Source organism: Sesamum indicum, linkage group LG7, assembly GCF_026168435.1.
Source record: "Sesamum indicum cultivar Baizhima isolate 11 linkage group LG7, ASM2616843v1, whole genome shotgun sequence".
Lineage (NCBI taxonomy): Eukaryota > Viridiplantae > Streptophyta > Magnoliopsida > Lamiales > Pedaliaceae > Sesamum > Sesamum indicum.
The window spans coordinates 5208303-5263994 of NC_142663.1; the positions used below are offsets into that span (position 1 = coordinate 5208303).

General features: G+C 35.3%; 7 protein-coding genes and 1 non-coding gene across 15 annotated transcripts; 4 read left to right on the top strand and 4 right to left on the bottom strand.

Annotated features, from left to right (window-relative positions):
* Positions 1-3311: 3311 nt before the first annotated feature.
* On the top strand, positions 3312-7052 carry LOC105166062 (leucine-rich repeat receptor-like kinase protein HAR1). Its single transcript, XM_011085282.3, has 3 exons — positions 3312-4248; positions 4350-6108; positions 6330-7052. The coding sequence occupies exons 1-3, from the start codon at positions 3436-3438 to the stop codon at positions 6680-6682; spliced, it is 2925 nt and encodes a 974-aa protein (XP_011083584.1). The 5' UTR covers positions 3312-3435; the 3' UTR covers positions 6683-7052.
* Positions 7053-9583: 2531 nt separating this feature from the next.
* LOC105166061 (ATP binding microtubule motor family protein) lies at positions 9584-18440 on the top strand. Of its 7 annotated transcripts, XM_011085280.3 has the most exons (21): positions 9585-10168; positions 10257-10456; positions 10658-10781; positions 10908-11002; positions 11528-11663; positions 12307-12372; positions 12486-12548; positions 12667-12717; positions 12832-12914; positions 12996-13110; positions 13885-13933; positions 14072-14310; positions 14431-14670; positions 15124-15198; positions 15282-15344; positions 15475-15871; positions 16242-16339; positions 17524-17639; positions 17771-17849; positions 18004-18055; positions 18143-18440. In XM_011085280.3, exons 1-21 carry the CDS (start codon positions 9683-9685, stop codon positions 18241-18243), a joined length of 2928 nt encoding a protein of 975 aa, XP_011083582.1. In that variant the 5' UTR covers positions 9585-9682; the 3' UTR covers positions 18244-18440. The 7 variants fall into 7 exon arrangements, 4 of the variants coding, with proteins under 4 accessions (XP_020551209.1, XP_011083582.1, XP_020551208.1 ...); XR_016066287.1 differs by lacking the exons at positions 17771-17849; positions 18004-18055; positions 18143-18440 and adding exons at positions 16491-16572; positions 16669-16796 and having other exon boundaries at positions 17524-17605; XR_016066286.1 differs by lacking the exons at positions 17771-17849; positions 18004-18055; positions 18143-18440 and adding exons at positions 16491-16572; positions 16730-16796 and having other exon boundaries at positions 17524-17595.
* Positions 18441-18983: 543 nt separating this feature from the next.
* On the bottom strand, positions 18984-26807 carry LOC105166060 (DEA(D/H)-box RNA helicase family protein). Of its 2 annotated transcripts, XM_011085279.3 has the most exons (19): positions 26389-26805; positions 26082-26264; positions 25905-25973; positions 25492-25598; positions 24939-25020; positions 23898-24071; positions 23582-23730; positions 23336-23431; positions 22654-22756; positions 22504-22566; positions 22300-22361; positions 22022-22118; positions 21253-21371; positions 21127-21169; positions 20833-20934; positions 20539-20637; positions 20376-20456; positions 19558-19829; positions 18984-19284 (listed from the first exon to the last, which is right to left on the bottom strand). In XM_011085279.3, exons 1-19 carry the CDS (start codon positions 26710-26712, stop codon positions 19269-19271), a joined length of 2241 nt encoding a protein of 746 aa, XP_011083581.1. In that variant the 5' UTR covers positions 26713-26805; the 3' UTR covers positions 18984-19268. The 2 variants fall into 2 exon arrangements, with proteins under 2 accessions (XP_011083581.1, XP_088738845.1); XM_088882719.1 differs by lacking the exon at positions 18984-19284 and having other exon boundaries at positions 19619-19825; positions 20372-20456; positions 26389-26807.
* A 1552-nt stretch (positions 26808-28359) lies between these two features.
* LOC105166059 (uncharacterized) lies at positions 28360-29599 on the bottom strand. Its single transcript, XM_011085278.3, has one exon. It carries the CDS (start codon positions 29490-29492, stop codon positions 29178-29180), a length of 315 nt encoding a protein of 104 aa, XP_011083580.1. The 5' UTR covers positions 29493-29599; the 3' UTR covers positions 28360-29177.
* Positions 29600-33844: 4245 nt separating this feature from the next.
* Positions 33845-38799, top strand: SHD (Chaperone protein htpG family protein). The gene is made up of 15 exons (XM_020695364.2): positions 33845-34001; positions 34159-34279; positions 34366-34519; positions 34611-34691; positions 35064-35175; positions 35280-35406; positions 35505-35643; positions 35990-36107; positions 36243-36436; positions 36543-36758; positions 36841-37006; positions 37271-37412; positions 37497-37647; positions 37755-38159; positions 38242-38799. The coding sequence occupies exons 1-15, from the start codon at positions 33935-33937 to the stop codon at positions 38497-38499; spliced, it is 2451 nt and encodes an 816-aa protein (XP_020551023.2). The 5' UTR covers positions 33845-33934; the 3' UTR covers positions 38500-38799.
* Positions 38800-40350: 1551 nt separating this feature from the next.
* Positions 40351-42123, bottom strand: LOC105166058 (thaumatin-like protein 1). Its single transcript, XM_011085277.3, has 3 exons — positions 41966-42123; positions 41216-41888; positions 40351-40818 (listed from the first exon to the last, which is right to left on the bottom strand). Exons 1-3 carry the CDS (start codon positions 42024-42026, stop codon positions 40614-40616), a joined length of 939 nt encoding a protein of 312 aa, XP_011083579.1. The 5' UTR covers positions 42027-42123; the 3' UTR covers positions 40351-40613.
* Positions 42124-45462: 3339 nt separating this feature from the next.
* Positions 45463-45546, top strand: TRNAL-CAA (transfer RNA leucine (anticodon CAA)). Its single transcript has one exon. It is a non-coding gene; the product is annotated as a tRNA-Leu (tRNA).
* A 6167-nt stretch (positions 45547-51713) lies between these two features.
* Positions 51714-54034, bottom strand: LOC105166057 (Pathogenesis-related thaumatin superfamily protein). The gene is made up of 3 exons (XM_011085275.3): positions 53830-54034; positions 53018-53711; positions 51714-52363 (listed from the first exon to the last, which is right to left on the bottom strand). Exons 1-3 carry the CDS (start codon positions 53885-53887, stop codon positions 52180-52182), a joined length of 936 nt encoding a protein of 311 aa, XP_011083577.1. The 5' UTR covers positions 53888-54034; the 3' UTR covers positions 51714-52179.
* Between the last annotated feature and the right edge of the window lie 1658 nt (positions 54035-55692).

The following is a 55692-nucleotide window of genomic DNA, read 5'->3' on the forward strand; positions in this document are numbered from 1 at the left end:
TCCACCTCTTGGAATTGTCCATTTAATTTACAAATAAGCTGATAATACATTATTTTTTTTGCTAAACACTTTCACATCAAGTTTTTTCTACTTATGTATCACTACTAATTACGAACACTTTCAAATTTTAATTTTGATCACTTAGCCACTTTTTCTAAATTAAACACTTACGAAAAAGCATATATATGTACAAAAGCAGAGTACGGAAGTGCTTATTTCCATTGATATTTCAATTTTCATTTCAAAGTATTGAGCTCCGTCTACTTATTTATTTATTAATAATAAGCATCTTTGTATGACTAAATTATAAAAATCAACTCCAGAAGGAATCTCACTCATTCGCATGGCATCACCCGTATATGAAAGAGAAGGAGTTCTAAATTCAAGCTCCTGATTTCCACCCACACAACTTTGTGGTTGTCTTCCACAAAGTTATGAATACCTCAGCATCTCTCTCGACATGCTGCTTACCTAAAAATAGGCATGCTTTTCAATTTCTAAACGTGTGATGCACCTATTACTGTAAAAGTATCGAATATACATACTAGTAGAACTAAATTTATAAATTTTTTAATTGTGAAATCTCAACCTGTAGAGCAATTAAAGTATGCCTTGATGTTCATGTAGCAATGAAGCGTATGCTCCTCCCCACAAGTGCAAGTAGACCTATGGCCATCACCCAAATTGAGGCTTCTTCTTGCTGAAACAAAGACACAACTTTGTTTATTCTTCACATCACTCTCTTGAGATTCTAGTTTTTGTTTATATTATTGTGAATTGAGTCCACCAAAGAAAACTTTAATTTTGGAATGTGAATTTGTTCTGTTTTGGGTAGTGGGTAAATTGTTAGGCAAATGGGAATATATGCAAGCCCTTTTTCCTCCACAACTTCTACGGCTTCCAAATTCTCTTCAATAATCTAACCTGTGAGGACCAATTCCCTCTTAAAGACACTTTATCAAACAGTTGATATGCAGTTTATTTTATTTGAGCAAGTCTGCGCCCGGGGACTCCTTTTCTAAACATCCATCCACTCTCGTAAAGGGATGACTATGCGCTGCTCTGTTTTGATAATTATCACCATAAAAAGTATGGCTATTTGGTCTTCATATATTTGAATCAAGTAGGGTTAAATATCGATACATTATTAAAGTAATGACTTTTTCATTTTAAGGCTGATTAAAACGAGATTTTTTTAGATTCGTCATAATTATAAATACTCTCTCGTTATTTAAAAAATTATAAATACCCTCTGAAATGAACGACCGTCAGACAAATACTTCCTTACAATGGGCCGTCATAATGTGGTATTTGGGCCGTTAATTAGGTATGCGAATTATGCAAATCTCATTAAAAGTTTGTTGTGATTTACCTTTCTCTTTTAATACAAAAATTTTACTCTGATTCTCAAAATCTAGCAATATATTTTTCAAAAACACATTATAAGTTTACTATGTACACGGGAAGCCGAGTCTTCCCTCATAATACATTTAATTATTGCAGGACTTGGAACATTGAAAACTCGAGAGTATAAAGCTCGTCTTCTTCTATCGAGAAGTTAATGAATGCAGTGGCGGAGCTAGAAAATAGTTTAGTTCTATCATAATTTGATTAGTTAATTTATTAAATAAAATATAAAAATTCTTGAGACGTCACCATAAAAAAATAAACGAGAAATTTGATGACATGAAAAAGTGAGTGATATCATAATGTTACTAATTATATATATATATATATTTAGTGATAATAATTTTTTTTATTTCAATATTAAATTTTATAATTCCAATAGCGATTATTATTTTTCAAAATTAATTTGTTATTAGTAAAAATTAGTAACAAAAAACAATATATAAAGTTGTCACTACTGAGAATTAGATAATATATAATGACGACCTTGTGACAATAAATAATTTATGTCATTATATTTTATTGTTAAATAGTTGTCAATATATGGCTAAGACATGCAATTTTAGTGACTTTTTGTATCTCCGGTAGATTTTAGATCTACATAGTTAGAAAAATATTTATTTGACATACAATAAATTTGTAATAAATTAATCAATGATAAGTATTATTTTTATTGACGTCAGCAATTTTACTAATAGATGAATTTATATTAAGTGTACTTTTTAAAATTATAAAAAATTTACGTATAATTTAATATAAAATGACGCAATTATCCCTTTATTTTATAATTGATTATCAATGAAATAATCTGCTTGTAATTACTTAACTTTGATAGATCAAAATTTCGTTTTTGTATGGACTAAAGGGCGATGAGCAATAGTGAGTGGGGCCCATGATCAGATGGATGGTAATTGGTTGGAGACCATCAGACCAACAACTCCAAAGTAACAAACAAAAAATAGAGTAGACTTTCTGCTTAATACCAAAATAGAGTCAGAGAGGGTACATATGTCTTTTTGGGTAGAGACACAGCCACCCTTTGCCCCGGACCCATTTGCCCAAACCCTTCTATCGGAAAAGCACAAAAACGCATGGCCCACGACCCGGAACCATTTGGGCCAATAAGTTTGACACGACGTCGTACGTACGAGGGCAGGCCTGACTTGAGGCCAAGGCAGTCAGATACGTAATAATGAGGCTGTCATTCAAATCGTCGAATCACGCCGTCGATAAACAGACTTTACTACATGCAGCCTTTCTTAGATATTTTAATATTTTTTATAATGGGATATTATAACACCTATTTGTTAAAATATTGCACTTTAAGAAAATAAAATAAAATTATTCTATATTTTAAAAAAATTGATAATTTTTTTTATTTTAAAAATAGACAAAAAAAATAACCATTATGTTCTTATTTAATATATATTATCTTTTATTTTAGTGCTCGTTGAATTTTTTTTAATTAAATAGTAATGGTCAAATCTTAAAAAAATAAAAGATTTTGATTCAACAAATTATTTAATTCATGCTAATTATAAATAATTTAAAATTATAAAATTACATATTTATAATTTTTTAAATAATAAAAAAATATTTTATCGTTATACTAAATTTTACAGGAACTTCTATAATTTATCCTTATTTTTTAAAATCATATCATAATATAAAATACTATATTTAATATAATTACTTTACATTTTATTAAATTCGACTTAAAATTAAATTTCGCATTAATAATATAATTCGAACACCCTGCTTTCTAGTTTCTAGTCTCATTTAACGGCGTCAGTAACTTGACGGTCCCAACAGCCAAAAGACCGACACAGAAGAACAGCAGAAGACTCTCAGAAGATGAAACAGCTAACAGATTCACAGAATCACACACACACTCAACGTATTTTTGCAATTATACTAACATTCAGCGGCCTATAAAACCTCTGTCCCATTCGTACAAATATTTGGTATGCATCCAAACAGTACGCTAACACTTCTTCCATTCTTGATACAGGAACAGCTACAGCTACCATGAACAATCCTTCTCTTCTTTTTCTCTTCTTCCTCTTCTATCCCACTGTTATTCTCCATGCATACTCGGATCTTGAAACCCTTTTGAAGCTTAAATCATCCCTTGTCGGACCTTCGGCTTCGGGCCTCCATGACTGGGCCGCTCCTCCATCTCCGTCTTCTTCAGCCCACTGCTCGTTTTCCGGCGTCACGTGTGATGCTGATGCCCGAGTGACGTCTCTGAACGTCGCCAATGTTCCGCTTTTTGGTACCCTTCCGCCTGAAATCGGCCTGCTGGACAAGCTCGTCAACCTCACACTTGCCGGCAATAAGATCTCTGGCCCTCTGCCTGTGGAAATGTCCAACTTAACTTCGTTGAAGTATGTTAATCTGAGCTCGAACGTGTTCAACGGCACGTTGCCTGGAGAAATTGTGCTGAAACTTACGGAGCTCGAGGTTTTCGACGTGTACAACAACAATTTCTCGGGGAATCTGCCAGCGGAGTTTGTGAAGTTGAAGAACTTGAAGTTTCTTAAGCTCGCTGGGAATTTTTTTTCCGGGGAAATCCCGGAGGTTTACTCAGAGTTCCATAGTTTGACTCATTTGGCTTTACAGGGAAACAGTTTGACGGGAAAGATTCCTGCCGGATTGGCTAGGATTCCGAACCTTCAGGAGCTGTATCTTGGTTATTACAACACGTACGAGGGGGGTATCCCGCCGGAGTTTGGATCTATATCTACTCTTCAGTTGCTTGATCTCGGAATGTGTAATCTTACCGGTGAAATCCCGGCGAGTCTTGGGAATCTCAAACATTTGCACTCTTTGTTCCTTCAGGTTATATTATTGCTAAAACAAATTACATACTGATTGAACGATTACTCTCATTGAAAGGTTTTTAACATCAAACGTTCGATGTCTTCCTTTCCACATAATAGGTAAATAACCTGACGGGGCGACTTCCTTCGGAGCTATCGGGTTTGATGAGCTTGATGTCATTGGACATATCCATAAACAACCTCATTGGAGAAATACCGGAGAGCTTTTCTAAACTGAAGAATTTGACGTTGATTAACTTGTTCCAGAACAAATTCCAGGGCCCTTTTCCAGCGTTCATCGGCGACCTTCCGAACCTTGAAGTATTACAGATTTGGAACAACAATTTCACAATGGGGTTGCCGGAGAATCTTGGCCGGAACGGAAGGTTGATGCTGCTGGATGTCACTAAAAATCACCTGACGGGGACTGTACCGAGGGACCTGTGTAAAGGTGGGAGATTGAAAACGTTGATTTTGATGGATAATTATTTTTATGGCCCTTTACCCGAAGAGTTGGGGGAGTGCAAGTCCTTGACAAGGATACGGATCAAGAAGAATTTCTTGAATGGCACAATTCCGGCAGGATTTTTCAGGTTTCCCTTGCTGGAAATGCTGGAAGCGAATGATAATTTCTTTACTGGTGAGCTGCCGGAGGAGATTTCCGCAAACAATTTAGGAAGTCTTGCATTGTCTAACAATTGGATCGCGGGGAAGATACCACCGGCGATTGGGAGTTTGATGAACCTTGAAATTTTGTCACTTGATATGAACAATTTTTCTGGGGAGATACCAGCGGAAGTTTTCAATCTCAAGAAGCTTTCGAAGCTAAACTTCAGCGCCAACAGCTTGACAGGTCAAATTCCAGTGTTCATTGCTAATACATCCCACTTGACATTTATTGATCTGAGCCGGAATAATTTGTATGGTGTAATTCCAAGAAGTCTTTGTGAGCTACAGAATTTGAATGTGGTCAACCTGTCCAGGAATCACTTGGATGGTGCAATTCCAGGGGAAATTGGGCTAATGAAAAGCTTGACGGTGTTGGACCTTTCTTACAACAACTTCTCTGGCAGAAGACCGGCGACTGGCCTGTTACAATATCTGGACGACCGGTTTTTTGCCGGCAATCCTAATCTTTGTCCACCCCATAGCACCTTTTGCCCGTCGGCTCTGAGCCCACAGGGTTCTCACAAGAGGCATGCATCAAAGGTTGCAGTCTTAATTACAGTATTGGTTACAGTTTTAATACTGCTGCCTGGGGCTTGGATTATATTCAGGCGGCACCGGCTTGAGAAATCAAGAACCTGGAAGTTCACTGCATTCCAGAGACTGGACTTTAGAACTGAGGATGTCCTGGAATGCTTGAACGAAGAGAACATAATTGGCAAAGGTGGAGCTGGAATTGTCTATAGAGGCTCCATGCCTAATGGGAATGATATCGCAATCAAACGTCTAACTGGACGCGGCAATAGCTGCCATGATCATGGATTCATGGCAGAAATCCAGACTCTCGGCAAGATCCGGCACCGCAACATTGTTCGTCTCCTGGGATACTTGTCTAACAAGGATACCAACTTACTGTTGTATGAATATATGTCACATGGAAGCTTAGGGGAGATGCTACATGGATCCAAGGGGGCTCATTTGCAGTGGGAATCAAGGTACCGGATTGCAGTTGAGGCAGCAAAGGGCTTGTGTTATTTGCACCACGACTGTTCACCTTCTATTATTCACAGGGACGTGAAATCAAACAACATTTTGCTTGATTCAGACAATGAGGCTCATGTGGCTGATTTTGGTCTTGCCAAGTTCTTCCATGATGCCGGTGCGTCTGAGTGCATGTCCTCCATCGCTGGATCCTATGGCTACATTGCCCCAGGTTTCTATTCTCTGAACCGAACTACATTTGGTTTGCAGTAATGTGATTACTTGTGTTAAATTTCTGTGCGTGTGAGATTTGGCTCTGTTTCACTTGATTACAGTCAGATTTTTAGTAACATAGAACCTGATCTTCATCCTTGCCTATGTAATGCACCTGGAGCTCACTTTTCATCATCAGGGCTGGGCTAGTTACTGACACCATTCCGTCTTTTTAAACAGAATACGCCTACACTCTCAAAGTCGACCAGAAGAGCGATGTATACAGCTTCGGTGTGGTGCTGCTGGAACTGGTCACGGGCAGAAAACCAGTTGGAGAATTTGGAGAGGGCGTCGACATCGTGAGATGGGTCCGGAAAACAACGTTGGAGCTGGCTCACCCATCGGATGCTGCCTCAGCTCTTGCAGTGGTTGACTCCAGGCTCAAAGGCTACCAACTAACCGGGTTGGTGAACATGTTCAAGATCGCCATGCTGTGCGTGGAAGACGAGAGCTCAGCCCGTCCAACCATGCGGGAAGTAGTTCACATGCTCACTAATCCTCCAACGCCGACCCCTAAGCTAATCAGTCTTTAATTTTGACACCATTGTCGGAGGAACGAGTTCTGTGATGCACTGGGAGTTTTGAGGAAATAAAAATGGCAGGTTTTCTAGGTGTAAGTAACTTGTAAGAGTAATAAGTGTGCTTAGATTTGCTTTGGCCGACGTACCAGGAAATTGTTATAGGGGTTTGATAAGTTGGGAGGATGAGAACGTAAGCAATTCGTGCAGTGTTTTGTCTGTATAATTTGCTGGAAGTTACCCCCAAGTAGTTCCTTTCATTTCTGTCTAAGAATGTCGTATAAAAACTTCTACAAGCTTGTAACTTGTAAGTACTTTCTGTTATCATCTTAATCAACCTTGCAAGTACATTGTGGTGCATTCCAAGTACTTGGTCATTGTAATATGTGAATGGTCATTGTTTCTGAACTGTATACTAACCACATGCAAGTAAATTGCATTTATTGTACACATCTCATGAAGATATTATGAATTTTAAATCTATTGTGGTAATAGAATTTCAAAGAGATCATAATGCTTGTAAAATAATCATCTATCACATATCCGTGCCACATGCAGGTCTATTTTTTAATTAAAAAAATAATAATATTAATAATTCTATGATGTGATGCTAATATGTGACACGTAAATATAACAAAAGTAAAAAATATAAAATAAAAATGACATATTTATGATCTTCAACCAAAATTACAAGTACTCATATCAATGTTTACTTGTTATTTTGACAAAAATAATCATCTTAATCTTTACATCACTTGTTGAATCTATAGTTTTCATTAAAAACGTGAGTCCACTATGAAACTTTAATGGGGAATGCGAATTTGTTCTCTTATTTGGAAAGTGGATAAATGTTGACTTTCAATCATCTATTTCTAGAACCAAGAAGGATATAGACAAAGAGAACATCAAATGCACTCCTACCAAAGTGTTTGTAATTACTTATCCTTTTGTGGTGAAAATTATTATAATTTAAATATTAATAAAAGTTGAGAGTATTTAAAAATTAAAAAAAAAAAAGTTAGAATATCTGAAAAAATATCTTAATATTTATAATTTTACTAACAAATTGCAAAAGTTGATGGGGAGTTAACTTTTAACTTAAATCAACTTAAATTTAATCGATTTAAAAACATAAATTATAAAACAAAAATACTATTTTCAGCTTATTTTCACCAATAAATTGATAAGCTCTTAAAACAAACACGTGCATATATATATATTTATTTATTTATTATTAATGCAGTTGAAATGCAATGTTATTTATTTATTTATTATTAATTAAAGTATAACTGTGTTTTGGGTGTATTATATTCGGTCAAAATAAAAAAAAAATATTGAAATTATATTTACATATTTTTGTTGGTAGTAATTGAAGATTACTTGATACATACACATTACATAAATTTCAATTGTATTTGTTTAATCAAACAAATTAAAAATATAAAATAAAAGATTGATTAAAAAGTTGATAAAATAAATAAATTAATATACAAGAAAGATACTTATTTTTATATAACTAATTAATCAAATATTATTGTTATTTGTAAGCAAAATATATTTTGGTCCCTTTATTTTGGGTTAAAATCAAGTTTGGTCTCTAAAATTTTCGAGACATAATTTTGATTTATGATAAATTTTTTTAGACACGATTTTAATACTTAATATTTACAAATTGATACAATTTTGGTCCATTCGGTTCTCTCATTCTTAATATTTCTAAGACCAGTTTTAACATTAGATCAAAATCGTAATAATTTATAAAGATTAGGGACCAAAAATCATATTTTAAAAATTTTACAGACCAAATTGATTTTGAGTTAAAGTATAAGGTCTAAAAGCGTAATTTACCTAATAATTATCATAAAATCAAGGTAAATTACACCAACATCCCATGAGATTTGACATAATTATAAATACATTGTTGTTAAATAAAATATTATATTTACCATCATTGAGGTCTGTTCCATTTTATATTTAACTTCATCAGTAGGATTCCGATAAATTTATCACATGTTATTTCCAAAATACCCCTAATAAAAAATTTGACTATGATTTGATCAACTTTTCAAACAAAAATGCCCTATGAACCAAATTATTATATTTTAAAATATTGAGGGCGTTAAATGTTAGGATCCCACACACTTATATAATATTTTATTTTATTTTTTGCTAAACTAGTCATTTTTGTCCATTAAATATTGCAGAAATTATCTTACATATTAGGGTGAATTACATTCACACCCCTTGAGGTTTAGTATAATAATAAATACATTCTTGTTAGATAAACGAAGGGTGTCTTTGTATTTGCACAGTTTTTTATACAAGCATTGTAATGTTTTACAAACCTCAAATTGGTTAAATGCATTACACTTCTTTTTGCAAGCATTGTAATGTTTTACAAACATCAAAGAGGTTAAATGTAATTTTCTATCCAATAAGGATGTATTTATAATTATACTAAATCTCAGGAGGTGTTGATGTAATTCATCCTAGTATATAAGATAATCCCCATAATATTTAACTAACAAACGCTGCTAGTTTAGCAATATATATATATATATATATTTAAGTACAAAATATGTGAGATCATAACATTTAACCCCCTCAGTATTTTAAAATATTATAATTTGGTCCAAAGGGTATTCTTGTCTGAAAAATTAGTCAAATCAAAGTCAAACTTTTTATTAGGGGTATTTCGGGAATCACATATGATAAATTCAAAACCTACCGATGGAGTTAAATATAAGATGGGACAAAATGCAAGAAAGATAAATATAATTTTTGATATAATAGGAATGTATTTATAATTATGTTAAATTTTATGGGTATCGATGTAATTTACCTTAAAATTAATGCTCGGAGCCGAAGCCCAAAATAGTTATCTTATTTGAACACAACACGACCCGCTACGACCTGTTTCCTGGCCGTTTTAAATTCCCCCCCTTCAGAAATTCAAATCAACACAAATAGCGCATCCGCCTTCTCCCCTTTGAAGTTTCTTTCTAATCGTAGAAAATGGAGATGAAATCTCCTCCTCCGTGTCCTCCCACCGTCACCATCCGCCGCAACCCACACCGGAAGGCACGCGCCACTCCCTCATCCGCCATCCCCTTCCGTGAACCGCTTTCTTCACCGTCTCTATCAAGAGAGATTTTCTCTACTGAGCTTCCTCAAAATGCTATCAGTACGGACAGTGATAATACCGATCCTTCGCCTAGGATTCTATCCGAAAACCTCAAAGTTTACTTAAGGATCCGTCCTCTCACGATTCAGAAAAACAGCAGAAAAGCAGCAGAATCGAAGAATGCTTGGCCGACGAATCGGAAAATCCAGAGTAATTCCAAGCCGAAAACAAAAAAGAGAAGTGAAGTATGCGTACAAGTAAACGAGGATTTGCATTCTGTCACAGTTTCAACTCCACAAGCATTACAAGAAACGAAGAGGATTAAGTCGGAAGTGTATGAAGGGTTTTCGCATGTGTTTGCCTCTGATTCGTCTCAGGTTAAGTAGATTTTTATAATCATTGTCTTTTCATGTTTGAAGAACATTAAATGTGATCTGGATTGATATTTTCCATCCTGTTCTGCAGGGTGACGTGTACGAGGAGATGGTGAAACCCTTAGTTGAAGCTTTTCTTAAGGGGAAAAGTGGGATGTTAGCTGCAATGGGGCCTAGTGGCTCTGGGAAGACTCACACCGTTTTTGGGTGCGCCAGGGAACCTGGTATGGTACCTCTTGCCCTTCGTCACATTTTCAGAGAGAATGGAAGCTGTGGAACTCAATTATCGAGGTAAAATATTGATAACTTGCTTCCAGAGATATAACCAAAAAAGATTGTCAAGTGACTTTCTTACACTTAGTGTTTATTTTGGATACGTTTATATATGTGTACTTGGCTCGCATTGAAGGGAGCCAATGACCTTTTGTTTCTTTGTCAGGCTTTGCAGAAGTTAGGTTCATGCTTATTAATCTCTGAAAAACTATTGGACAGGGTATTCTATCTGTCAATGTTTGAAATCTCTTCAGAGAAAGGAAAGGCTGAGAAAATGATCGATTTACTACATGATGGAGGTGACATATACATGCAACATTCAGTTCTCAAGGGACTTCAAGAGGTTTCGTGATATATTTTCTGGGAGAAGTTTTTGTTTCGCAATGAATACTTTGTCTTATTTATCATTTGTATCATTCTCTCTGAAATGAATGACAGATATTAACCACCCGTATGTCATTCTAAATAGGCTGTGGTTTCAGATGCTCACCGAGCTGAGTCCCTAATTGCACATGGAATGCTGAAACGTGCAACAGCTATGACAAACTCGAATAGTCAGTCAAGGTTTGTTTTCAGCCATATTCTTTTACCAGCTGTCATTTTGGCAAGATTTGATATGTAAGTTACGTGAAACAATCATACAATTTGATGATATTGTGCCTGATGTAGATTATAGTTAATTTTTCCTCCTACTCATCGTCAGCTGCTTTTCGGAAAGAAATTCGGATCCACCAGATAATTGCTTGTTGTTGGTCCAAAAATTGAGACTATTCTAGTTTAAGAACTAATTCAATTCGAAAGCTGATTTCCTTATATTCATTACATTGTACTTTTTCCCGATGGTTGTTTATGGACATGATATGTTACAAGAGGTGGTGAAATTCTATCAGTCTGGAGTAACTAAAGAACTGAGTAATTAAAAAAGAATGTGAATTTAAATAGACACTGGGTAGCCTTCCGCTAGTCTCTTATGCTTCCTTTTAGTTGTCTATTCTAAGTTTTGCCTTGATGTAGTTGTAGTAAATTAGTAATGATTATTCGTTATGGTTTTAAGCGGTGGTCTGTATATAATTTGACAAATGCTTGCAGTCGTTCACAATGCATCATTAACATCCGGTGGGGGTCTGAGAAAGGTAATGAAGAAGTTGATGGCAAAACAAGCACCACCACCCTAACTATTGTGGACCTTGCTGGAGCCGAGAGAGAAAAGAAGACTGGCAATCAGGTAAAAATTGAATGGTGTAAAGCTCGATGAATAATGTTTGCTGGCATGGAATCCATGTAGCTGGAAGATCTAGATCCTAAATTCTATTCAAATGTCACTTTTATAAGTATTCACCTTTTTATGTTAAACATAATTTACAGCTGAGAGTTCTCTTATCATAAAAACTTCTCTCTTTAAGTGAAATGGGGTTTGTAAAATCGAACACTTTTCTCTTCTGCAAAAATTCATTGGATTTGCATGGGATTTCAATTAGATCCTATGGATAAGAAAGATTTTCAAGATATATTTCAACAGCAGATTTGGAGTTCTGTTCAATGCCTGATTATTGTAGCTTAGAATTTAGAAGTGAACATGAGAGAGTTGTAAATTTACGAGACTTGTTGGAGTAGTCACTTTGCTGGAAAGATAAAATAACTAGACAAATATGCCCCTTGCATGATTTGTCCTTTCAACTTGTAGTAAATTGAATAAAAGTAAGCTCCATTAGTTTTTGTTTGCGCCCCCCCGGCCTCTAACTTGAGAATAGCATTTGCCAAATGTAGGCTTACTATCCTGAGCTAGTCCTTCCATTATAGAAACTTTAAAGTGAATACATTTAAAATGGTATGATATTCTTGTAATGGGCCAAGTTATTATTTTACAGGGTGCTAGATTGCTTGAGAGCAATTTCATCAACAATACCTCAATGGTATTTGGTCTGTGCTTGAGGGTATGAATACTTTTTAGTTTATTTTGATGTTCTACTACTCCTTTGACATGTATTATCCTTTCACTTGAACAAGACTGCCTTATTTGATATTGAGTTTCACTCTTCACTTCCAGTCATTATTGGAGCACCAGAAGAATCGAAATAAGCCACTACAGAAGCACTATCAAAACTCCCTGGTAATCTGAGTTGCTAACGTTGGCCTTGTTTTTAGAACTATTTTGTTTCCTATATTGATCTATAAATTTATGCTTTGATACTTTGAATATGGTGTCTGAATTAGCTTCTTATGATCAGTTGACCAGATATATGAGAGATTATCTGGAAGGCAAGAAAAGGATGATGTTGGTGAGCTTGTTGTGCTTCTGATGGGCTATGCAGCATATTATGCTGTTACATTATTCTCAGCATTTTGTGACTCTTGATGTTGTTTTATCAATTAACGAATTTCTAAATCTGCAGATTTTAACAGTTAAGCCTGGGGTAGAAGATTATCTTGATACATCCTTTCTGTTGAGGCAGGCTTCACCATTCACAAAAATTAAGTAAGGAGATCTGCAAGATTATTACCTCGTAGCCCATTGGACCTTTTCAAAGTAGTTAAAATGTTTTGTTCTTGAATGTAGGTTTAAAACCTTAGAAGAGCCTCTAAACTTAACATGCAACAAGAGGCCCAACCAAGCATTGCCTAGAGAAGAGCAAATGAAGAAAATAAAGTTCAGCAAAAGCGAAGCTTCTAAGGTATAGTATTCATTGACTTTCTTAAACACACATTTATAACAAACATACCATTTACTACCAGATAGTCGTCTACTGTTTAACCCAATGAGTTTTCAGATTATACAAGGTGAGGAATCAGATATGATCTTCATCACTCAGTGATGTGTTAAGTTAATGATGATGTCACCATATGTTGCCTGTGTTGTTCATATTTTATAAACTCAATCGATTCCATGTCACATACACGAGTCTTTCGTGGTTCAACGTGCTTTCCTACAAGCAACTATTAAATAAATTTTTAGACCCTCGTATTAACAGTAAAAGAAGGCTAGGTAAAATACTGGTCGTGATATCTCATGGTCTATGGGCTTGTTTCCTTGCATATGAGTGTGCCAGACTGTAGTTAGCTTCTATGCAAGAATTATATGCAGGGTCAATTTTTTAGATCTTTAATTGAGCACCTGTGCACTCCTTCGCTTGTTCTTATTAAATCTGAGAGGAATACAGCACGTGGCTGCACAATTTCTCTGCACCTTAATAAGTGGATCATTTTGCAGAGGCCGACCCTTTTGAGCAACAGTAGGTAGTGGTAATGCATGTGAGGGGGATTGATATGGTCAAAGTTATGCTTTCATTTCTCAGTTAAGTTCACAAAGAATAGTTTGATGCCGTACTGTGATAACCTACTGTTTTCTTAGTATTTTGGTTAGTTTAACCATACCTCAAAACCATCCTTACTTTCTGGGTGTACTGTTCTAGTCCATATAATTTGATTTGTTTCCTGTTTTCTTTCAGATTGATGAAAGAAATACTGACAGAGGATCCCATTTGAATATGCCAAAAGGTTCTTCTAAATTCTAATATATTTGTTTGGTTAATGCACCTACTTTTGTTTAAATTTTCTTGTACTCTGTAGTGATATCTCTGGTCTTTGTTATTCTAATGCTGAAAGTTCCTCCTGTGGCAATTATTTTGTGGATAGAGACTCCTGGGAAATTGGTTAAAAGCGGCCTCCATAAAAACATTGAAGACATTGATGACGAAAAGTTGAGCAAGATTCATGTTTTATCTGGTAGATCTGTTGGAATGGAGAGTCCACAATCATCCTCAGAGGGAGACTACAATAACTATAAGCCTGAAAAGGAGCGCGAATACCAAATCATGCAAAAATTTTCAAAAGCCTTGTGGACTGTTTTGAAACAGTACGTTCAAAAACTAGAGGTAATATGTGGTCCCAATGGAAATAGAGCTAATATTTTCGTTAGGTATGCTCGTTATAGTTCATCTGTGAATCTCTTTAGACTTTATATAATGTTGATCTCTTAGTATGTTCCTCTGCAGGTGGTTGAAACTGAAAATCGCCATCTCAGGAACAGCTTAACCGACCAAAAGACAAAAAACATGGACCTTGAAGATGAACTCACCACTGAGAAGATGAGGAGTTTTTATCTGGAACATGAACTGAAGGAGTTGAAGTCTCAATGCAGATGTTGTCAAAAAGCTTCGACTGACCTCTTTCCAGTTTTAATGCATGATGCTAGTCCCTATCTTTCACAATATGAAACGGCTGAACTGCAGGAGGTACTATTGAATGACTCTTGAAGACTAACATCTAGCTTCTCTTATATATGTACCTTCTAGCTTTCGTTTTCCTAAAATGTATGTGAGGGGTGTTATGAAAAACCCAGTTTAGCATAGACAACATCTAAATAGAGTATTCATTTTGTTGTTTACATGTTTCTGGTGAGTAGATCATTGTATTTATTTGGTCCTTCACTTTTTTAAGATGACCAGCTCATTGGTTTCTGTCAATGCTTTAGGGACATGAGTAGTATAACTTCCTTAGATATACCATAATTCTTTGGGAATCCAGGATTTGTGTTTTACAAAACCAGCAGTGTCAAAGCTATATAATGTGCTCTTTTCTCATTGTCTTTAATTCCTTAATTAGAGTTTCTAATGTTGTCCACTAATATGCTCAACATTTTGAATTTCATTGATCATCTGATCTTCTATTTCTGAAATTTTGTTCAGGTGAACTCAGAAGTTTCATCTTTTTCCTCGAAAGAGTTGGAGCAAACTGAAAATGAGAAGAAAACTGATTCCCTGGTAAGTTGTTTGCATTTGCTTCACGGAGTGCCACTATATATACCTGCTCTAACATATCAGAAATCAATTTTTATTAATGTCAGGTTAGAGATTCACTTGTGTCTTTTACTTTATCTGCTAGTGGAGTTGAAAGGCATTACCCTCAGGTACAAAATTGAAGCAAGTCCTTTGTCATTGTCTTTTTCTCTTTAACAATTTGCTTGGGTTTGACTCATACAGTATATTATTTATGTTACATATAAGATCCACACTTACCAGTCATGGCTTATCCATCAGAAACTTGTGGAGCGCTCTGGGAGTGGTGATAATACTCTAGATGCAAAGGGATTAAATACCAGCGCTGTGGATGAATTTTCCAGAAGTCAGGAACTTTCAACGACTACTAGTGACACTCAGGATTTGAATTGCTTTGAAGACACAAGCATAGTAGAGTCTTCCATAAGTGAAGTAATTAGTTGGTCCACAAGTGCGAGTCTCTACACAAGTCACGAATCTGAACTCGACACTGTAGACATTGCTGGAGATGCAAAGAGTCTGGAAGGCGAAAGCGAATGTTTATCAAATGGATCATGTCTTCCTACTTCTCTAGAATGTGCTAACGCTAAAAGTTTTAAAGATTTTGAAGATCCAAAAGCTAAAGAAGTTCCAAGCCAGCTTGAAAATGATTCAACAGGTTCAATTGTTAACTTGTGCTTCTATGTATAAGTTTGTATAGCTGCTCTATGTGTGTTTGCTTTCATATATTGTTATCACAAGCAGAACTAACTCCCTCTTTAATAACATCTTTAGAAATAGACTTAGAAAGTTGATATGATGAGGACGCCTGCTGCATATACCTTACTTCCCCTAAGCAGTAATTCCTGGAAATGTTACCCATCCTTTTCTTCAGAACCTGCTGCTCTACATACCATGCCCCTCCCATACATTTTCCTTCAAATTTATTTCTTGAAGTTTGTAATTTAGCCCTTCCATTTGCTTGCTTAGTCATCTTTCTACAGATGAGGCTTAATGACTGGTTGAGCCCTGGATGTTTTCTGTTGCAGAGCATTTGCACACTGTTGTTAGCTCTTCTGAATCTCCTCGAAAAGATGACACCAGTTCTCGCGTGAATGGAGAACAACTCAATAATGAAGAGGGCAAGGTTAGTTTGATGCTTGAAGGCTTTACTTTCCATCATATTGTTACTGATGGTATGCTATTTTCGTCATGGAAATTTTATTCAATAACTAGTCCAGCTGTGTAGCTTATTTGTTAAATGAATGATTAAGATTCTTGTCTTTTCTGTGTAACAGCCAATGCTTAGACTTTGCTTACCAGTGTGTGCATGGGGGATATTTTCGAGATTTTTCTTCTGACACATTAGTGAAGAGAAAGGTTTAATAATTATGATAAATATCCTTTTTACTCTATTAACAAATCATCTATGTTTTTACTGCACATTTATGAAGGATAATCTTTTTAAGGGTTCAGGGGCAAGAAAGCTGAAACCTTAAATTCTCTACCATTATCAGCTTTTATATACTACTTGCAGTTGGTCCAATACAAACAACAGGAGACGGCCTGAAGTTCTTGATTTGATTCTAGCATATATTTGGAAGGTTGTTCCAACTCTACCAGAATTTGTGCAATAAATTAACTATATATATACATGGTGTATAAAGTCATTCTATAGAAACTATTTTTTCGAGTCCTTTTTCTTTTGAGAAATAGTATATTAAGTCTGGTCATACCAGGATGCTCATCTACATTTTTTCCTTCACTGTAATGTCGATCCTCCCAGCATATCATCCCCTTACAAAATGTGCATTTTTGTTTATGCCGGTTAAAGTTTTGAATATCAATTCACTGCAAATGAGAATGCCGTTGTCCTCAAAAGTTGCTTCCATCACTCCAAAAGATATCCTTGCACTTCGATCTGTTTGAATACAGTATTGCAATGATGCTTTCCTGTGATAGCTACATCCTTGGGATTTTTTGTTAGATTTACTACATATAGCACCCATCATGCATTAGTTTAGTGGAGCAAGTAAAATATAGGACCTCTTATTCTAGTCATATTTCCTTACAGACTGTAGTAGAACTCCACCAAAATCAAATGCTGGTTTCATCTTCTGAATGTTGGTGCTGCTAGTCGCCTGAGTCCTGCACGTTACATATGATTTACAAGGTTGCATACCTAATAACTTGTTGACGTCTGAAGGTGTTAAGCTACTGTTATATCTAATGGGTGCTAAAATTAGAAGCATTTTCCCATTTCTTGTGCCTGAGCTTATCTGAAAGTTCCATTTTGCGAAAGAACTAATACTCTTCCCATTGTGGGAGCAGCTGGGTCCACTGGTTGCAGTTGTGCCTGAAGAAGGATGGGATGCCAGAAACACGTCCAAATTTGTGCCTAAGCTTGCTTCCCGCAGCAATTTCCAGCATACAGACAAACCGAAGAGGTACTCAATGATTTTTAATTCATGCTTTCTTCGTGGATACCAAATTAGGAGACATGATTCCCCTTTCTGTTCAGTAACCTTTTCTTAATATTCCACTACGCATTACTAGGATTGTTTTTAAAATTTTTCAGGAGACTACTACCAGCTTCATCTGTATTTTTAAAGGATTTCAGCTTATTGGACATCAAGGATGAAACTGACAAGCCAAAGGTGAAATTTAAATTACTCTTAACCACCTCAATTCTTGTTCCAATCCAAAGAAAAAGAAATGATATGTTATTACGTGAAACTCTATAATTTTCTTAGCTTTCTGTTGAATTGTTCATTTCAAGTGTGAAAATTACAAAGTAGTATTATCTCTCAGGGCGGCAGGGGCGGGAAGAGAGTGGCAATGGATCACAAGAACAGAACACAAGGCAGCTTATCTCTTCTTAATTTACTTACAAGTAAACTTAACAGATGAGAAAACCTCGTTCTCTGACTTTGCTGTATATGTTGTACAGGCATATGTTCCTTGAAGTCCGTCTATACCTACGTACAGCTCATTTTATTACATAGAACACATTCCATCCAAAAGTTTTCTCTTTTATTTTTTGAAAAGTAGAGAACTGCTTCAGCCGTTTTTGCCGTTCACAGAGGGTCAGAATAGTACAAGAGCTCAATGGTCCTTCCATTTGGTTTTTATTTTTCCTTGCTTTCCATCCAAACGGTAAAATAGCAAGTTAGAACTCTATTTATGCTGGTGAAGAATATTAGTGTTATTTTGAACGTCACCCAAAACTTATGTTGGGGACTTTGAAAGGCCTTGTCCATAGGTTGTACTTTCTTCCTTTTCGTTAGTTGTCACATAGCAAATAAATATAAAAATTCTAAAATATTATTGTTATTGTTAAATTATTTAAAAATTCCAATATCAATTATTATATAATTTTATAAATAATAAAATTGAACTATAATTATTATAATGAGTAAAATAGTAAACATAAATTAAATTTATTAACAAAAAAGTTAGCTCAGAATCATCTGGCTTTTGATCTAAAAACACATTTCTTGGCAATAACAAAAGTTGGAACAAACACCTTAAAAATGTCTTTTTGAAATAAAAAACTGCAAAGTACCTTTTCAAAACTCTCACAAACATGTCCAAAATACAGCCAAGTTTTAACACCAAATCATAGTACACCAAAACTGCAAGGTTCCCTTTTAAAACGTCAGATTGTATTTAGAGCTCAAAGAATCTTAATACAACATTCTAGTACAACTAATCTAGGTGATCAAGAATACAGAAGAACTTCAGTCACAAATGTATCAGCAGATCACAAGCGTGTATTAGAAGGCTTGTAGTTTCTACCAAAACCAAAATGGAATCTCATTTTTAAACTTGGAGCCGTATTTCTAGGGTGAAATTAAACACAAAATTTGATATAAGCAGTTAAATTAACAACTAAACATGACTGCAAATACATCTTGCCGAACTCTGATTGGAACCCGAATGAATATCTGCTGCGGTTTAACATGATAAAAGGCAGGATTAGTTATATTGCTAATAGCAAGCTACATCATCCGATGCTCAATCCCTCAAACATATGGAACAACGCAGCCATGAACTTCAAGTGATGCACTGTGACCCTACCGGCGCTTGTACCTGCATAATAACAGGCATGGTAACGTTCCAAAATCTAAATAGTCCAATATAGGGACCATAGGAATAAATAACTGGGAGTAGACCCTTGTGGTATTAGACAAGACTATATGCACCAATGGAGTTACAGCTGGACATAAATAGCATGCAATAAAGACATGAAACAAACTTTTGCTTTAACCATACAGAATTTTGGCTGCTCTGGTGATTAGTCACTATGCTGAACCAGGAAAACAAAAAAATACATGTAAGTCACATCATAATTATAATTCATACCTTGACTTGCTCTTGAATGAGGATTTCTTCTTTGCTCCCATTCGTTGGGTTCTTTTCTGCCTTTTCTCACTCATGTCATCCTGGAAAAGTTCCTGCATCTCTTCTGTTCTTGATTTAGTTATTTGGGAAGGGTGCTTGGACTTTTTAACCGACTTTTTCACGATCTTGCCGGCATCAACAGCCTTTTTTGCAGCCTTCACAGCTTTTGCTCTACGGTATGCCACATCAACCAGAGGAATTCCTTTTTTCTCTGTCTTACTTTTCCTTTCTCCCTGGTCATTTCAAATATTGATCATTACAAACAGTTTGCAAAATAATATGCATTCATAGTAACCCATGGGACCCTCGCATCAACAAAAAATTACACATAAAGAAGGATCAAATGATAGAAAAAGTTGGGCAGACAACTAGATCACGTCAGAATGTTGACTAGAGCAGGAACCAGGTGGAATGACACTATTACTAAGAAACTATACAACTTTATTACCAAATAAAATATAACCATACAACAATAAGAATTAACATTTGTGTCACAGTAGATGAGGGCACATGAAGGTGACTTCTGATTTGTGCTCAGAAACAGCTGGTCCCGCCTTGTCATGACCATCCACCCAGTGGGTCCCAAAATTAGATCCACACGAGTAACAAGTCCATGTAAGAGTGATCATAGTATATCCCAATCACGTGACGTACGAAAGTCACCAAAATTTGTGGCACAATTTGCATAGACAATTCATTCTTGCATGATTTTGTATATTTCCACAATTTATAAACAAGAATATCCGACCATATACTGGAGAAAAGGAGGAGATACATGCCTTGACTTCATCCTCATCCTCATCCTCTAACATTTCTCTAGCCGCCTCCATTTTCCTTCTTTTTTTCCTAGGCAAGTTTTTCTATAAAAAGAAGTAGCTTCATATAAATCAATCTGGCCAGGAATATTGGACTATAAGCTGCATAAGGCAGTATGTAAAGCACCTCGCGCTCTCGCCTTCTCTTTTCCTTCATCTTCAACTCTTCCGCTTGTTCAGCACTGATCACCTCATTGCCAGCACTTTTTAGCTTCCCCAAAGCTTCCTAATAAATCATTTATAGATACAATTTAAATAAACAGCAAAATTAATACAACTAACACAAGAAATTGTTCAAACGGACATTCATAATTGACAGAGCACAAAGCCTTAAGCATTTTAGACATCTATTGAAAATTTTGATTCACTAGCCTATAAAAAAGACAATGCAATATCATAATGCCAGGCAATGGGAAGCTACCTTTGCTGCCTTGGCTACAAGCTTTTTTTCCTTCTCTGTAACGAACCAAGTTCTTTTAGGGCGTGAATAAATTTCATCTTTGTGCGCAATCATGTTTTCTGCCTACAAAGCCAAGAAGAAAGAATAATATATATACTTTATAAGTTGGAAAAGGGATATTATCTCTAGGCAAATAGCATGACCTTTGTGTGGTACAACAAATTAATATATTTCTATAATTAAGCCAAATATATTAGCACCAAAAGAAGCTGCCATTCTCTTGAAAAACTAAACAAGAATCACGGAATAGCAAACCTTTGTCACCTCCATTTCAGCTTTTCGCAGAGCCATTTCTTCCCTGCAACAATCAAAGGCAATAAATGGTGGCATAAATCATATAATTCTGCATACGGGAATAGATGGCAGAAATGAACCAGTTACCTTTCTTCTTGAAGAATTGAGGACACTTGATCTTCCATTTGTTCAATTATTTCAGACCATTTCTTTATTGATTGCTCCGCTACAATTCGACTTTTAAGCCTAGAACCAGCTCTTTTAACCTGTCAAAATAGTCCAGGTAGCCTTAGCACTAAACTGTTCACACGCAAAAGCTTTATTATTCTAGTCCCTTGTTTTTCTATTTTCAGGGGAGATCCAGAATATTTACACTGATACATCATCCAGCAAACATTTGAAAAAAAAAATGGATGAAAAATTAATGTAGATGCAAATTTAGAGGATATAAAGCCTAAGACACGTAATTGCTGCTTGAAATAAAAGTTAAAAAGTCATGCAAATCCACTGATTTTATGTACTGAGTACAACTTCTTGGAGGCAGAGTATTGATGACAATGTACCCTTATCAACTCTGGTAGAAAAATCAATCAAACAAACAAACCTTACAAGGAAAGCAAAAAAAGGCATATTTACAGGCTATTTGACGCCCAGACTCATCCTCAAAACCTTTGGAGTTAGAGTTGAAGACAGTTAACTACTTAAGCACCACAGGGCACAGAGAAATCAAGGATACAGACAATGAAGAGGGGACACACCCAGGAGAAGACAACACAAGATGTAAGAAACAGTGAGCAAAGAGCAACAGGGTTCAAACATACTTTTGCTTGTGCTATTAAAACAATACTAAGTAAGAATAATCAAAACAAATAAAGCACAAAATAACACATTTGAATGATGGGGCTTAGATGCTTACAATAGCTTTTAGTAGAGACCGATCATTATCAGTAACAAAGGTGACAGCATATCCTTCTCTACCTGCTCTGGCAGTGCGGCCCACCCGATGAACATAACTGCAAACAATATACATATATATTTATACATATTGTTTACAGTTGTCCATAATCAGACATATTTGGTTTGACCAGTTGTACAAGAATGATAAAAAATAAATAGAGATTATATTTTGAGCAGAAACCACTTAACTGAACTATAAGTTGGTGGTCAATTTAAAACAATCATTGAAATATTTACCTCGTAAGATCTCGCGGACATGCAAAATTAATAACTGTCTGAACACCAATTATATCGAGACCCTAACAAATGGAAATAGAACAATGAGAAGGCACCAACAACATTGCCACACTCGAGCCAATGGGGAATTCTTTAATTGCAAATTGTGAACATATGAAAATGTATTAAAAAATAGCTATATGAGTTGACAAATATTATTCGTACACGAGCAGCAACATCCGTCGCAATTAGGAAATCCACTTGTTGCTTCCTGAAAAGTTCCAAGGCCTGTCCAATAAATCATGACAGCTTCAACATATGTAAGAAACCATTCATAAACTCAACAAAGAGCAATGCTGTGGGGGAGGGACATACATCCAAACGCTGGGCCTGGGTGAGGTCTCCATGAAGTTCGGCTGCTTTAAGACCGGCTAAACCAAATAAAATTTTCAATCTATGCGCAGCCTTCTTGGTTCCACTAATAACAGAATACAATTTGTTAAGAAAAGGAGAATTTTACACTAAACAATGTGCATAAGAAGACTTCAAACCAGTTTAGCATTATTGATATATGATGAACATTAGTTAGGAACCACAACTAGGTTTTCTATTAATTTACCACCCCTAGCAACTGAAAGTGTCAAAACGGGCACAGAAGGTTTCATTCTGCTAAAGCTTCAACTGTTTCTTTCCTCACTAAAAGCATTCATCATTTTGATTATAGAAATCCTTTCCCATGATCCAGCAACTGTCCAGCAGTAAAGAGCCAACCTGTCACACATTTTGCTCCTACTGCTGGCTCCGTTTTCATTTTCTTGAGAGAAACCGACACCTTTTCATGGGATTCAGTAACTAGCAGCTTGATTCAAATCAACATCAACATTCTCACTCTGCTCAAATGTCTATACGCAAATTAACTCTTAAAACTACCGGAAACTTTCCTTCAGTGGCAACAATGGATGAGAACTCAGAGGAGAGACTCAATAAGACAAAATGTGAACTATGATCCTACTCCACATGAAAATAGCAATTAATTCCATTTGAGATAGGCAAAAACCTGAAAATAATCACTTTAGATGTAAAAGTCTTGGAGCACAACGCAAGAAGAACTGCTTCGTGATTTCCTTCACGCATTCGACGTATACGAACCACCCTGGGTGGGGAGGTGGCAAAGTTCAGTGGGATAATTTATAACAAAGAGGTAAACAATCATTGACATTATAATTTGGACAGTCATCATGTATCTTATAATAGAACCATGAATATAAAAATAACCAAATAGCATCAGCTACTAATGACTTACTCTTCCGTTAATGTTGCTGGCCGCTTTGTTGTTGGATCAGCTGATAAGCGCAATGGTTTATTCAGAGAGAGCTTGATAAGCTCATCCACTTGCTCAGTCATGGTTGCTGAAAATAACATGGTCTGCCGCCTTTTAGGACACATCTTCACCTGAAGAGAAGCATTTATCTCAGAAATTAAACTTTATAAAATAACTAATTACTTTCATCCAGGAGATCAGATATCCCAGATTATGTTCATCATATGCTTTATTCAAAAGACAACTGCTCCAAGTGCATGCTTTTTCCTACCGAAAAGAAAATTGTTTTAAGATATACCAGTTCATGAATTTCAGCACTAAATCCAAGCTCAAGAAGCCGATCAGCTTCATCAAGTATCAAAACTGCAAGCTCATCCAGATGTACTGACAAAGAGTTGCGTAAGTGATCTATCATACGCCCTGGAGTCGCCACAACTATATCCGGCAGTGATCTCAATGCTGCTTCTTGCACCTTAATATGATCTCATATCAATATAGGCAAAAAATACAAGAAGAGACCACTTGGGGGACAGAAAATAAAGCATAAAGAACTCCCTCATCAAGAGTTTCTCCCGTGCATGGTTCCAGAAGAAACCTTTGCAAGTATCATATACATTTGCTATTATACCTTTCAGCGAGATGACAAATGCTAGTAGGATAAAAGCTCATGAAAACTAATTGCACAATAAATGTTTCATTTTGAATGTGGTGGAGATAAGATTTCACTCTCTTAAGAAATTTGAATCCAGTAACCAGATTTGACAAATGGTTTCATGAATTACCAAACGAGACCAAGTACCTAATAGCAAGTCATAATTGAAACCCCACCCAATTCTTTCTTCCCCCCCTTCAAGCCAGTAAATTCCAGAATGAAATTTGTTCAGTCTCGCAGCAGAGTTTGCAAGATCTGAGTCCACATTTCTTACAATCTATCAATAAAAGAAGGAACTATTCTGTCACATACACATAAGCATTTACACTTTTCCTGTTTGGTTTTCTCTGAGCGAACAGAAATATTTGACGCGAACAGAGGCTCAACTTGAGCAGAGTTGATTTACAAAATACATATAAAGCAGGAATTCACTGGTGTTTGCTCCGCTTGAACCCTAGTTCCATGGGGTTTTAAGCCCACACATTTTGACATTGACCAGCTATAAAAGTGGCATATATAAATGCTAACCATGAATGCACCTATCGAATATCAACTCTCCCCGACAAATAAGAAATTTTAACTGCTTTATATTTTGAAAGAGGCTAAATGGATTAGAAAGAGAACATAAAGCATGAAATGATGTCAAAGCTTCAACAAATAAAACAGAGTTGTTCGTCACAAGCAAACCTTCGTTGAAAGACCACCAACAACCAGACAGCACCTGATATCGGTCATAAACTGTGCAAGTTTTCCAATCATACTATGAACCCTGAAAGATAAGTCATGTAATATAGCTAAAATCAATGTAATTATGGAAGAACTGGAGGAAAACATGGGGAAGCAGAGGCAATCAAATCAAATTAAATTAAATATGTTAACCCACACTTGTTAATTGCCTGAATGCAGCATCAGGTTGCCAAGGCCACAAACATACATAGATGGTGACATGAAGGAGCTTAGGCACCCTCAACATATTTATTTTAGATGCATACTCAGAAGTGATACAAAAGAGAATATCTTATACACAACCATATCCCCCCGGCCCCACCCCCCAAAAGAAAATCAATGGTAAAATCAGAATTGTGTTATTAGCTTATTTTTTGTTCTACAAGAAGACAATTGGACATAGAAAGGAGGGCAGATATTCATCCTACCAGCAGCAAATGTGAATACGAAAGGGAACTTCGATAAAAAAAATAAAAAAAAATCATCTAGAAGTACAGTAGGAATCAGAACTTACTGAACAGCCAACTCCCTTGTTGGAGTGAGAATTAGAACTCTTATAGCTGGCCTATTCTTTGGCCGGTATAACAATCTCTCCAATGTTGGTAGAGAAAAAGCAGCTGTCTGAATATTAGAAGCAGTATATTCATCAGTCCTATAGTTACAGGATCATCTTTGTCGCAACACTTTCAAAACAAATACACATATGCTACGAACTACAATATAATTTTCTCAAAAGGAAAATGAAATAAACAAGAGGCGGCTAAAAGATGAAAACCTTGGAAACCATATGAGGCAACACCATCAACTAATGTTACCATAAATATGTACCTTTTGAATAAGTAGAGCATCTTTTTGAAGGGGCGATGCACTTAAAACCAAAGAGCTCAAATTCAAACAGAACTTATCATGAAAGCAAATTAGAAGTACCTTCCCGGAACCAGTAATAGCACTCCCACATATATCACGCCCAGTTAAAGCCAATGGTATGCAAGCAGCCTACCAATAAAGGGAAAAACCATGAATGCACCAATTGCCAGATTACATAAACTAATTCACGAAAATTGAATAAGGCAAAAGAAGAAACGATAAAAAACAATTAAGAACCTGAATAGGGGTGGGCTTATTATAGCCCAAAGCTTCACAAGCCCGAAGCAACGGTCTCGAAAGATGCAGGTCGAGAAAAGAGTTTGCGTGGAACGACACACCCTCCACATGTGAAAAGAATGACTTCACATCATTCCCACTAGTAGTTGGCAATTCGTCCTCCTCTTCCGGTCTATAATCCTCCTGCACAAGCAATTAACCGTAAAATAAATGATGTGAATCGAAATACAAATAGCACCCAATAGGAATAACTTAATATTCTAGTTTTGCTCAACATTAATAGAACGAAAACAACGACAGTAATTACTTGGTGGTGGGGCTCCGAATCAGAATTTTCATCGGAGTCATTATCTTCGGCGGTGAGGATGGGGCGTCGTTCGCGAGCTTTGGATATTTTGTCGTCAATTGAAGTGGTGCTCCGCCGAAAGTGTTCATCAGCGACCGACTCGGAGTAGGAGGAGAAGTCCCACGGCGACTGCGATTTCTTGTTTTTTGATACTTTTTCTGCTTTAATTTCGACATCTTCTGCTGCTGCTTCTTCTTCATCTTCATCCTCAGATTCGGTTTCCTCTTCGTGTTCAATTTCCTCATCGCTCGGCGGTTCGAACACGAATTTTGTGGTTGTAGCCATTGCAATGGTATCTGCAGAAGCAGCGGTGCTGTCAATAGGGAAGAGGGTTTAAGGCTCGAGGCTCCTCAAGTGGCCAATTGAAAGGGTTTTGCATTTAGCCGCTAATTTCAGTTTTGATTGCCCCATCCGGCCCTCCCCAATTTGTGGGGTACCGATCCGATCACTAAAGCCCATGAAGATCATGAGCCCATTACACAATCAAATTTGGGCTTGAGGATGGATGATGATCAGGCCCAACCTAGTGGTTCACTTTTTATTTGAATTTTTTCCTCTCTTTTTTAAAGAAGTTTCTCATATAAGATTCCAAAATTAAAATTTATTGAAACTTAAAATAAAATTAGAAGATGTAACTCAGATAGTTTTCTTTTTTATACAACTCCTGTGTTACATCAATATCAATAAATTCGAATAACAAACTCATAATATAATAAACTGAATTTTATCAAATATAGGTCCTTATTGCTAATCATAATTGATCAGGCAATTATTAGACAAATTCTTTGCTTTTCTTGTTAGAGAATGAGTTGTTAGCCTGTAAGAATGCGCAGCACATCTATCATTTTATAGTCTGAATGTCGGTTCTCCCGCTGTTGGTGGTTTAGTTGTAGTAAGGGTGGTAGGATTCAGATTAGAAGATTGATTGCTAGGATTTTCTAGTTATCTAATAACGTATTATCCATTCTAACAACAGGTTCTAACTAGAAAGTCAGTAAAGCTTACGTTCTAAGAAGAAAAAGAAGTGCTCTGCTCCAAGAGCGAAGTCCCACTAAGAGAAGTCAAAAGAACTTGGCTTGGGGCAAAAAGAGCGAATAAATCTTAGTTTTGGAAAAGTTCTTACAGGATCAGTAAAGCCAAAGACGGCCTCGAAGATCATCTGGTTCCAACCCTACTTTCTTCTATGTAAATTGGTTTCGTACTTATGCATGTTGAGAATTCTGATAGACAGATAGTATACTTTTGGAGGAGTACACAACTATTCCAACTTTTCTCAAAGACTACCGGATTGATAACTTAGTGTTTGCAACGACCTGTCCTTGGATTCTGCAAATCCCTGAATGCTCGCTCTTAAGGGTCTTGAAAGCGCTGAAAGATATGTTGTTCGATCGATAGTAATTATTCAACCAACTTCAGCATTTATTTTATCATTTATTAGAGCAAAACTGAAGTGTTTTAGCAATAACTTGACACAAATGACGTCTCATGTCTCATTCATTGCTCCACCTACTAAAATGCATCATGGATGAGGTAAATTTTAGCATACATCGAGTTTGGCTAAAATTAAATTAACCACGTGATAAACATAACATGTATATATTTATCATACGTATTAATGCAAAATTCAAAGAAATTAACCAATCAAATAACAAATATATATTTGATACGGGACTAATTCGATTTGATCAAACCCGATTTTGGTAAAAATTTGTAGTGTATGATCTCATATAAATAAATTTAGATAAATTCTTAACTAAATCAAGTTTAATCGAACCAAACAATCACAAAATAAATATTTTATATAATTAATTATTTTTTTTAAAATTATACAACAATCATGTCGCAAATATATTACATTTATAGTATAATTAATTTATTTAGGATCAAACCCTATCAGAGCTAGAATTTCACATTACTTTGAAGTGTACTTGCTAGAGGGTTATTCTTTAATCTATTAAGAGGAACAGAAAAGGGCATTCCCCTGTTTCAGTTAGACCATTCTTTTCCAAATTACAAAGATGAATTGTCCATTTCAAGGCACTGGCTTTGCACACATCTAGAGACCTTTGCAAAGACTGGAGCTACAGTATCCGCAACCAAAGGGAAGTAAAACCAAAAGAACCCTTGCATCCCACTAAACTCAACTATCTCTACCGATCAAAAAACTGAAAAACTTGACTCATAATGGTATTTGCTCGTCAATCTCACGTTGATTGCAAGCTCAAAGAACGTAGTACAATTACACCAACAGTGAGAAAGTATAACACTCAAATCATCACCACGCCCAACTAAAAACGCCGAAAAGTCCATTGACTATGTTAATGAACAGCATCAAAATTCATGCCACTTTGCCCGTTGTCTTTGTAATCTTCCAACTCCCGCGTGAAATCATTACAAAGTCGTGAAGAGAATGTAGAAGCACTCTTTATACAGCACATTTCATTTCATATATACACAAATTGTAGGAACTTGTGGATTAGTATTTACAAAGTTAAAGAGAAAAGAAGAACTCATATTTGAAGATGAAAAACGGAAAAGAGAAGGAAAAAATATATTTTCACCTATAGGTTATAGTAGAATGTTTTTTTTCCCACTTCTTTTTCTTAGAAAAGGATTAAAGCACATAATATTATGAGATTATGTTCCGGAGTAACGCCAGCAATCCAAACTCGATTCCTTCAAATTGCCTTTACTTTGATACTTGTAAATTAAAATTTGAGTTGCAGCACCAGCACTCTTATGATTATTTCTCAAGGATTATGTTGCTGAGGGAGACGGAACCGGACCTGAGACGCCGGCGATTTGACGGCGACGCCATGCCAGCAGATGCCGCCGCGGCACATTTCGTGGCCGTGATCGCGCGTCGTCAGCGCGCGCGTCGCCTTCCGCGACACATCCCAAGTGAGGCTCGCAATCAGGATCAGCGCCACAACCGCGGTCGAGAGGACGAGAACGCAGACGCCGCTGAAGCTCCGCCCAACAGCCAGGCCGTATGCCTTCATGGCAGCGATGACCACCAGGTAGAGTGTCGTCAAATTCCCCACCACCGCGTCGGAAATCGCCATCTGCCGACGTTTCTAGAGCATGGGGGAGTCGGTCTGTGCGGAAGTTAGGAGTGAAGAAGAAGTGCGGATGGATTTATTGGTGGGTGAAATTTAATGCTCCGTGGGGTGGGGGGGAGGGGTTTTAAGCGCGGAGAGTGTGTGTGTGGTTATGAGCAGCGTGAGGTAAAATTTCAAAATTAATCCCACAATTTAGGATTACTTGACATTATACCCCAATAGAATTTTAAAATTAACTCTATATTACCTTAATAGTTGTAAAAAGTATCTTGCAAAAGAAAACAGAAAACCCTTTTTGCAACATTTTTGGATTATTTTTGCAATTGTTAACAAAATATAAGGTTAATTTTGAAATTTTATAAAAGATGGGGCAAGTATAAAATAATCCCAAAATATGGGATTAATCTAGTAATTTTGGCATTGGAGTGACAACCACGTAAGAGGGTGGGGGTGGGGGTGGGGGTTTTGAGCTTATCTAATTTTTCTTCAGTAATTGGTGTATTTCGAGAAAGTGAAAAGGAGGCATCATATTCAGGCCCACCATGGCCATCGTGCTGGCCAATTTGCCTTCTGCCAATGATTTTAAGACACGTGTCATCGGAGGGACCGAAGGACATCACCGCTCTGCATGCATACGTGGCTAAAAGACATTCCTAGTTTTAATCTTTGGATTTACTACAATTGTCCTTTGGGAGTACCATTTTTGTCTTTCTTTAAAAGAAAAAGGAAATTTAATATATTTTGCTTCTTTTACCCCACCGACTGTTGTGATTGTAATAATAGCTTTCGTCAGGTTGGTTCACACTTCACACTTCACACTTCACACCACTTTATTATAATAGTAGTTGAACGGGCACACTCGATGTATGTATATGTATACAAAATTTATAATAATCAATATTATTTATTTATATAAAAAAATAATAAGATGAAAATGATTACGATAAAATAAATAAATAATATTTGAAATAGGCGAAAGAAAAAAAATATTAATTAAGAATAAATAATAAATTTTATTATTTGTAGAAGATAATTATAGTATAAATAAATTGTGCATTTGAACTTTTTTTAGATGATGTTTACATCCTCCTATAAAATTGGTGTAATCACACGTAAATTTTTTATGATTTGTCAAATTACATGTAATATTTGGTTGTTTGTTTTCGTCCAACAAATAAATCACTTCATTAGTCAAACTTCATGAAATTTATTGATATTAGTAAAAATAATGAATGAAAATTAATTTTTAATCCGATTGCCTTACTATTGACTTATTGCAAGCCAAATAAATCTTTTCTCATCAAATTACCTTTATAAGGATGAAGACGTACTTTCTCACACGCATAGCATTGTGAAGGTGTGTATATGAATAATTTGATTAGACGATACTTGTTTGACCTACAATAAATAAGTAATAATTCAATTCGGATAAATATGAATTTTCAGATTTTGCGCATATCAACAAACTCAATGAATTTTGATTCATGAAAAATATATTTATTAGACAAAAATAAACTTAAGGTATTAAGTCTAATTTTCTGCATCATAGCGGATATGTGTATAATTACACTAAATTTCATGAAAAATTTACATAATTACCCCATTCTATTGACATAAAGGTTGTTTTAACTAGCAATATGTAGACATCTTTGTAAGTGACTTATAATTTTGAGGACAGTGTTCTAATTTGTATTAATGGTTGAGTCAAAAGTATTCAAATTGTCATTTACAAGGATTTTAATCTAAATCTAATTTGATCGTATCTGAACTAATTATATAATATATATATATAATACATTTGTAATATAATTGATATATAATTTAAAAAAAAATTAATCACGTGATAAATATATCGTACTGGAGTTGGGTTGTCTGGGGACCATTCATTCAGATCCCAATTCCACAAAACTAAAGCGGTTTTAAGAGTGGGTTTGCGGTTGCTTCAAGTTTCTCTCTCCACACTTCACCCACCCTATTTTGTTTGTGTTGGCAGTTCACATGATGATCTATCATTGGTTTCCCCTGAATCTCACCCTAACACCATCCCTAAATGGGATTTTCCTGCGGATAAAGTTTGATGTTATGAGTTTGAATTTCATCAAATGTGTGTGATGTTTATTTCATTTTAATAAGTTTGTTATAATTTATTAATTATATTTATGTATGTGTTCATCGATAATGTATTGTTGAATTACAGTCCATTTACTGAAATATTGATTTAATCATATAATACCATTTTTATGTAATAGAAACGGGACTTTCTTGTATTCATAAATTTTGTGAATAAGTACGAGGGTATGGGCTTGAGTCTCACCAAATATATATACATATTTGTCTTATTTTATGTGAATCTATTATAATTTATTATTATTATTATTTTGTTATATTAATGTTCTGGTTGAATTTATATACCAATCAATTTATTGAAATATTAATATAATCATCTAATTAGTTTACAAATGGGATTTCATCACCAAGAAAGTCTTTACAAAATGAGTTTATCGTATTTTATTATTTTATTATTTTTTGCGACGGATGATCAAATCGATATCGTACGATCATATTATACAGATATTGATCATACAATTATGTATCATTATTTCTATAAAATATATATAAATTTTTCTCATCAAGAAAATATTTTTCTCAAGAGGTTTCAAAATCCTCCACTTAGGAGTCTTAGTTTCAAACACATTAATCTCTAGATAGTGAATTTTTTTATTTATTGAGTTTTTGTTTGGATGATCATTCTTTATTCTTTTGTTTCGAGAATTGGATCATTAGTCTCCACATTTAAGGAGGTTTGTGACTTAGGTATTTTCTTGTCCAGGAAACTGCTCATGGCCCAAAGTGTGGATTGAAATGGTCTGAAAATGATGCCCAATATTCAACTAAGGCCCATGTCCACCTCAATCAATACATTTTCAACAAGACCATGTAATTATCAAGATAATAGAGTTTCCTTAAAAAATATTTGCTCATTATTTAAAAAATTATCGATAGTACTTATAAATTAATATATGTATATGAAAAAACGACTCATTTGGCCAATTTTAGTTGGAATTACATCAAGATTTTATATTGAATTGACAAAAAATACCATCTTAAACCCTGAATTATAAATTTATATATTTTTTGAAATATTTATGGACCAAAAATGCCCTTTTTAAAATACAGAAGGCATAAACACATAGGGCAATTCAGGCATTTCACAACATCAACTTTTTAACTTTTTTTTTTTGAGAAAAAGCAAATTTTAAAGGTAAAGTTGACATTCACACCTTACATAATTATATCAAATATCAAGAAGTTATCAATAATTTTACAATTAACTAAAAAATAATTATAATTGTATCAAATTTAAGTAAATTTGAATCTAATTTACCCTAATTATTAAAACTTATGAGCTAAACACAAACTAAACAAATATTCTTTTTATAATAAGGTTGCTGCATTAATAGACAATTAATCATGTGATATTAACTCATCAATGACTTCAAATCTCTGGCATAACAACTGTAATTTTCCTGTTTTTGATCCCTAAAAACCATTGCTCCAAACTTTAATAGAGCATCAGCTCGTTTGTTTTCCTGTCGAGGGATGTGATGTATCTTATATCTATCAATTTTTCCATTCATTTCTTCTTATCCTTTTCAGGTACTACACCATGGACCATTATCTTATTTCGCATTGCTACCAATTGCAAATCCGTGTAAACATCTAACTTTTTTACTCTCCCTTCCAATGCTGTCTGTAGACTTAATATGAAGGTTTCATATTCTGCTTCATAGTTGGTTGTTGGAAAGGATAATTTCACTGCGATTTCGATCTCTACCCCATCTGGACCTTTATTAAATAATGAAACTTTACGTCATTATGTTAAGAAAAATTTTAATCCGTTCAAACTTAAATTAATCATATAATAAATATAATATATTTTTTATTTTGATAATTATATAATTAAGAAAATAATCAAATATATAGTAAATATAATATATTTATTTTATAATTAATTTAATTCGATAAAATAAGAAATTTACTTACGTTGAACCTCGGCGTTGACGAGTTTAGTCGCTAGAGCTATGCTGGGCCTTCACTCCAGCAAATGAAAAACACTTGACAAATGAAAAGATCAGTAGACCTACCGCAGCCTATAACAACCCAGTCTTTCAAGTCTTCTCTATGGAGAATTCCAGAACCCCACAGCTAAACCACGTCTAATAAACCGCTACACCCAATGAACACATTCCACGTAGCAAGAAACTCATTAGGGCCGTCCGATCCTCCACGCTGACAAATTCTAGCCAATCAGAGCGCTCATGGTCGTGGCATTCTTCTACTCCCCTGCAAAATCTCACTATATAACTAGTCCCTCCCACTCTCACTTCGCAGGAAATACGGGAAGAATACGAGTTGATACAATCTGAGCAAAATCCTTTGGAGCAATGAGGAAGTGGACAATCCCTTCCGTTCTTTTCCTGTTATGCCTTCTGTTTCTTCTCCCAGATCAAGGTACTTGTTCATACTTTAATCATTTATTGTATTTTCGTTTTCATTTTTTTGGCGTTTAGTCTAGCATTGCGAAGGAGTGATGTGTGTTGTGGGATTTGGTTGCGATGGGTTAAATTTCTCATAACTGAAGGTTTGGATGATGAAATTGAACTTGTAGGTAGGAAGATTCAGGCAAATGCAGAAGTCGATTCTGATGCTCCGTTAGATCCGCCGAAGGTGGAAGAGAAGATCGGCGGCGTTCCTAATGGATTATCCACCGATTCTGATGTCGTTAAGAGGTAAGTTGATGTTTCAGTTAGTTGAAACTCGTTTGGCATCTAGCATATCACAATCTATATTTAGGGAGCTTGTTCATGTGATTTAGAGAAGCTGAGTCCATGTCGAGAAGAACGCTCCGAGCGAATGCGGAGAAGTTCGAGTTCCAGGCTGAGGTATCGCGGCTTATGGACATCATTATCAACTCTCTTTACAGCAACAAGGATATCTTCTTGAGAGAGTTGATCTCCAATGCTTCAGATGTGAGTTTCTGTTGTGCTATGTGGTTAGTATTTAGGAGTTTATTTGAGATAATGCTTGAGCTTGATGCTTAAATTGTCTTCAACAATTTAGGCACTGGACAAGATTAGGTTCCTGGCGCTCACTGACAAGGAAGTTTTGGGTGAAGGTGACAATACCAAGCTCGAGATTCAGGTTTGTATTACTGCATAACGATCTTGCTTCAACTGCCTGTTGCACTTTTGAGAAGCTAGATATATGATGCTATTATGTTATTATGAGTACCAAGTATCTTACCACTGGCTTTTGTAGTATTGTCAAAATTCATAAGTCTTTTGAAGGAATTCGTAAGCACTGTACTTAATATCTAATGACCATGTGCTAAGGCTTCGGATATACATAATATCTAATGACTATTTGCTGAAGCTTTGGATACTTTGGAAGTTTTTAGCAGAGTTTACAATTTTGGTGTAGGAAACTTTTTATTAGTTAAATTTCAATTTGGGTATTATAGAAAATGATTGTTTTTGGTACTCGTCTCTCAAGTTATTCATTTGATAAATGCAGATTAAATTGGACAAAGAAAAGAAAATACTTTCTATCCGTGATAGAGGTATAGGAATGACCAAAGAGGATTTGATCAAGAATTTGGGTACCATTGCTAAATCTGGAACTTCAGGTAACTGATTCTGAGCAAAGTTTATGGTTGATATACTTAAAGCTTGTGCTTGCTCTTGCTGGTTAGGTTATTGGTGCTAATTTTTCCTAATATGTTGTCTACAGCATTTGTGGAAAAAATGCAGACAAGTGGTGATCTTAACCTTATTGGGCAATTTGGTGTTGGATTCTACTCTGTCTATCTTGTGGCAGACTATGTTGAAGTGATTAGCAAACATAATGATGACAAACAGTATGTTTTCTGAACCTCATCCTGTACTCAGTGTATCATCCATTGCAGATGCTGATGAAAATTACTTATAACGTGACAATTTTGCGAAACACTTTCAGGTATGTTTGGGAGTCAAAGGCTGATGGAGCTTTTGCCATTTCAGAAGATAAGTGGAATGAGCCACTTGGTCGAGGAACTGAAATCAGATTGCATCTCAGAGATGAAGCACAGGAGTACTTGGATGAGTTCAAATTGAAGGTTGGTTAACCATATATACTCAATTATTTTTCAGGTGCTAGAAAGGTTGCTGCATATCTTTTCTGTAACTGGTTGCTACTAGGATTGGCAATGAGATCCATTATTTGGAAGTCACAGACAGAGTAATTGATTTATTCATGTATTGGATGCTACTTCACCTAAAAGCTTAAGTTGTTAGGGATGAGAGACATTCAATATTTATGATGTTTTATCTCATATCCAACTTTAAATAACTATGCATTGATTTTCCATTGGGTTTGGTGACTTATCTTCCATCTGTTGTTTCTATGTCTTCTATTCTCTCTTTGAGCTTATTGATCTTATTTCTCAAATAATCGTGAGCCAGGAATTGGTTAAGAAGTATTCGGAATTTATCAACTTCCCCATATACCTCTGGGCTAGCAAAGAAGTGGATGAGGAAGTTCCAGCTGATGAAGATGAGTCTAGCGATGATGAGGAAACAAGTACGTCTGATATAACTGCAATATTTTCCAAAGTATTGTGCATATTCCATTATAATTGTTACTTTGATGTAATGATTAGTAGACCTGCTTTCTAGTTGTTACTCTCTTCTCACAATGGTCTACTCGTGTGAGCAGCTGAAAGTAAATCCTCGGAGGAAGGAGAGGAAGAAGATGCTGAGAAAGAAGAGGAGAAAAAGCCCAAGACAAAGACAGTTAAAAAGACTACATATGAGTGGGAGCTTTTGAATGACATGAAAGCTATATGGTTACGCAATCCAAAGGAGGTGTCAGATGAAGAATATACAAAATTTTATCACTCTCTGGCAAAGGTGTGTATACCTTAATCCCGTCTGATGAGATTCATGTCACTGCTGCAGTCTTTCATTTTTCCCTTAACTTTTGCAATTTTATCAACATCTTGAACTCTATTTGCAGGACTTTGGTGATGAGAAGCCTCTAGCATGGAGTCACTTTACAGCTGAAGGTGATGTTGAATTCAAGGCAGTGTTGTTTGTGCCTCCAAAGGCTCCTCATGATTTGTATGAGAGCTACTACAATTCCAACAAATCCAACTTGAAATTATATGTTAGACGGGTCTTTATCTCAGATGAATTTGATGAGCTTCTGCCCAAGTATTTGAACTTCTTGAAGGTAGTCCCTTTTCTCAAACTCATGGAAACACTACACTTGTTAGCTTCCTCCAGAATTTTTAATATTTGGCCCATGTGACTAGGGTCTTGTTGATTCTGACACCTTGCCACTGAATGTGTCCCGAGAAATGCTGCAACAACATAGCAGCTTGAAAACGATAAAGAAGAAACTCATACGCAAGGCCCTTGACATGATCCGGAAGCTTGCTGATGAGGACCCTGATGAATCTAATGATAAAGACAAGAAAGGTATGGTATCATGGAATAGATGGTTGTTTCTGTTGTGGTGCAACTTTTGCCTGAAGTTAGCAAGTATGAAGAAAGTGAAACAGTGAGTGCAATGTTGGTTGGCTCTCTATGGATCCCTTATTGAACGGCATCAGTGCAGTTATCCTTCTTACCGTTCTGTATATGATGAAAAGATTAATATTGCTGTATATATTGTATTTTTGCTCTGCTCTTAAAACCCATGGGAAGTTCCAACTTAATTCTGAAATTTAATGTTGCTTGCAGATATTGAAGAATCAGGTGACAGCAATGAGAAGAGAGGTCAATATGCAAAATTCTGGAATGAATTTGGCAAGTCAATTAAACTTGGTATTATTGAGGATGCAACTAACAGGAACCGCCTAGCAAAACTTCTTCGTTTTGAGACGTAAGAATATTTTTGGATTAAAATATAATTTGTTGCAATTATTTATTTTACAAGAATCTTTTTGATGTGATTTCCTCCCTGCAGCACAAAATCAGATGGTAAGTTAACTTCACTGGATCAATACATCTCAAGAATGAAGTCTGGACAGAAAGATATCTTCTATATTACTGGAACAAGCAAGGAACAGCTGGAGAAATCTCCATTCCTTGAGAGACTAACAAAGAAGAATTACGAAGTAAGCACTCAATAGGACATATTCTGATTGCTACTAGGTTACCACTGCAGCTACATATCTAAATTTTATCTTACAATCTCATACCTGAATTCTCATTCCTTTTGCAGGTTATTTTCTTCACTGATCCAGTGGATGAATACCTGATGCAATACCTGATGGATTATGAAGACAAGAAATTCCAAAATGTATCCAAAGAGGGACTAAAGCTCGGCAAGGACCCAAAAGACAAAGAACTCAAGGAGTCATTCAAGGAGTTGACCAAATGGTGGAAGGGTGCTCTCGCCAGTGAAAATGTTGATGATGTGAAGATAAGCAACCGTTTGTCAGACTCCCCCTGTGTCGTAGTGACATCAAAATACGGTTGGAGTTCAAACATGGAAAGGATTATGCAGTCTCAAACTCTATCAGATGCTAGCAAGCAGGCTTACATGCGTGGAAAGAGGGTGCTTGAAATTAATCCCAGGCACCCCATCATCAAGGAGCTTCGGGAAAGAGTCGTAAATGACCCCGAGGTACTTTTGAACTCAGCATCTAATTGAACATTGTTTTTGTATTTGAGATTGCTAATGATCTTTGGTTGTGTTTCTTGTCCAGGACGAAAGCGTAAAGCAAACAGCACAACTGATGTACCAAACAGCTCTTATGGAGAGTGGCTTTTTACTCAACGATCCAAAGGATTTTGCTTCCCGAATCTATAGCTCGGTGAAAAGCAGCCTCAATATCAGCCCAGATGCAACAGTTGAGGAGGAAGACGACGTAGAAGAAGCCGAGACTGAACCCAGCACAAAAGAAACAGAATCGTCCTCCCAGACCGAAGAAGCTCATGAAGAGGATGTGAAAGATGAATTGTAGAAGGACCAGTATCCAGAAAGATTGGATGATCTTGAATGAGAGGAATTAGTTCTTAATCTGCCCCTTCTCTGAGGGAATCCGTCAGACGTTGCATACTGAATAGAGTCTCACTCACTCGTTAGGTTTTAGAAATCTGAGTGTTAATTCATAGATCAGTGTAAAACCAGGAATTTTGCTCTGCCGCATTCCCTTTCCTACGGATTGTTTGTGACAACAGTAATGCGTGTTTGCTATGCAGCGTACAATAGTAATTTTTATCTTCTCTGTTGAGAAAGGGCTATATTTCGTTTGCTCTGCTAATTTCCCGCGGAGTTGTGTTCTTGTGCTGATTCATATTACAGTTAGCCTATGATAAATACCCTATCAGGATTCAGGCATCTGCAAATTTGCAGTGGAACCAGGCCACCACCCGAGCTACTTTTGAACTCAGCTAATTAAACCCTAAATGTGCTAACCAAGTAACACGATTGCAACAATATTCTGTTAGTGAGTTCGGACTTTGTATTCTATAAATAATTTTGTATGTGTTTTTAGTCAGATTATTATTACTTTTCGTTGATCATATCAAAGTGCATGGAAGCTTTAGGAAAATTGGAATATTCCTGCACAAATCACACTTTAATTATAGTTGTCCGCAGTCTTCATCTGATTCTCATATAGATATTTGTTTTATTTTATTATTATCAAAGGGTATATTGAATTAATATTGATTTGTCAATTCATTATTAGTTACAAAATTATTGGCTCTAACCAGATTCATAAGTATTTTGATGCAATGATATAATTATTATTTATCACAAAAAAAAACAAAAACAAAAAAAAACAAAACATGAGCTAGCAATTGATGTTGTGTCATGTGTGGGAGAGGAATACTACTGAAAGAAAGGGAGCATTCTTGGACAAAATGAAGGGATCTGTCAATGCTTTCTTTGGAAAAGCCTAAAAGTGTTTTGCAATCATTCAAACCTTCAATTTCATAAACCATACAACTCCGAATAATAGGTTGGTGAGGCAATTAAATTGACACCGAAAGTGCTGCCTTCAAATATGATGCTCCAAAAATTAGAGCATCAGAACCTTTATGCTATATTGGGAGTTTGGGACCTCAGATTTTGACATACATAAAGGAGAAAAAACACTTTTCGAAAATAATAAATACATAAGTGTAATATTGATTTTGCTGTTTTAATTAGTGCTTTGCATGTTCTATCTTATGATCCCATCTCACTGTATTTGTATTTTTCATTTTTCTTGAGCTTTCATACAATTACACTTATATGATGTGTAAGCGTATGAAGTTTTGTCCCAACAATAAGATTAGCGGCTTTAAAAGATAGGACTAGATTGAATAAAATATGATTTGTGTTAGGATCGATGACATTCCACAAGACCAGATACATTATTAGGTCTTATATATGATTAGATAGATTACTAGTAAGCCACGATTCTTATAATAAACCATGGATAAGAGTGGATTGAGCTTTGTAAACGACTCCTTATTTGATACAAGGTCGGAGTTCAAGTATTATGTATATTTCTTTTTAAAAAAAATTCTACAATAGTTTCTGCAGTTATTGTGTATCCAACCTTGCTCAACAGACAACCACAACTATGTCTAATTTATATCCAAATTAAGTTTGATAAAATTAAACTAATTATATAGTAAGCGTGTGATAAATTTATTATGCAATTAAACTGCAAGTATTTTATATTTAATTATATGATTGGTTTAAATTCGATTTGGTTAAATTAGACTTCTTCAGAAAAATAGAGAGGGTCATGTGCCCAATAGTGACACCTTATTTTTGTGAAAGATAGGTTATAAGTCCAAATTTAGAGAAAAAAGTCAGATATGTGATCTTGATCCTTTACTAAAACAATAAAATAAAAGAGAAAGAAGCAATTATCACACTCTCAAATTTCTATCATGAAAGCAATTCCTTCTTTCTCTCTAACTAATTTACCTAAATCCATCACAACAAATCACTAAAAAAATTGACTGTTTTTCATTCCTCCCACCAAATTAAATATGATTGCCAAATCATTACAATTCTATACATAGGTCTCCAAAAATCGTGCTTTACAATCTTGTCTTAATATTTGGATGCGATCCTCTATAGTTGAAGGAAGGTGAGTGACAGAAAAATTGCTCCTACGCACATGGCGAGAGTGCTAGAGTGTAAAGCTAAGTCTGGCGATCCCCCTATCACAAAATTCGGCAGCCACGACGCCAGGTCGTCTTGCGGCCCAGAGTCGGAATCATCGACGGCCGGCGGAGGCTGCCAACTTGAGGATGAAGAGTCTCTTGATGATTTCTGACTGCAGAAATGCATGCATTACAAGATAGTCAGTTTGATACATTCGTCGGCCACAAATAAAACTATTAAAAATGTAATTTTGGAGAGAGTCTCTTGAAACTGAAAGGGGGAAAAGGAGAGACGAAAAGGAGAAAAAAGATATGAAAGAAAAGTGGAAGGGAGATGAAGGGAAAAAGGGGCAAAAAGGAGATCATTTTATGATACAACAGAAAGCAATGCCACTACTCTTAAGATTCTTCTTCTTATTTGCTACCACTCATACTATAATTGTTTATCCTACATTTGTTAAAGGAATAATTTCCGTATGATGATGAAACACATTTAGTGAGGGATAAGAATGTATATGAGTTGTATTTTTGTACAGAAAATGAATGTTAGTATGTATGGTATGGACGTACCTTGTTAGTGAAGGACAGAATGTAATTGTATAGTCGGCTCCACTACATGTAAAAGTACTCGTAGCATCATCGAAAGCGTAGCTATACGATCTCGGACACGCATTCTTTAACATCTCCGAGTACACCGACGGCCGGCAGGTGGCGGGTGAGCCGTACGCGCCTCTGCAGCAATACTCCGGGCTTCCGAACGCCTCGCATGCGCTCTTGCACCCCAGTCCGTCCCCTGCCCGCAGCTCATTCGGGCACATCCTGTTCACATCCGTTACGCAGCCGGTGGAGCCGCAGGCGCCCGAACCGCCGACAGGCTGTATAATCATGGGCACGTTGTAGCCGTCCACGAGGCTGACGTCGTAGAAATCTTGGTTGCCGGAGCGGATGGTGAATTCAGCTAAGGTGGCTGGTGGGGTTGCGCCATTGCCATTACATTCGATTTGATTGGAGCCGCAATCGCCGGTGTCGCAGCGGCCTATGCCGGTGGTGGGATCGAAAGAGCAACCGGTTCGGGCCCAGAACCTTCCGGACCAGGCGGGTTGGGCTTGGAAGGACCTGGTGGCGCGGGGTGGGAGCTGGAAACCGGTGGTGTCAAAACCGGAGCTACCAGCATTGGATAGTATTCCGGGCCATACTGTGTAGTCGCAGCGGTTTACAAGTGTAAACACAGTCCCCAAACTGCCTGCAAAAATAAATAAAAACTCAAAGAAATGAAATGAAGGGTGATAAATAAATTGAAATTTGGAAGAAAAAGTGTACCTTGGGCCATGAGTAGGAAAATGAGAAGAGCGCAGGAAGAAGAAGAAGAAGTTGAGGACATTGGGAGAAAGAGCGATTTCTAACGATAAATTAGAAAAGCGTGTTTGAGTGAAAGTATATGTGGTGGGTTGAGTCGTAGCCCATAAGATTGATTGATTGATTATATATATATATATATGTACTACTACAATTGCAATTTTAGAGAGAGAGAGAGAGGAAAAGATGAAAGATTAATAGAATAATAAGGTGGGTGGGGGCCCAGTTGTGGAATGTTAGATGATCTCTACTCAAGTTGGTGGCCAGGATTTCAACATTGCTACTAATTAATTGCTAACTAAACTATTTATATATATTTCCTTTAAATTTTTGGATGAGAGCTACTTTTACTCACCATCACAAATTAAGTATATGTTTGTATTTGAGTAAACCTCAAGGATTTAAAAATTAAATCTGCCGCAATTTTTTCATTGCAATTGGCAAAATGAGGAGTCCTACGACGACCTATGAACAAAAAGATTCTACAGGAGCATATGAAGTAAAAAGAATCTGTAAAGAACATAAATCTACAAAGAGTAAAAACCTACAAAAAATTTAGAATCTACAAGAGACGACAACTTACCAAGTAAAAAAAATCTATAAAAAATAAAGAAATGAAGATTAAACAATACATTTAAATAACATCGCGTGCGCGCACATATATATATAAGAGTGTTAAGGGAGCTAGCAAGAATGTCCAAAAAGTCAAATGAAGGGATTCTAACGATTTTTACTGAAACTGTTGAGTCCGTTTGAATCCTTTTAATACTTTTTAAATAGGAATAATTATATTTACACCCCCTCGTGTATTATCTTTTTATGCAAACTATCTCTGTCTTTTGAAAAATTATAGAAACCACTCTTGACAACCTTTAAAACTCAAAAATACCACTGTTGATTAGGTCAATCTTTAAAATAACTTTTCAATGACAGAAATGTCCTTAGAGTGTTTATGTAATTATCAAAAAATAGAAGGGGTGTCAAAGTAATATTTATGAATTTGAGTAATATGACCCCATATTTTTTTTTTATTATTTGTACAGATATTTAATCTTAATTTAAATTATTTTATTAACTTTGTTTTATTAAATCTTTATATAAAATTACACCTTTTAATAATTAAAATATCAAATTATTTAATTAATATATAAATAAATTAGTTAATAGATTATAAGTTTAAATTAAAAAATTATTAGACTTGTATAAATCATTTAAAATTAGTTATCAGAAAAAAATAAATTAAGTTAGGTCGAATATATTATTATTCAAATTTATTTAATTTGTATGAGTTTCAGAATTATATTTAGGTTCCATTCGATATTAATTAATTATTTTTGAACAATAAATATAAATCGAGCTCGAGTAATTTAACTCTTACGTCTTATTATATCAATATATTTATACAAATTTGTTTGTCAGGTTTAATTAGGAAGTAGGTAGGTAGGGTCAAATAAACTTTTATTAAACATATTAATTTAGTGGAGAATCGAATAATTTAAAACTTGTTTTTCTAACTGCCTTTTGAAATTGCATTTTCAAGCTGCGAAATTTCCACTACGTACCCTATCTATATATATGTACCTAGTTTTAAAAATGGAATCGGATTCCTAATTAATTATATGAAAAATAATTAATAAAATTATTCTGAAAATTTATATATTAGAGATGCCATCACTAAGCAATAATATATATATATATATATATATAATAATCATTGTAATTAATAATCTCGTTTATACTACACTTTACAGTGAGTGTTTGCCGGGAAAAGGTAAATTTCATAGAAGAGAATAGAAGTATAATAAAACAGTGCTCAGGTGCTAATATCTCCCTCTACAGGTCAAGAGATACGCCACGATCTATAAAGTTTACACTGAGTGTTTGACTAGATGTAAATACATTCAGCTCGTAGGGTATGTGTCTATATCTATAATACTACTCTGACTGCATTTTCTAACAGACTCTTAATTCCGAGTCCAAAAAGAAAAAAAGACTTGGTCATTTATTTTCTACTTATTGCTACGAAAAGCAAACAATTATTTTTAGAAATTTAATTTAGATCCCTCAACTAATTCATCTTATGAGACATTAAGACGACGTTTCAACGTACGTCTTCTCTTTTTTCAAAATTTTCATTTTTATATGATATTTTAAATCTGTATTGTCATAATCGATCTCCCCATATATAATATATATACATATAGTTTACATCGACATTTTGTTTTAAATAATATTTATATAAAATTAATAATGTTTATCTATAAAATTAAATACGAAATGCAATATTAATTTTGCAATTAAAAAAAAAAGATCAAACTAAAATATTTATGGGGTACCAATATGCGCCTTTAGTTGAAAAGTTTTAAGTCCTTCACTGCATTAACAAGTGATGAAGTCGTTTGTCACCTAAAACACGATCTACTCTTTCTTTCTTTCTTCGCTGGGGCGGTTAGAAATCGTCAAATTCCTAATAATTCATCACCTTTTGGGCAGTGAAAGTGATGAGAGAGATATAATTACGAGAAAAGATAATCTGAGGCGACGCCCAAACATTGGACTGCCGGAAAGACATACGCAAAAGAAACTACACGAATTAGGACATGTGTTAAAGTGCTTCGTCGTCTTCTTTTCACATATGTTTTAAATTTAATTTTGAAAAAGGAAAAAGCTACTCTTAATTATAATTATATTTTCCTCCCCAAGGTCTGATGTAATTATACGTAGTATTTTTGTAGTTTCAAAAATTACATCAAATACTCATGAGACTTGATTCTGTCTGATAAATGAGTCTCTCTGTTAATCAAATGCATCGAAGTTGATGATATTAATAAAACAGTTAGATAAGATTTCATATATACTTCTGATTGACTTATGATACAGTGATTTATTATAGGTCAAATAATTTTTTTATGATCAAATTACTCTTATACATCTTCACACTTTAATGCATGTGAGGTGACATACTTTTACCGTTATAAGGTAATTTAGTCATAATAATTTTTTTTGATCTCTAAATAAGTCAATCGAGGGTAGATACTAATTCTCATTCAAATTTTTTGATAATATTATAAATTCAGTGAGTTTTAACTAACAGAGGGACATCTTTGTTAGATGGAAGCAAACTTCAAGAGTATTAAATGTAAGTCTTCAAATGATAGAGAATTTAAATGTAATTACACCAAACTCCAGGAAAAAAATCGTACGTAGTCATCCCAAATTAATATTATGAGTTCAAATTTATTTGAGTGTTTGTTTGAGTTTTATAATAACTTATATAATTAATTAATTGATAGTATGTAAAATGATAGGTTTACATGTGCATTTATCACGTGGTTTGTGGTGATGAAAGGGGTGAGAGATTAGATTTGGTGGGGCCTACCCAAAGTTTTACCATGAAAAATGACCTTTTGCCCACCATTAATATGGTTCCATCTCGTCAATAAAAGAGAGCGAGCATCAAAGTCAGGATGGCCGAGTGGTCTAAGGCGCCAGACTCAAGTTCTGGTCCTCGTGAGAGGGCGTGGGTTCAAATCCCACTTCTGACACTTTCTTTCCTCACTTTTTCCTCCCTCCTCACCTTCTCATCCACCTCAACACTCAATCCTTACATTTTCCTTTTTCTCATGAACATTCAATCGCCATAAATTGTTAAAATTTTGCTGAATGTTATTCAATTTGATCACACCCATAAAATTTACAAAATCAGATATCGAGAGGATCAAAATTACGAGATATCCAATAATTACAAAACTCTTTTACAACCCCTACATAAATAAAGGATAAAGATGCCAAAATCGCAATGGACACATCATATATTCCCGCAACTTCCAAAATCCAGCACGGAAGGACCAAAATAGCTGAATATAAGAAATTACAAGGACTATTTTTGCAATCTTAGAATGAAAAAAGGGATAAAAGTAGCCAAATGTAAATATACATTTAAAGCTTTGTAATAATATGAAAACTCGTTTGAGGTATAGGAGGCTCAAAGTCAAAGCATTAGAAATGTTTAGGATAAGATGTCAAATAAAGTGGTAGACAAAAGATTTGGTATTTTATGATTATGCAGATGATGCAATCTATTCGAGAAAAAGGGATGGCAACAAGTCAAGAATCACTGGGGGTGCTGATGTGAAAAGTTGCCTCTGCTTACACACCAAAAGGGATTGCATGTTGATAGGGATAGAAATATATGTTGGATTTGATTTTCTGTTCTAAATCCTATATATTACACCTTTTAATTAAGTATAATTTCTAGACTTGGGAAAATGATCGATGTTTAAGTGTTGACAACGCCTCGGCCTCGCCTATTTAAAAGAGATATAGTTGAGCTTTGCATAAAAAGTAATGGACAATGATAACAAATATAGTCACAAAACATAATCTAAGAGTAAAAGCAGGAACAAGAAAATTCCAAAAATATTGGAAATCGAAACGTTTCAAGATGGCAGTTCAAATGAAACAAATTACATTTCTTAATCGAAGTTGGATGTAAATATGACTTAAGTCCAACATTTCACAATGATGAAACTAAGTTTTATAATCATCGCCTACAAACATTAATGTTATATCGAAAAACAAGTCCTTTGAATTCCTCTTGGGTTCACCTTTTGTAAGACTTGATAAACGTCAAATCTTGGTATGGGGCCCGACTGTTTAGGGGGATAATCTTTGTTATGTGTGAATGGACATGTATCTTTATTACCATATTCAAAAGGACAAGATCAACAGATAATCACCTTTGTTTCTTGCATGCCCATGTTGTCTGTCGTGTAAAGACCCATTATAAGGATAATTCTACACATCTTTTTTTCCTTATCTTCTCCTCTTTTTCTCTGATTTGTCACCCTAAAATTTAGTCCTCCAGTACTTGGAAACTTCTTCCTATCTGATGACTGTTCGTTGTGTAAGATTGCCTGAGAAGCCATTCTTCTCATATATATATATATATATATATATATATGTGGACAGTCGTGTATATCCCTACTAGCCATTTTAATACATATAAATCACATCTCTTTTCAGGAAAAAGCTTAGTTCAAAGTAAATTTGGCCATACATAATTATGTGATTGATGTACAATTTAAAATAAGTGTTCAATTACACGACAGGTACGGCGATTGATTCAGTATCGATCCGACCTCATTTGAATTAATTAATAAACTTATTCCAATCAGATTAAAGTATATATAACAAGCGATTTGTTGCATGTACTACACTTGAGAAGCTCGTGACACGTGTATGATGGTTGATGGAGTTCCAACTATTTATACTTTATAGCATTACTATCTATTTTGAGATTATAAGTCGTATCTCGGGAGATAAATTATCACTTTTCACAGTGGTAAAAAATACCATTTATTTTGCAGGTTGCAACTCATAAGTGAAAAAGCAATTTGTGAGCTAAGGTTTGGAATTGTAGAGATAAAGAGATAAGATTTAGGTTGTGGCTCAGCCAAAAAGCAGTTGATAGAGAGTAATATTAGGGGGTAAAAGTAGAAAAAACAAAGCATGTGATATTTTTGCATGGGGCGCTAAGTAATGGTACGTAAAGGGAAGCTGCAGCCATATGACCTTTGAAAATTCTCTAAAATGCGCAGTAGCCTATCAACTGTCGCGAAATGGAAAAGCAGGTCAAAAAGGAACAAGGATCTCTGACGTAGAGAGGGAGAGAAAAAGACACACACCCATGTGTGTGTGTGTGTGTGAGCGTAAGCAAAGCGATAATGATCATGCAGAATGTTGGATGGATTGTGGGTTTCGACTTTTATACATGCAAACACACATGCCTTCTCAACTTTTTCATATATATCAGTTCGTTTCAAAAGTATATATATCTATGTCGGATATATATATATATATGTATGTATACAGTTATTTTCTTCTTAGCTAAGGTATCTTGTCTTGTTATTACTAGGAGCTAGAGATATATACACTAATTTTTGCACCAATTGTATAAGAGAAAAAGTTATATTGCTGACATACGTTGTCTCGATTGGTGAGAACGAATCGTCTCTGCCAAAAAATTATATATTCGGTTTGTTTATCGATATGAAAAACTGCATTGACGGATAATTTATAAATTTTACACAAATTTAAATATAATCATTAAAGATTGTTTTGATCTATAGTGGTGATTAGAGTCGAGGTTGCTCAGAACTTTTTGTAAACGACGGCCTCCGATTGGGTGTAAGCAAAAGTTATATAGAAATTCACTTTTTATGGGTAGATAAGTTTGTTAAATTTAACAAATCAAACCATTTACTGCTTTGATTGGGAAGAAAAAACGAGCTTAAAATATTTGGTCATCTCAGTCATGTCTGAATCAGACAGCATTAACTAGATGTCTACTGTGCTTTTCCAAAATGGCAGAATTTGTCAATCTTGTTGGTTTTTTAACTTAAAGTCGTGCTTTCTATAGCCCGATTTTGCATGTAGATTTCTCGTCATATCAGTATCAATTGCAGTATTATCGCTAATTACAAAGTGGATAATGACATGTTTTCCGCTCTCAACTTACCGCGTATTAATTATTAATATTTTCTAAAAGATAAAGAGTTGTAATTATCCTTTACCTCCTCAAATATTTGTTTGGAAACACGATTTTTGTAGTAACATTTCCTATAGAAATCCATAGCCATTTTGGGCTCTGGGCCCAAAATAAGCTTTAATATCGAGACCCATGCTAATTTAAACTGAATACATAGTTCATGTCTTATTTTACACTTTACATGTATATATATTAAAAAAAATTAATATTTCCTACATTATAAATTATTATAATTAAAAATTCGTAGAAAATTAATTCTATTGATCATAATTAAATAAAATTGATGTAAAATCTTATGTTTTAACTTGGTAATCAGTATTCACCTATGATCCAAAAATTTGGCATAGTCTTTAGCAGTAACAAATGTTTTTACCTCATTTCGAAAACAACGGTTGATAGCCGTCATGCAACCATTGTTAAATAGCATTCATCGCTATTTTTTTATTTTAATCATGATAATTAACTGTAATGAAAATATATAAATGCAACTTTTGGTCCTCTATCTTTTCTACCGTTCTGTGATTTTGGTCATTTAATTTTCGGAGTTTGTAAATATTATTGGAAAAAAGCATATGTCCTACACGTACTTGCATGGTATATTATATATATATTAATTAGGATAAAAAAAAAACATCAAGATTTGAAATAAAAAAATCCAAAAAGGTCCCTTCATCTCCCCATAGGTGTAAGTTTAAATTGTGGTAGCAATTGCAAAAAACAAGAAATTAATGTCCCTTTCCTTTTAGACCCCTAAGAAATTCTTTTTTGAAGTTGGTGAATTAGGTGATGAGTAACATCAATTATCATTACATGTAAAAAAACATCCATTCCGTCGTACCAATAATTAAAGTTGAAGAGGTAAAACAAGAAAACCTATTTTAATTATTAATCAACTTAATTAGTATTAATGGTCCAATCTGGTGTTCTTGTAATTACTTTTAATCCATTACTGACGTGGCCTCATGTAGGAGTCTTTTTGTCTTAGTTACATGCTTTGCCGCTTAGGACCCCCCAAAAACACTTTTAATTACTAATGTTTTTTTTTTTAATTAAAAATTTTAGATGAATTTTAATTTTGATCATTAAAGAATGGCTTCATAGAGTCGTTTATACATATATTTAAAAACTACCTAATCTGATTTGGGTCGAGGTCACATGTATACATGCGGAAAGGTTGGATTGCTTCGAAATACAAACGGGTAAGTTCGTATGAGGTCGTTTCAATATCATAAATACATATCTATAAATTAATATCTACTGGTATTTATAAGCGGACATGCATGTTAGAATGTGTACAAATTCATGTGACCGTCTTATGGCTCATGAATCCAAAATGAGTTTTCAAGTCAAACCCGTCCAACATAAATAAAAAAGCTGGAACATTCGTTTTACTTGTTTAGTGGATTCATATATATATATTATAATATAATAGAGGTTATTTATTTATTAATCCGTATCACCACTCATATTGACACAGAAAATTAAACATATAACTTTGTATAGAATGTGATATGTATTCTTACCAATTATTATTTTGATGCACTTAAAAACACACAACTTTGGTCGGCGTTGTATGACTTTGTAGTTCACATTTGACGCCACACACTTCAAATGGTGACGTGCACGCAAAGTGGGAGGCCCCCCATCCCCCCTCAAAAGCCCCATAATGCCTTGATGTTCACAACACACCCATCTTTGCCTAATTCACATTTTCTGTTGCCAAACAACACACGTTAACCAAAAATTAGATTTAATCGAATTAAATTAATAATAGAACGAGTGTTCATGTAATTGATTTTATTGTTTTAAATTATACATCAATCATACCACAGTATATTGCATTTGATATATAATTAGTTCAAATCTGACCAAATTCGATTTCACTCAAACCTGATAATAACAACATATCATCATTGAAGCTTGCCAATCAATACGTTGGACCCAAGCACATCCACTTGCAAAGCAAAGCGACGCCAAATAAGATGGTATTAAAGTTCAGAAAATGTACGGGAAGAAACAGAATTAAGACTTCAAGACTATGAAACGTTGAGTTTCAGTCTCACGAGTTGTAGGTACACTAATTCATTTGTTAATAATCATGAAAATAATATTAAATGATTAATTTAGTTTTGATAATTGATAAAATGATAGACGCATTATTGGCATGGGTAACGCGTTTACACTAAGAATACATAATTATGTCGCGTTTCACGTCTAAACAAAAATGGAGGGTAACAGTATTATTGATGATGTTGAAACGTCATAGCGTACCACGTTGCATAAGGGTTCAATTTCTATAGGCATACATAAGTGATGATGTGTTTGGAGTGGTACAATCATGGCACATACCTTCATTGCTCTCTCTTAGCCTTGCTTTTAATATTTTTATTACAACATGCATTATTTGTCCTAATAAATTAAGTTATCTTATTAGTGAATTTAATTATAATTGAGGGATTACAAACAAAAAAGAGCATAGGACAAAGGAAATAGGTAGAAGCTTTTCTTTTTTTTTTTTTTTTTTAATGGATGATGAATAATTAATAATTAATAATGAGAAATGCTCTCCATATGTTGGACTTAGTTTTGATATAAGATTTATTTTATGCATCAAATATGGTCAAAATGATGATACTTATTCAAATAGCCAAAGTGGTGGTAGAAGGAATAATTATTATACAAATGACCATATTGAAAAGGTGAAATGAGCGATTAATTGGTGAAATTGAGGTTTCATAACTTTAAATTTATGAGTTTAAATACTATATTATTTGAAATATTAATAGTATTTATTGATTAGATATTGATAATTAATATATAAAAAAACAAAAATAAAAAAGAAAGTGAATTGCAAATGTTGTGGTATAATGGGAGTTAGAGTTGTAGAAGAAGGGTAACGTGAAATGTGCAAATTCCTTGAGAATATTTCTTTTATACTTGTTTTTCATACCTAAGTATTATACAATATCCCTTTGTTGTCGGCATAAGGCCACGACTGCACCCATTATTAACACTAATTCCCTTTATTTACATTATCCAATCATTTCATATTTCAATTATTTATACAATACTCATTTCTATTTACAATACATAGTCGATGTCAATTAAATATTAAATAATTTGATTTAGTTTTCAGTCCTAACAACATAAAAATCCACAAAATATTAATGAAATTTTTTTCATTAACCCACCAAACTAATGCATATATATAGCATAATAAATAATAACAACATTCATTATACAAAATATTGTCCTAACCTACTAAATGAATAATAAACTCCTAAATAAATGAATATTTCCCCCAACCACTATATTAATATTATCTAAATAATTCCTCGGTGCTGTAAATGTAATCCTACTACTAATCCTCAAAACTACATTAATTCTTTAATTGTATTTTTTTTTTATAAATTTAAATGTTCTTCCCCCTGTTGGCTGTTGGCTGTTGGCTGTTGGTGACTCAGTTCCTGGTCACATGGGCCAGCTAATGGGCCCATGTGGCTGGGTGGGTCTCACGCGGCCCATGTTGGGAAAGAACCAGAACCCTTTCAATGGTCCACACGTGATGTATCACCCCAAGTCCGACAAGATCAGTGGGGGCCCACTTGGATCCCTGGATGAGTAAAAATCAAAATAGATGACACAACCGCCACATTGCCGCAACGATGGCGATGCCTCCGCCGAGCACGTGCCCCCACGTGGACGGTGCCGCGCTCGCGTCCAATGCACCTTCGTACACCATGTTCCCGTCGATGGGTGATCTGCCGTTGGTTTCGGATCCCGGGTTCGATCCGCCCGACGACGATTTTTGGCTGCAACCAGAAGCAAGAACGTATTAGTTGTCATTTCCAATGGACATGGGTAACAGCGCGGTTAGATTTACAGGCAGTGAGGCAGGACAGACAGGTGCTGGGTTCTGATTGGCTGGGTGTGCAGAGACGACCGTTACATTAACGGCACCGAGATGGGCCTTATAAAAAATACTTTTTGAGCTTTCAATGTAGCCCGCAATTTCTTCAAGGGTTTAATCCCTTGGGAACTGTAAATGGCAGTATAATAGATCAGCCCTGACTCGTCATCTCCACAGTACATTGACAAATTTGCCCTTTTTAATATTTATTAAATAAATGTTGATTAAAAGGGTATATCAGTAAATTGAAAGAATAATTAAATCCCAATAAGACACTCTAGGGCCTAATTATGGGGCTAGTAATTGGTGATCATGTGAATTTTTTTAAATAATTAGGTTCTAAAGTGAACACGATTTACTATAAAATTGATGAAAATGCTAAAGCTGAACAACGATTTCTAACGGAGATTTTGTCAGATTTTTGTTTTAATGGAAAAAGCGACGGATTTACCAACCCTAACGTTCAACTTGATAGGCTAGAGATGAGGTGTGAGTCAAAGGACGATATTATCCTTGGAGAGAAGAAGAATATGGAGGGGGGTTTTCGTCAATTTACCTCGTGTTTGGCGAAGGGCAGAATGTTATGACATAGTCGGCCGCTGTACATGTGAAGGTGCTGGTCCTATCATCATACGCGTAGCTGTAAGCGTGAGGGCACGCGTTCTTGAAGGCCTGCGAGTATTGCGAGGGCTTGCAGGCGTCGGGTGTGCCATACGCTCCGCGGCAGCAGTACTGGTCGTTGCGGAACGCCTCGCACGCGCTCTTGCACGCGACGCCTTCTCCGTCGCTGCTCGTCACGCGAAGATCAGATGGACAAGCGCCGTTCAAGTCGAATACGCATCCCGTGTTTGAGCAATTGACCCCGGACCCGCCCTGCGGCACCACCAGCATCGGCAGGTTGTACCCGTCGACGAGGCTGACGTCGTAGAAGTCCTTCCCGGCGTCCCCGTCCAGCGTGAATTCCGCGAGCGTGGCCGGCGGAGCAGCACCACCCCCGGCGCATTCTAGCTTGCCGGAGCCACAATCCCCTGTTACGCAGGAGAATTTCCCAGTGGAGTCCTGGCTGCAGTGAGTCCTACCCCAGAAACGGCCTCCCCAAGAAGACGGCGCATTGATTACTTTTGATTCACCAGTCTGCAAGGCGAATCCAGTAGTAGAAAGAGGTGCGATCCCAGCGTTGGACAAAATGCCCGGCCAGACTGTGAAGCCGCACTTGTTCACTAATGTAAATGTGGCCGATGAATAAACTCCTGTAACACAATCACACAGCAAACCATCAAAACTCGGAACACAATTAATCAGATCAAGCTATGAAAAACCGAGATGGAGTTGCAAAATGAGTGAATGAGAAATGGATTCCAGCAATACCTGCTACGAGGGAGTTAGCGAGAATCAGGAAGAGCATACCACAGCATAGCTTTCCCATTCTAGTTATATATATATATATAAGAGATGGGTACGTAAGTATGTATAAGAAAGAAGAAGAATTGAAGAAGAAGAATTGAAGAAGAAGAAAGCCTCCTGGTTGAGAGAAATGGAGGCGGGAGGGAGAGTGGAGGTTTCTGGGAGGCAGGGCGGAGATGGGTATATATATAGGCGAGGCGAGGTGGTGGAAATAGGAGTGGGGGAATGGTTGTGGGACCGGGTGATGGCGCAGTCGCAGTGATTAATACGAATTTCAACGTTGGAGTTGAAATCCATTTGATTAATCTTTAATCCATTCCTGACCTTTTGATGAGTTTGGTGGGACTTTGCATTTTGCTTAATCAAGAATTGTTGTACCTGCCGTTGATGTTTTTCATCTCCTTAGTTCAACGGCCTACAGCTACACTCCTCATCCAACTTCACAATTTTGTGTTTTTACCCATAGAGTCAATGGTCAAATGCCACGTTCTACACGATTTTCCCATTGTTCCACTTCCCTCATTTTTCTCAAATATCATCCACTTCTCATCATTATTTAGTGGAAATTTAAGTTTACCATCCTCAAAATTATTTTACAAATAAAATCAATTTCTCCATATTTTACAACACTGTGTATATATATATATATATGTCAAACGATTGCATTAAATCTAATTATTGGATTATATTTGTAGGACCCATTTTTTAAAAATAAAAAGTAATTTGATAAATTGATTACTATTATTAATATCAAATATTTATATCTAACAACAATCAATAATTATAAGGGTAAATTACAACAACCTCTTCTGATATTTGACATAATTACGAATACCCCTCATTGCTTGGGGACCTAACAAATTGGGCTATATGTTAGATGGTCGTTAAATTTAAGGGTATTTATAATTTTTCAAACAATAAGGGAGTACTCGTATATTAGTCATCAATATTTAATAACACATCTAATTAACAACTACTATTAAAATTGAATAGCATCCCACATATTAGTGGAGTTTGAACTCATGACCTTAAAGTCATGTAACCTTAACTTTACCAATTGAATTAGGTCTTATCAGCAGGACCCAAATATTTAATAACACTTCATTTTTCTCGTCTTTTTGCTCTAATTCTTTAAATTTTCTCAATAATTTTGGCGATGATGGATAAACATCAGTATCTTTTAATTTGACAATATAAAAAGTGTATTTAATTAAAATTATTTAAAACACTTGACAAATTCCTATATATTACAACATTCTTTTTAACTTGTACCTTGTAAGTCTTATTAATACTACATATCAAATCATATAATCTATCAAAATTTTTGTAAAAATAACATTTTGTTGTATTTTATATACACATACAATTAAATAAGCTTTTAAAATAAATTAAATTATATAAGTTTATATATATAGCGTGTATATATTAAATTATAAAATAAAATGATAAGAAAAATCATAAGGGGGAATTGACGGCTGACGAGGGACACGGTTCTCACAAATTCAAGTGGATACATCCATCACTAGAACTTGATCCAGCTAGTAGCGCTTTTGACGTCCCAAGAGAAAACCTGAAACCCGACTTTTACAGCCGGCAAGCATTTCTCTTTTCGTGCATTTTCTTACGTTCCAATCGAACCTCTTTACTCGTTTGTTTTTGCCCCCCAAAAGATCGTGCTTTCACTCGCACAAAGCGGGGTGACGCTTTCCGTGCAATTGCAGGTCAACATCTAAGTGACATTTGCGGCTCAAAAACACGACTTATCCCCTATCCCCAACTTGCAAAAGTAAACAGAGTGTCAATGCATCTCCAAGTTGTTGATTTTTG

Excerpts from the sequence above, each read along its gene's own strand:
- LOC105166062 (XM_011085282.3), top strand. The coding sequence starts at position 3,436 with ATGAACAATCCTTCTCTTCTTTTTCTCTTCTTCCTCTTCTATCCCACT. Across the intron at positions 4,249-4,349 it reads TGCACTCTTTGTTCCTTCAG|GTAAATAACCTGACGGGGCG; the intron begins GTTATATTATTG and ends TCCACATAATAG. Across the intron at positions 6,109-6,329 it reads CTATGGCTACATTGCCCCAG|AATACGCCTACACTCTCAAA; the intron begins GTTTCTATTCTC and ends CTTTTTAAACAG.
- LOC105166061 (XM_011085280.3), top strand. The coding sequence starts at position 9,683 with ATGGAGATGAAATCTCCTCCTCCGTGTCCTCCCACCGTCACCATCCGC. Across the intron at positions 12,549-12,666 it reads AGCACTATCAAAACTCCCTG|TTGACCAGATATATGAGAGA; the intron begins GTAATCTGAGTT and ends TCTTATGATCAG. Across the intron at positions 15,345-15,474 it reads TTGAAAGGCATTACCCTCAG|AAACTTGTGGAGCGCTCTGG; the intron begins GTACAAAATTGA and ends CTTATCCATCAG.
- LOC105166060 (XM_011085279.3), bottom strand. The coding sequence starts at position 26,712 with ATGGCTACAACCACAAAATTCGTGTTCGAACCGCCGAGCGATGAGGAA. Across the intron at positions 22,362-22,503 it reads CGACGGATGTTGCTGCTCGT|GGTCTCGATATAATTGGTGT; the intron begins GTACGAATAATA and ends TCCATTTGTTAG. Across the intron at positions 21,372-22,021 it reads GGTCTCTACTAAAAGCTATT|GTTAAAAGAGCTGGTTCTAG; the intron begins GTAAGCATCTAA and ends CTATTTTGACAG.
- LOC105166059 (XM_011085278.3), bottom strand. The coding sequence starts at position 29,492 with ATGGCGATTTCCGACGCGGTGGTGGGGAATTTGACGACACTCTACCTG.
- SHD (XM_020695364.2), top strand. The coding sequence starts at position 33,935 with ATGAGGAAGTGGACAATCCCTTCCGTTCTTTTCCTGTTATGCCTTCTG. Across the intron at positions 34,692-35,063 it reads ATACCAAGCTCGAGATTCAG|ATTAAATTGGACAAAGAAAA; the intron begins GTTTGTATTACT and ends TGATAAATGCAG. Across the intron at positions 35,176-35,279 it reads TGCTAAATCTGGAACTTCAG|CATTTGTGGAAAAAATGCAG; the intron begins GTAACTGATTCT and ends TGTTGTCTACAG.
- LOC105166058 (XM_011085277.3), bottom strand. The coding sequence starts at position 42,026 with ATGTCCTCAACTTCTTCTTCTTCTTCCTGCGCTCTTCTCATTTTCCTA. Across the intron at positions 41,889-41,965 it reads TTTCCTACTCATGGCCCAAG|GCAGTTTGGGGACTGTGTTT; the intron begins GTACACTTTTTC and ends TTATTTTTGCAG. Across the intron at positions 40,819-41,215 it reads TTCTGTCCTTCACTAACAAG|TCAGAAATCATCAAGAGACT; the intron begins GTACGTCCATAC and ends GCATTTCTGCAG.
- LOC105166057 (XM_011085275.3), bottom strand. The coding sequence starts at position 53,887 with ATGGGAAAGCTATGCTGTGGTATGCTCTTCCTGATTCTCGCTAACTCC. Across the intron at positions 53,712-53,829 it reads CGCTAACTCCCTCGTAGCAG|GAGTTTATTCATCGGCCACA; the intron begins GTATTGCTGGAA and ends ATTGTGTTACAG. Across the intron at positions 52,364-53,017 it reads TGCCCTTCGCCAAACACGAG|CCAAAAATCGTCGTCGGGCG; the intron begins GTAAATTGACGA and ends TTCTGGTTGCAG.